Source organism: Glycine soja, chromosome 7, assembly GCF_004193775.1.
Source record: "Glycine soja cultivar W05 chromosome 7, ASM419377v2, whole genome shotgun sequence".
NCBI lineage: Eukaryota > Viridiplantae > Streptophyta > Magnoliopsida > Fabales > Fabaceae > Glycine > Glycine soja.
Window position 1 is genome coordinate 27917367 of NC_041008.1, and position 72089 is coordinate 27989455.

Consider the following 72089-nt stretch of genomic DNA (forward strand, 5'->3'; position numbering starts at 1 on the left):
AATGCCCTCCTTTCGCGATTTAGAGCAGAAATGGGCACCAAAGGTTGGAGCTTTGTTTGGAGCTTCAATGGAGAATGAAGGAGAAGAGAATGGCAACGTGAGAGAGAGAGAGAGCTTCTGAATTTTTCTCTTGGCCGAGTGAGGAGAGAGAATATAGCTTTTTGGTTTTAAATAAAAGGGTTTTCTCTTTTTCTATTATTTTATTTAAGCAATGCCACATGTCTCCATTTGAGTGGAGCCAAAAGGGCCCACTTTCTCTTTTGATTGTGACTCATACTCAGCCACAAAAAGTGAGAAAATTTGACCTTTGAAATGCTAAAATCCTGCCTCGGTTTGCGTGCCATTTCTCTAGTTCCAGTTCCTCGCGTTTCTCTGCGTCCGTCGGGGCCAGTTTTCGAAAGTAAGCAATATATATATCAAAACGCTCAGAATAAAACCCCGAGCATGGTTCAAAGGTTGGTTTTGTTAAATTTTAAGTCGCACGCAAAACGATGATTTTTAAACTAATTAATTAAGAATCAACCCATAACCTCCCAGTTATGGACTTCTCTTCCTTAATTAGCTAACCCGCGTATCTTGCCCCCACTATTCCTACTTCTACCAAGAACATATATGCATATACACTGAATAATACTTATATATATAATCATTCAAAATACATCGTTTTCAAAAATTCCGGGTAGAAATTTCCAGGATGTCACACCACACGCCTGTCTTCGGCCACCGGAACTCCAACGCGACACCTGGGTTTTGGTTGCCAGTCTCTCCCAGCTCTATTTCAGTCCTCATACCATCATCGTCTTGGTGTTGTTTGGACAATAGATCTTTACACCTCCATCCCTTGGCCTATATTTGTTTCCTAAGGTTTTGTGCTACGTGTCTGTTACTACTTACTAGATATTTGCCCTTGATTTCTCAAAATGACATCTACGAATTTCACTCTCACTTCTACTCCTCCTCTTTCTGGAACTCCCACTATTACTGCTCAAAAACTCAATTGGAAAAAATATCTATCTTGGTCTGGCTCGGATGAGTTATGGTCCCTTGGTCAAGGGCACTATGATCATTTGGAGAAAGAAGCCAACGAAATTCCAGCAAAAAGCAGAAATCAGTGAAACTCAACTGTGCGCTATTTTACGGCAATCAGTAGAACCTGATGATGTGATGGAAATACTCAGATCCTTCAAGACTTGTTCCTTCTGCAAAAATGCTCAAGATATTTTTGCTAATAACATCCAATGTTTATTTGATCTAGCAAACCGTGCATTTTCTCTTAAACAGACTAACCATGATATGACCTCACACATAGCCAAAGCCAAAGCTGCTGTTTAAGAATTAAAGAAGTTCCTAATACATGACTCTATGGATGAAATGAAAAGAAGACTCAATAAGCTGTTCATGGTGGTGATTTTGTGGACTCTAACTCAGATTCTGATCATGTGTGACCAAATTCTGGCAAACGAGCAAGTTCCTTCAATGGACAGCCTAGTAACTAGGCTTCTTCGTGTACCTACTTTGGTGAGAGGTGAAAACTCAGTTGTAGCCGCTGAAACTTTAGCAGCACCTGCTGAAAAATTAGCCATGTTAGCATCACGTGGAAGAGGAGATTGTGGAAATAAAGGAGGACGCGATGGTAGAGGTGGACATCCTCAATGTACAAATTGCAAAAACCTGATCATACTCAAGAAAAGTGCCATGCCTTGCACGGTTATCCTAACAACGTAGCACATGTTGCCAAATCTGAAAAATCGGAATCCAAATTTTCTGATGAGGAGTTTCAAGATTATCTTAGGCTGAAATCCATCAGTCAAGCCCAGTCTTCTTCGGGACCAAGTGTCTCAACAGCTTGTATTTCTCAATCTGTGAAAGGTCAAAATCCATGCATAATTGACTTAGGAGGCTCTGATCATATTTTTGGTAATAATTTGTTCTCATCTATCTTTCCACCTAAATTTCCTCATCTTGTAACTTTAGCAAATGGGTCCAAAGTTGCCTCTCAAGGAATTGGTCAAGTTTCCCTTTCATGCTCCTTAAAATTAAATTCTATTTTGTACATTCCAGATTGTTCTTATAACTTAATTTCTCTGAACCAATTGACTCACTCCTTAAATTGTTCAATAACGTTTGATGCTAATTCCTTTTTCATACAGGAACGCGATACAGGCTGTCTGATTAGCAATGGGCATGAATAACGAGGCCTTTATTATCTCAAAGCCAACTCATCTCTGTCCTATTTTGCAGCCTATTCTCTAAAACTTTTGCATTAGGTCACCCTAGTTTTGCAAAATTGAAGTTCATGGTTCCTAGTTTCAAGCAACTTCAGAAGTTAGAATCTGAGTCGTGCCAATTAGGCAAACATGTTAGATCCTCTTTCCATAGACAAACAGAAAAAAGATGTAACTCGATTTTCTCTACCATTCATTCAAATATTTGGGGACCAAGCCAAGTAACATCTTTTGGTTTCAGATATTTTGTAACCTTTATCGATGAATACTCTTGATGTACTTGGGTTTACCTAATGAAAGAGAGATCTGAACTTTTTGTCCATCTTCAACTCCTTTTTTAATGAGATTAAGAACTAATTTGGGAAAACAATTAAATTTTTTAGAAGTGACAATGCCAAAGAATATTTTTCTGCTGAACTTTCTACGTTTTTATCCTCACAGGGTATTCTGCATCAATCTACATGTTCACACAAACTGCACACTCCGTGATGCCTAATACCAATGTTCCAGTACATCATTGGGGGAGATGCAGTTTTGACTAATTTTTTTTTTGCACAGAAAATATCATGTAGTATTATATATAAATCAGTACTAGAGGTACTGAGGTAAACAACATATAATTACAAAGGCAGAGAATTGCCAAACCCCACTACAATAGAGCAAAACACCCAGCAGCTGAAAATAAAGAACAAAGAAAACCCCCTAGGACAATTCCTCCTGCAAGCTACCTATTTTTTAATAAACAAGATGCCTTCTTCTATTAGCAACAAAATTCTTTATTCCATTGTTTTACCACATGAACCGTTGTATCATGTCACCCCTAAAGTTTTTGGTTGTACATGTTTTGTTCATAATGTCTCACTAGGATAAGACAAACTTTTTCTACAAAGGCTATTAAGTGTGTCTTTTTAGTATATTATCGCCTGCAAAAAGGTTACAAATGTTACTCTCCACAAATAAAAAGTGTTGCATGTCTGCTGATGTTACTTTCTTTGAAGAAACTCCTTTTTTCTCATCCTCCATGAAGGATCCTGGTTCCATAGAGCAAGTTCAACCTTTTCCATCTTTTGGTCCTATGATACTTCCTACCCAAGACCATTCTGACCAAGAAGAACATCAGCCACAATCTCCCATTCCTAGTTCAGCTGATAATGCCTCTCCTCCACACAAGACACAAGAAGCTAGTTGTCCAGTGCCTGCAGGTTCTCTTGATTCATGTCCTTCGACATCAGCTTCCCATACGACAGATCCTTCCTCCACATTACATCATAGTGAACCAAGTTCTGATTGGCACATTGCTATTAGGAAAGGTACTAGATCTACTCAAAATTCTCACTCTATTTACAATTTTTTGAGTTATCATCGCATATCTCCTTCATATTTCTCCTATGTCTCTTGTCTTCTATTACTATTCCAAAAAATGTTCAAGAGGCACTTGATCATCCTGGTTGGCGACAAGCCATGATTGTTGAAATGCAGGCTCTTGAGAATAGTGGCACATGGGAATTAGTTTCTCTTCCCCCTGAAAAAAAGACAGTTGGCTGCAGAGGGATTTATGTTGTTAAATTCAGGCCCAATGACGAGGTTGATCAACTTAAGGCTCGGTTGGTTGCCAAATGCTACACTCAAATTTATGGCCTTGATTACTGTGACACCTCTCCCTTGGCCAAGATCACAATTGTTCGGCTCTTCCAAGCTATGGCAGTTATTCATCATTGGCCTCTTTATCAATTGGACATAAAAAAATGTCTTTCTTCATGGTGACTTAGATGAGGAAATCCATATATAGCTGTTGAAAAATAAGGACTACATTGTTGAAGGATTTGAGACACACCTTACATTAGAGAAGTGCTGAGTTCACTTTCTTAGCCACGGCTTGTATATATTTATATAAAACAGAAAGAGTACAATAAGAAAGAAGAAAAGACAGGTTCAGACTAGGGAACCTGCTCCTACTTAGGCTTTTTAGAATTCACACTAAAAACAGTCTTTTCTAAACCAGTCAAGACTACTATTACAAAGATACAACTAGTACAAAATACAGCTGTCTACACCTACACCAGCTGTCTACATACAACTGTCTACACAATATAATACTTTAACACTCCCCCTCAAGCTGGAGCATATAAATTAAATTAAATGCTCAACATGAGTGAAGCATCTCAAGCTGCACCACCTTCTACGCTTGCCCACATTTTGATTTTGCTCACACACCAGTGGTAGTCAGTTCTTTATTACTCTGGCTCCATGCCCCTCTCTCAATGGAAAATACACGATATTTGGAAGAGTGTGTAGGGGGATGGAAATTATGAAAAGACCTGGAAGCGTCCAAACAGATAACAACTCCAAGCTAGAGAACACAACAAGGCTGGAGAGCAAAAGCTGAAACAAGGGCTGAAACGTGCCCAGACGAACACGACAAGGCTTTTGGAACTGGTCCGGTGAGCTTCCGATAGCCGGAGGGCAGCGCGTGGACTTCACGCGCCGGAACTAGCACGAACTGGCGGCGGCGCGTGGCAGAGATTCTGGCCATGCGACTTGCAGGGGTGATTTGCGCTCTACAAGGCGCACCTAACCCTGGGTTCGCCGGAAGAAAAGATGGCGACGACGGCCGGAGATGGCGGCCGACGATGGCAGGCGGTAGCGGACGTTGGCCGGAGACGATGGTGACGCCGGAGACAATCACAACGGGATCGTACCCGCTCTGATACCATGTTGAAAAATAAGGACTACATTGTTGAAGAATTTGAGACACACCTTACATTAGAGAAGTGCTGAGTTCACTTTCTCAACCAAGGCTTGTATATATGTATATAAAACAAAAAGAGTACAATAAGAAAGAAGAAAAGACAGGTTCAAACTAGGAAACCTGCTCCTACATAAGCTTTTCGGAATCCACACTAAAAACAGCCTTTTCTAAACCAGTCAAGACTACTCTTACAAAGATACAACTAGTACACAATACAACTGTCTACACCTACACCAATTGTCTACACCATACAGCTGTCTACATACAACTGTCTACACAATATAATACTTTAACAATAGCAACCTCCTAGTTTTGTTGCTTAGGGAGAGTCAGGTTTGGTGTGTAAATTGCGTCGATCTCCCTTTGGGCACAAACAATCACCATGTGCTTGGTTTGGGAAATTTAGCCATATTGTTCAGAATTTTGGAATGAAGCAAAGTGAAGCAGATCACTCTGTTTTTTATTATCATACTTCTCTCGGGAAGTGTATTTATTTAATTGTCTATGTTGATGACATTGCTATTACAGGGAACAATGTTGCCAAAATTTCCCAACTAAAGGAACACTTATTTAGTCATTTTCAGACCAAAGACCTTGGCTGCCTAAAGTACTTCCTTGGTATTGAAGTGACTCAATCAAAGGAAGGTGTTGTCATTTCACAGAGAAAATATGCTCCGGACATTTTGGAAGAGAAAGGTATAACTAAATGTGAGCCTATTGATAGTCCTATGGATCTAAATCAGAAGTTAATGTGAACGTTTTCCAGATCCAAAGAGATATAGAAGGCTGGTTAGGAAACTCATTTATCTCATAATTACAATGCCTGATCTATAGTGATGAGTGAGAGAGAAAGGGAAGAGAGAGAGAGTGGGTGGGAGCGGGTTAGGACTAGGAGAGAGAGGAGAGAGAAAGGTAGGGAGGGTCCATGTCGGAATATCACTGGAACAAGGACAGGAGGACAACAAAGCTACATTCGATCAAATTGGAGAGATCACGAGAGCATCTCATCGTTCTATTTCACACGTTTCCCTGAAGATACGACGGAGGCTGAGCTGTGGCAACACTTCAAAAAAGTGGGGGATGTAAGAGAAATCTTCATCTCCAAGAAGAGGAATAGAAGCGGAAGAAGGTATGGTTTTGTAAGATTTAAGGGGGCAGATGATGTGCATCAGCTGGAAAGGAGGTTGGACAATATCGTCCTGGGTGGGCTAAAGTTGTATGTTAACTTACCAAAATATGGAAGAGCTAGAAGCGGAATGCAACAACCAGCAAGAGGAGGACGAGAATACATTAAGAAGCATAAGTAGAAGCACAGAGAACTGTACCAGGTATCGAAATATCCAGCGTATCCAGGACCGAACCAACGTTCGTTTGCGGACGTGGTAGCATGGAGAAACCCAAGAACACACCAGGCAAAACCACCAACAGCGGCAAACTACGCAAACAACTCCTCGACATCAGAAGTGCACCTTGAAATTCCTTTGCTAAGGCAAAAGTGGCTTCAGGACGTGTGGGTGGGGAGACTGAACAACCTCGCTATGTTTGACAGACTAAAGGAGGACATGTTGTGGGACTTTGGAGTGGACATAGTGCCGAAGTACATCGGGGATCACATGGTCCTGCTCCTTGGGCTCACAGAAGAAAAAGCTCGACAAATGATGGAGGAAGATAATGAACGAAAGAGCTCGGTGTTCTACTCTTTGGAAAGATGGAATCAGAAAGTGCGTGTAGGCTACCGACTCACATAGGTTCAGTGCTGGGGAATACCATTAATAGCCTGGGATTCGCAACAGATGAAGAAGATAGTGGCTGCTGTTGGTGAGGTTGTGGATGTAGATGATGATGTGGAGGAACTGAGAAAGATGGACAGGGCAAGGGTCCTTCTCAAAACACCTTGGACGCCGGCGATACATCACACAGTCAGTGTACATATTCAAGGTGAGACATTCCCGATACACATAATAGAAGAAACCGGAAGCTCCTCCAACACATGCCGATGCCGATGCAGCGAAAACTACAGCTCGTCGGAGGACATCTACTCGGAAGACAGCGAGACGGTATCGGCGTGGGAGCTAATGATGTCGAAGGCACAAGGCGGAGCCCAAAAGGAGGTGGTGTCGGAGGAGTCACGAGCACTGACGAAGGAGACGACACCGGCGGAGAAGACGACGTTAGAGGACATCTACTCGGAAGACATCGCCTCCTCTGCCGGCGTCGCCTCCTCTGCCGACGGAGGAGGCGATGTTGGCAGCTGATGACGATGAGCTTCGAGCGGCAGAAACGGAGCTTCTTCGGTTCTTACCTATTGGTCGTGACTCATACCGTGAACCACGGGATAGACACTCGGACCGCAGGACAAACGGCATCAAACCAAACCACGTTAGCCTTGAAAGTGATGGAGCAACCACAAGTAGCAAGGCATAAGTCGGCGTGGTCAGAGCAGAGATGGAAGCTGCAGAAAGGTCCGAGCTTGGGGATGAAAAGATCAGTGGGTTTCGAACCCCTGTCTGGGAGAGAGAAGAGAAGCACGAAAAGGGAAAGGAGTGTGCTACAGGGACCGACAAAGGAGTTCAAATTTCTGAGCCTCAGTCAATAGGAGCACGTCATAAAGGGCTTGCACAGATAAGTGGGCTGGATTTTACTCCTCACACCCCTCCAAAGCTAATAACTGTGCAGCAGAGTAGTATTTCGAAAGCCCAACCAGCCCTAACACGCTCTCTTAGTGTGTTTTCCAGGAGAAGGTGGCGCAAAAAGCAACCACAATTAGAAGGCCCACAGAGGATTATTGAAGGAACTTTGGACCAGCTAGGGACTGCAACACACCGGGGCAGGATTAAAGAAGGTCATAATCAGCTAATTGACCATCCACAAGGCTGCAACAACAGCCCAACAGCTCAACCACCGAAACACAGTCAAATGCAAGACAATAACTCTATCAACGAGGCAGAGAGCTTATGGCAGATGATCAAAGAGCTAGGAGTTTCCAGTGGGAATGCGCAAAGTAATAAGCTACAGCAACTAATAGAAATGGAAGAAAGGGACACTAAGGAGAAAGAGAGACTGGGAGAGACAAGGAGGTGCTAATGAACATCATCACATATAATACAAGAGGATTAGGGAGGGGGGTAAAATGGCCAGCAATTAGAAGGTTGGTTAATAAGCATCACATAGATTTGTTGTGCATTCAAGAATCAAAAAAGGAAGTGATTGAGAGATCCATGTGTCAAGCTCTATGGGGGGATTCAGAAGTATGTTGGGTAGTTCAGCCAGCAATTAACACGGCTGGTGGCATTTTATGCTTATGGAGTGAAAAGACATTCAAAATGGAAAGGAAGATCATTGGGACAGGCTTTGTAATGCTGTCAGGGAAGTGGATTCAAGAGGACCAGCTTGTGAATATTATCAGCATCTATTCCCCTTGTGACATACAAAGTAAGCGACTGTTATGGGAGACTATTAAGCAACTGAAAAATCAAAGCCCGGGAGGATTGTGGTGCATATGTGGGGATTTTAATAGCATCAGAAACCCTATAGAGAGAGTAGGGGTCTGCCATAGGGGTCTGGAGGTCAGTGGGTCTAGAGAATTCAACCAATGGATTGAAGATTTGGAGGTTGAGGACGCACCTTGGGTGGGCAACAAGTTCACATGGATAAGACCAAACGAGTCAGCTTGGAGTAAGCTGGATAGGTTCTTAATATATGCGGATTGACTTTCCAAATGGCCTGGATCAGCCCAATACACTCTGGAGAGGAATTTCTCTGACAATTGCCCGCTATTGCTCAGATCCAAAAGTGTTGATTGGGGCCCTAAACCTTTCAGAATTATGGGTTGTTGGTTGTCTAATGCTTCTTTCAAGAAAACAGTTGTGGAGTCTTGGAGGTCCAATCACCAAAACGGGTGGGGAGGGTATGTCTTAAAAAGGAAAATACAAGCATTGAAGGACAGACTAAGGAAGTGAAATAGAGACCAATTCGGGGATACATTCAAAAATTACAAGAAGCTTGAGGGAGAGTTGAACAAGCTAGAAGAAACCACAGCTAATAGACAATTGTCTCAACAGGAGATGATGATCAAGAAGCAGTTTCAGGAGGAATTATGGGTGGCGGCTCAATCCCACGAGTCGCTACTAAGACAGAAGGCAAGATCCACTTGGATAAAAGAAGGAGACTGCAACTCAAGATATTTCCATTTGATGATAAATGCTCGTAGAAGATATAATTTCTTGAAAGGGCTGATGATTGATGGATCTTGGGTAGATGAGCCGACAATAGTCAAAGAGACAGTCAAGGGGTTTTTTGCGCAACGTTTTCAAGAGACTGAGTTCCATAGACCTACACTGGATGGGATACTTTTCCATACCATTGACAGCCAATAGAATGATACATTGGTGGGGCGCTTTCAGGAGGAGGAGGTAAAACAGGCGGTGTGGGATTGTGGGAGTTATAAGAGTCTGGGGCCAGATGGATTGACTTTCAAATTCATCAAGCAATTTTGGTCTACCATTAAGCCCGATTTCCTAGGCTTCTTGGATGAATTCCATGTCAATGGGATTTTTCCAAAAGAACCTAATGCATCTTTTATTGCCTTAATCCCCAAGGTAATAGATCCACAAATGCTGAATGAGTATAGACCTATCTCATTGATAGGGTGCATATACAAGATAGTGGCGAAGATATTGGCGAACAGAATGAAGAAGGGTGCTCAAAAAGGTGGTGGACAAGCTAGTGAACCTTCAGAGAAGTTTCCTATGGGGTGGTGACCAAGGGCAGTACAAAATAGCCTGGGTCAAATAGGAGACTGTGTGCATGCCAAAGGAAGACGAGGGTCTGGGAGTTAAAGGCATTAGCTCATTTAACCTATCATTGTTGGGTAAATGGAAATGGAATTTATTTCAGCGTCCAGGGGAGTTGTGGGTCAAGGTATTGGAGTCGAAATATGGGGGATGGAGGGGCCTAAGTGAAGATACCAGTGAAAGGGGACAATCCATATGGTGGAGGGACTTAAAGCTCATGTTTAAACATCCGCAACATGGAGTGACAATGAGTAATACAATATTATGGAAGGTTGGCAGTAGGGGTAAGTTTAAATTTTGGGAGGATACATGGTTAGGAGGGGAGGACACATTACTACAAAGATATCCTAGGTTGTATATCATTTCTTCCCAGCAAAACCAAATTATACAGCAAATGGGGGCTTTCAGAGATACAGGGTGGGAATGGGACCTTAGGTGGAGGAGACCGTTATTTGATAGTGAGATGGGTATGGCGGTCTCATTCCTAATGGAACTAGAGCGCTTCAGAATTCAGCCTCATAGCGATGACCAGTGGGTGTGGAAGGCAGAGCCAAGTGGGCAGTATACAGCCAGATCTGCTTATGGTGTGCTTTGGGGGGAGGTCTCTGGTGAGCACCAAGATGAAGCTTTCAAGGAGTTGTGGAACCTTAAGCTTCTGCCTAAAATCGCCATATTTGCATGGAGGCTAATTAGAAACAGGCTACCAACCAAATCAAACTTGCGGAGGAGACATATAGAGATAGACGACTCAACGTGCCCATTTTGCAGATTCGTGGAGGAGACTGCAGCTCATCTTTTCTTTCATTGCAGTAAGATAACTCCATTGTGGTGGGAGTCTTTGTCTTGGGTGAACATCATGGGTGCTTTCCCAAATCACCCAAGGCAACACTTTCTCCAACATATACATGGAGTGACAGTCAACATCAGGTCTCACAGATTGAAATGGTGGTGGGCTGCATTGACATGGACCATTTGGATGCAAAGAAATAATATGATCTTCTCCAATTGTACTCTCAATGCCAACAGAATTCTTGATGATGCAGTCTTCTTATTATGGTCGTGGATCACTAATTTGGAGAAGGATTTCACTACCCACTATAATTAGTGGTCTTCCAATATCAGGATAGGGTTTCTATATAGAGCAACATAGCTCATCAGAGCAGAGCTTGTGTTATTTTGTCTATAAAATCAGTTCTGGTCCAGTGAAAATTTTATTTGTTTCTGGACCATTTCTGAGTTATATATTGTACTTCTAGTACCTCTGGTACTTCACTAATATAAATATTTTGGTTGATAAAAAAAAAAACAATGCCTGATCTATCATTTGTAATCAGAGTTGTCAGTCAATTTATGTAGGATCCTCACATTGACCACTGAAATACTGTGATTCGCATTCTTAGATACATAAAAAAGACTCCAAGACAAGGATTATTGTATAAAGATAATGGAAATACCCAAATTTGTGGGTACAGTGATGCCGATTGGGTGGGTTGTCCCATAGACAAGCAATCCACCACTGGATATGGTGCATCCTTTGGAGGAAATATTGTCTCTTGAAAAAGCAAGAAACAAAGTGTTGTTGCCCGATCAAGTGCAAAAGCATAATTTAGAGATATGGTTCTTGTTACTTGTGAATTGGTGTGGATTAAACAACTTCTTCAAGATTTAAAATTTTGTGATGTTCAACTGATGAAGTTGTATTGTGATAATCAAGCAGCTCTTCACGTCGCTTCTAATCCTGTATTTCATGAGAGAACTAAAGATATAGAGATCGATTGTCATTTTGTTCAGGAAAAGCTGCAGTCCAAAGAAATCAGTACTGAATTTATTAACTCCAACAACCAGCTTGCAAGCATCCTGACCAAGTCCTTGAGAGGTCCTCAGATCCACTTTATATGTTTCAAGCTTGGAGCACACAATTTATAAGCTTGAGGGGGAGTGTTAAAGTTGTTGTTTGTTAATGTTTTATTGATGTTTTATATTTCTAACTTATTGTAGAAGCTCTTAGAAGCTGTCCTGTAATCTGTCACCATAGGTTAGGCAGTAGCCGTCATCATGAACTATTTTTTGTACTATATGTTAATTCTCATATTTTTGTGTGCATATTTTCCTACTCAGAGATCATTTTTGTGTGCATACATCTCTCAGCAAACTAAGGCTCAAGATCATTTTTGTGTGAATATTTTCATACTCAAAGATTTCAAGTGCGTGAAAAATGAGTCTCGTGAGAAACTGGAAAAGAATCTGATATTAGACTTTTAAATTTTTTGGTTGCTCGTGATTTCACTTTACATGCAATTTTCACCTTATTTATAACCCTTTCTAGCTCGAAGATTAGTTAAATTCTATAGCTTTCATGTAGTTGAATCTAATGAGACAAGTTATATGTCTTGAATCAGTCAAAGGAGTTCAAAATCGCATCTGAAAATAAAAAAGATCACTGTTTCAAAAGGACCAATTTGACCCAAATTTAAAAGATCAAGGGCCAAAATGAACTTTTTGAAAGATGAAGGACCAAAATAAATCTTAAAAATAAGATAAAGGACCAAAAGTGTAATTTAGCCTTTAAAAAATGACCTCACAACCCTAGATGTCTACCTTTTTAGAAGTTTCCAAACACCCCATAGCCACCACTCCTCTATCCCTCAAATTATCTTATTTCACTAGCACAAACAAAGTGAGAGAGCATGCAACTACAAGAAGATAAAAGTAAATTGAAATTTGCAGTATTTAGAAATATCTTGTTGGAACACAATAATACCTTGTTTTCAACAAGTTCGACAACCTTCTCAACTAAAGTTGCTTTGTTGGTCTGGTAAGGAATCTACTCCGATCATAAAATAAAATCTGTAATCAATTTTCTAAGGAAAACAAAGAAAGTAATTCTAATTTTATAATGTTAAATCTGATAGAATCTAGAGTGTCACCTCTTTTATGATTATTGCGGTCCTTTTTGTCTTCGAATCAAGGAATTCAATATCAGTTTTTCCTCTGATAATAACACGTCCTCGACCAGTACGGTATGCCTCTAAGATCCTTAAAAAAAATGAATATATATATCAAACCATACATCACATAGTACAACAAACTCGGAAAAGCACAATGTAAAAGAAGAAAAAAATGCATCATAGAAAATTTGATAAAATTAACCAACGATAAAACAATTAGTTACAAATGTTTTAAGTTAAAAACAATGATTAAAAACAAGGTCACAGAGGGTTCAAGTTTAGTAAGCTTCTATAACCGAAGTAGCCAACCTTCTTCAAGGCTCATTTTGTTTTATTATCTAAAATTCTCATATTCTATTACGTAATCAACAATTCTTATTTTAAAAAGTGCAAGAGATAAAGGAGCAAATAACCGGTTAGTAATCATATAAACTGTTAAAGTTGTTGTTTGATATTGTTTTATATTTCTAGCTTGTTGTAGAAGCCTGTAGAAGCTCTTAGAAGCTGTCATGTAATTTGTCATCATAGGCTAGGCTGTAGCCTTCATCATGATCTATTTTTTATACTATCTGTCGATTCTCATATATATATATATATACACACACATCTCTCAAAAAACTAAGGATAAAGATCCTTTTTGTGTGCATATTTTCACACTCAAACATTTCAAGTTGGTATCAAAGCGACACGATCCCGCTCTGTCCTTCCATCTCTGTCTATCGCCGGCCACCAACACTAGCACCGCCGTCCGCCACCGCACCTATCCCCAACAATACCCAAATATGGGTCGTCTCTTTCAGCACGTCCCAACCAAGGAGGTTTCTAAGTCAGAAACCTCAACACACGCACCCACGCGCCACTTCTCTAGGCATCATCCTCCGGCACGTGTGTCCCACGCGCCCATCTCCAGTCATTGGAACTCCGACGCAACACCTAGGTTTTCATCGCCGCCCTATCCCCGCTTTGTTTCAGCCCTCATATTGTCGTTTTGGTGTTGTTTGGACTGTGGGTTTGTACACCTCTGTCCCTTGGCCTATATTTGTTTCCTCAAGTTTTGTGCTACACATCTGTTACTGGATACTTGCCCTGTATTTCTCAAAATAACATTTATGAATTCCACTCTCACTTCTACTCCTTCTCCTCTCTCTGGAACTCCCACTATTACTACACAGAAACTCAACTAGAAAAACTATCTATTTAGGTCTACCTCAGTTGAGTTATGGTTCCTTGGTCAAGGGCCCTATGATCATTTGGAGAAAGAAGCTAGCGAAATTCCAGCAGACAACAAAAAATCAGTGAAAGACACTTGACTTCCAACTGTGCGCTGTTTTATGGCAAACAGTAGAACCTGATAAGTTAGAGATACTAAGATCCTTCAAGACTTGTTGTTCCTTCTGCAAAAATGCTCAAGATATTTTTGCTAATGACATCCAGAGTTGATTTGATTCAGCAAACCATGCATTTTCTCTCAAACAAACAAACCATGATATGACCTCACACATAGCCAAAGCCAAACCTGTTGTTGAAGAATTAAAGTAGTTCCTAATACATGACTCTATGGATGAAATGAAAAGAAGACTCGATAAGTTGTTCATGGTGGTGATTTTGCGGACTCTACACTCAGATTTTGATCTTCTGCTTGACCAAATTATGACAGGTGAGCAAGTTCCTTCAATGGATAGCCCAATAACTAGGCTTCTTCATGTTCCTACTTTGGTGAGAGGAGAAAACTCAGTTGTAGCCGCTGAAACTTCAGCAACACCTGCTGAAAAATCAACCATCGTAGCATCTTATCAAAGAGGAGGACGCGACAGTAGAGGTGGACGTCTTCAATGTACATACTGCAAAAAGCTTGGTCATACACAAGAAAAGTGGTATGCCTTGCACAATTATCCTCACAACGTAGCATATGTTGCCAAATCTGAAAAATCGAAATCTAAACTTTCTGATGATGACTATCAAGATTATCTGAGGCTGAAATCCATCAATCAAGCCCAGTCTTCTTCGGGGCCAAGTGTCTCAACAGCTTGTATTTCTCAATCTGTGAAAGGTCAAAATCCATGGATAATTGCTCAGGGAGAGTCTGGTTTGGTGTGTAAATTGCATCAATCTCCCTTTGGGCACAAACAGTCACCACGTGCTTGGTTTGGGAAATTTAGCCATATTGTTCAAAATTTTGGAATGAAGCAAAGTGAAGCAGATCACTCTGTTTTTTATTATCATACTTCTCTCGGGAAGTGTGTTTATTTAATTGTCTATGTTGATGACATTGCTATTACAGGGAACAATGCTGCCAAAATTTCCCAACTAAAGCAGCACTTATTCAGTCATTTTCAGACCAAAGACCTTGGCTGCCTAAAGTACTTCCTTGGTATTGAAGTGGCTCCATCAAAGGAAGGTATTGTCATTTCACAGAGAAAATATGCTCTGGACATTTTGGAAGAGATAGGTATGACTAATTGTAAACTGTTTGATAGTCCTATGGATCCAAATCAGAAGTTAATGTCAAATCAAGGTGAACATTTTCCAAATCCAGAGAGGTATAGAAGGCTGGTTGGGGAACTCATTTATCTCACAATTACAATGCCTGATCTATCATTTGTAGTCGGAGTTGTTAGTCAATTTGTGTAGGATCCTCACATTGACCACTGAAATACTGTGATTCGCATTCTTAGATACATCAAAAAGACTCCAGGACAGGGATTATTGTATAAAGATAATGGAAATACCCGAATTTGTAGGTACAGCGATGCCGATTGGGTGGGTTGTCCCATAGACATGCAATCCACCACTGGACATTGTGCATCCTTTGCAGGAAATATTGTCTCTTGGAAAAGCAAGAAACAAAGTGTTGTTGCCCGATCAAGTGCAGAAGCATAATTTAGAGCTATGGCTCTTGTTACTAGTGATTTGGTGTGGATTAAACAACTTGTTCAAGAATTAAAATTTTGTGATGTTCAATTGATGAAGTTGTATTGTGATAATCAGGCAGCTCTTCACATCGCTTCTAATCCTGTATTTCATGAGAGAACTAACATATAGAGATTGATTGCCATTTTGTTCAGGAAAAGCTGCAGTCCAAAGAAATCAGTACTGAATTTATTAACTCCAACAACCAGCTTGCAGGCATCCTGACCAAGTCCTTGAGAGGTCCTCAGATCCACTTTATATGTTTCAAGCTTGGAGCACACAATTTAGAAGCCCCAGCTTGAGGGGGAGTGTTAAAGTTGTTGTTGGATAATGTTTTATTAATGTTTTATATTTCTTGCTTGTTGTCGAAGCTCTTAGACGCTGTCCGGTAATCTGTCACCATAGGCTAGGCTGTAGCCTTCATCATGAACTATTTTTGGTACCATCTGTCAATTCTCATATATATATATTAGTATATATAATTGGGTCAGAGAAGAGAGATGAGAGAGGGAGAGACAGAGCGAGACAGTGAGAGAGACAGCGGGTGGGAAAGAGTGAGGTCGAGAAGGGAGAGAAGAGAGAATGAGAGGACGAGAGGTATGAAGGGTCCGTGTCTGTCTATCGTCAGGGAAAGGAAAGGAGGTCAACAACGCCGCATGCGAGTCAACTGGAGAGATCATCGGAATATATCATCGTTTTACTTCACACGTTTTCCTGAAGACGCAACAGAGGATGAGCTATGGAAGATATTCAGAAGAGCGGGTGATGTCAGGGAGGTGTTTATCTCCAACAAGAGGAATAGGAACGGAAGAAGGTATGGATTTGTGAGATTCATTGGAGTGGATAACGTCCAACAGTTGGAAAGGAGATTGGATAACATAGTTCTGGGGGGATTAAAGTTATATGTTAACATCCCTAAATATGAAAGAGGTAGGGGTCGAGTGCAACCACAATCAACAGGGGGACGAGACCATACCAGACATGTCGAACAGGGGCGCAGAGAAACTTACCAGGCACAGAAGCACACAGCGATGCCGGGCCAGATACGCGGATCCTTTGCAGATGTGGTAGCTAGGAGAGAACCACGTATACAGCAAAGGAGGACATCAATAGTTCAGAATGCTAAAACCAACACTTCGAGATCAAAAGTACATCTTGACAGTCCTATGACAGCACCGAAGTGGCTACAGGATGCATGGGTGGGAATGCTAAAAAATCTTGCACTCCTTGACAGAGTAGAGGAGAATATGCTCTGGGACTGGGGATTAGACGTAGTGCCGAAATACATCGGCGACAACATGGTACTTCTCCCCAGCCTTACCGAAGACAAGGCAAAACAAATGGTGGAGGATGGGACTGCAGGAAGGGAGGTGATGTTTTATTTGGTGGAAAGGTGGAACAGGAAGATGCGTGCTGGTTCTAGACTTACATGGGTGCAATGTTGGGGAGTGCCGTTGGTAGCATGGGACTCAACACACATAAGGGAGATCGTGACGGCCATAGGCGAGGTAGTGGAAGTAGACGAGGAGATGGAGGATTTGAGGAAGATGGACAGGGCAAGGCTCCTTGTAAGAACACCGTGGAAACCACTGATTCAGCACACGGTGAGCGTCCATATTGAAACGGAGGTGTTCCAGGTACACATAATAGAGGAAAGTGGAAGCAGTCCCAATTGGTGCCATGCCGGCGGAGCGCGATGCTTAGTTCATTGGAGGACATTTGCTCGGAGGAAAGCGAGATGGGTTCGTTATCGGAACTGATGACGGCGAAACCTCAAAGTGGGAGTCAGAAGGTTGAAACGCTGGAGGAGCGAAGGGCAACGTCGGAGGCAGACACAGCGCCGGAGGATGAGAACGACATGCAAGGACCGACAGCAAGCACCTCCTTCCAGTTATTATCCAATGGTCGCATCACAACCAGCGAACCACTGGACAATAACCTGGACTGGGGGATAGAGGACGAGAGTCGTTGCAGGGTCAGCAGGGAAAGCTACGGGGCAACCAAAAGTCAAATGGGAATGTACGGTGAGGCCAGAGCAGCAGTGACCAGGTGCGATTCAGGGGCAGAACGGATTATCGGGGCCATAACTCCTGTCGGGAAGGGGAAAGCAAAGCATGAACAAGGAAATAAGAAGGCAGGAGGGTCCGGGACAGATGTAGAGCATATAAACATCCACTCAGCAGTGGCTTGTGACAAGGCCCACTACAATTGTGGGCTGGACTGTACTACTCACACCCCCCCCCCCCCCAAAATTTCTAACACATCAGGTAGAACATAATCTGAAGGCCCAATCTGCCCAACACACCCTCATTTAGTGTGTATTTTAGGTGGACCACAGATGACTTCGGGAGAGGTAGCGGAACAGGGGAAAAGAGTAACACAACAAGAAAGCAACAAAGAGGCCCACGAGCAGTCAAATAATTGGCAATCTGACCCAGATAACATCGAGGTGACTAGGGAATGTATGAGAGAGCAAAATGAAATGCAGGACACCAATATATTTAAGGAAGCAGAGACACTTTGGCAGATGACTAGAGAGCTTGGAGTGACGTGCCACAAAGAGAAAATGGATCAGGTTCAGCAGATGATAGCAATGGAAGAAAGGGACATTAAAGAGTCAGAGAGGTTAGGGGGGATGAGGAAGAGTCAATGAATATCATCACTTATAATGCAAGGGGTCTAGGGAGAGGGGTAAAATGGCCAGCAATAAGAAGGTTGGTAAATAAACAACATGTTGATATGTTATGCATTCAGGAGACAAAAAAGGAGTTGATAGACAGAGATATATGTCAAGCGCTGTGGGGGGATCCTGAAGTACAATGGGCAGATCAACCAGCAACTCATACGGCTGGCGGCATTCTATGCTTATGGAGCGAAAAAGCTTTTAGGATGGAGAGGAAGATCATTGGGCCAAGATATGTAATGATGTCAGGAAAGTGGATACAAGAGGACCAATCAGTGAATATTGCTAGTGTTTATTCTCCTTGTGATATACAAGGCAAAAGGGTGCTATGGGAGTCAATTAAACAACTGAAAAGTCAGCATCATGATGGTTTATGGTGCATATTAGGGGATTTTAATTGCATCAGAAATCACATAGAGAGATCTGGAACATGCCACAGGGGTTTGGAGAATAGTGGGTCTAGAGAATTTAATGGATGGATTGAAGACTTGGAGGTTGAGGAACCGCCTTGGGTGGGAAGTAAGTTCACCTGGGTACGACCCAATGGATCAGCCAGGAGCAAGCTAGATAGGTTCTTGGTATCTGCAGATTGGCTCACCAAATGGCCTGGAACAACCCAATTCACATTGGAGAGGAACTTTTCAGACCATTGTCCGCTACTACTCAGATCCAAAAATTCTGATTGGGGGCCTAAACCTTTCAGAATAATGGATTGTTGGTTATCGGATGCTTCTTTCAAGAAAGCTGTGACGGAGAGCTGGACGTCTAACCAGATAAGTGGTTGGGGTGGATACGTTTTAAAACAGAAAATAAAAGCACTCAAGAATAGTCTAAGGGCATGGAATAGAGACCATTTCGGGGACACTTTCAAAAGATTTAAGAAGATTGAGGAAGAACTAAATAAGCTGGAGGAGTCCACATCTGATAGGCACTTATCTCTTCAAGAGGTAGGCATGAGGAAGCAGCTTAAGGAGGACTTATGGGTGGCGGCTCAATCACACGAGTCCCTGTTAAGGCAGAAGGCAAGAGCTCGATGGATAAAGGAAGGAGACTGTAATTCGAGGAATTTTCATCTGATGATTAATGCACGCAGAAGACATAACAGTAGTTAAAGCTGCAGTAAGGTCGTTCTTTGAAAAGCGCTTCCAAGAATCAGAGTTCCAAAGATATACATTGGAGGGGATACTTTTCCAGTCTATTGATAGCCATCAAAATGACATCCTGGTGGGACGTTTCTAGGAAAACGAGGTAAAGAAGGAGTGTGGGAGTGACAAAAGTCCAGGGTCGGACGGGCTGACTTTCAAATTCATAAAGCAATTCTGGCCCATCATCAAGGCTGATTTTCTGCATTTTTTTGGACGAATTCCATGTAAATGGGGTGTTTCCAAAAGGGTCAAATGCATCTTTTATAGCTTTAATCCCCAAAGTTCTAGATCCACAGAGGCTAAATGAATATAGACCTATCTCATTGATAGGGTGCAACTACAAGATTGTTGCCAAGGTGTTGGCGAACAGGTTAAAGAAGGTTATGCCTCTCATCATACACGAAAGGCAATCAGCATTTATAGAAGGCCAGCACATGTTACATAGTGTGATGATTGCTAGTGAGGTGGTGGACGAAGCTAGAAGATGTCATAAACCTTGCGTAGTCTTCAAAGTGGACTATGAGAAGGCGTACGACTCAGTACGGTGGTATTTCTTATCCTATATGATGAATCGAATGGGCTTTTGCACTAAGTGGATTGCATGGATGGAGGGTTGCCTGAAGTCAGCATCAGTTTCAGTTCTGGTCAATGGTAGCCCTTCAGCCGAGTTTGTGCCTCAGAGGGGACTCAGGCAAGGAGATCCATTGTCACCTCTCCTTTTTAATATGGTTGCGGAGGCCCTAAGTGGCATTATGTCACAAGCACTCGAGAAGGGGATGTTCAAGGGATTTATTTGTGGTAAAAACAACGTGGAAATTAGTCTCCTCCAGTATGCGGACGACACAATTTTCTTTGGTGAAGCATCCATGGAAAATGTCCGAGCTATTAAAGCAATGTTGAGGGCTTTTGAACTAGTATCGGGCCTTAAGATAAATTTTGCTAAAAGCGGGTTTGGTGCTTTCGGAGTGACTGAAATGTGGAAAAGAGAGGCAGCTGAGTACCTCAATTGTAGCCTGTTGACACTACCATTCTCATACCTGGGTGTTCCTATTGGAGCAAATCCGAGAAGATATCAGACATGGGACCCTATCATATCTAAGTGTGAGAGAAAATTAGCGAAGTGGAAGCAAAGACATTTGTCTTTTGGGGGGAGAGTGAATCTCTTAAACTCATTGCTAACTTCTATTCCTATATATTTTCTTTCTTTTTTCAGGGTCCCGCAAAAGGTAGTGGATAAGCTAGTAAGATTGCAGAGAAATTTTTTATGGGGAGGCGATCAACAACAGCGCAAAATAGCATGGATAAAATGGGAAACAGTGTGTTTGCCAAAGGAAGAGGGGGGATTGGGAGTAAAGGACATCAATTCATTTAACATGTCATTGCTGGGTAAGTGGAATTGGAACTTATTCCAATGTCCGAGGGAGTTGTGGGTTAGGGTGTTGGAGTCAAAATATGGGGGATGGAGGGGCCTAAGTGAAGGATCGACACAAAGAAGCGAATCTATTTGGTGGAGGGATCTAAAGCTCATGGTTCAACATTCGCCACATGGTGAGTCACTGGAGAACACAATTACATGGAAGGTAGATGTGGGGACAAGTTCAAGTTTTGGGTGGACAGCTGGATGGGAGGGGAGGTTCCACTGATTACAAGGTATCCTAGGTTGTATGTGATATCTTCACAGCAAAATCAAAATATACAAAATATGGGGGCTATTGGAGATAATGGGTGGGAATGGGATTTTAGGTGGAGGAGGCCATTATTCATAATGAAATAGACATGGCGGCAGCATTTCTAAGAGAGATTAAAGATCACAGAATTCAGCCTCAGCATCACGATCAATGGGTGTGGAAGGCGGATCCAAGCGGGCAGTACACAGCTAAATCTTCATATGATGTACTACGGGGGGAGGCGATTCATGAGCAGCAGGACGGAGCTTTTGAGGAGTAGTGGAAGCTTAAGCTTCCTTCTAAAATTACCATATTCGCGTGGAGACTACTCAGAGATAGGCTACCAACAAGATCAAATTTGAGGAGGAAGCAAATAGAGGTCGAAGATCCAATGTGTCCATTCTGCAGTTCAGCCGAGGAGAGCACAGTCCACCTATTCTTTCATTGTAGCAGGATAATCCCACTATGGTGGGAATCATTATCGTGGGTGAAGCTAGTGGGGGCTTTCCCAAATCATCCAAGGCAACACTTCCTCCAACACATATATGGAGTGACAGAGGGAATGAGAGCAAGTAGATGGAAATGGTGGTGGCTAGCATTGACATGGACTATTTGGAAGCAAAGGAATAATATGATCTTCTCCAATGGGACTTTTAATGCCAACAGAATACTAGATGAAGCTATTTTCTTAACATGGACATGGCTCACACAGTTGGAGAAAGATTTTAGTATTCACTACAACCACTGGTCTTCTAATATTAGTGCAGCTTTTTCCAGCAGTCATGTATAGAATTTTTATTTAAGCATATAACTGTAGCTTGTTACTCTTTATCAGTTGCTGGCTCAGAGATCTATTTTAATCTCCAGCCTAACACTGATTATTATCTTGTATCTTTTAGTATCCCTGGTACTCAATTAATATAATTACTATTTTTGCGGAAAATATATATATATATATATATATATATATATATATATACACATAAAACTAAGGCTGAGGATACTTTTTGTGTGAATATTTTCACACTCAAACATTTCAAGTAAAACAATCCATATACCATTACCAAAACATACCCCATGTTTATTGATGTTGTCACATACCAGCAAAGGGGAGTGCAAGCAAACACAATATTTTTAACATATTGTTATTGGTTAAAATCTATTGAAAAGTGAGATTCATTAAACATGGAGTTGGACCACACATTTTTTAGATTTCCAACATATTTCAATCAATAGGAATGTGTGTGTTAGAAAGAGTGTGAGAAAGTGTGTTGCTTGCTCAACCGATGAATGATTCATGACTAAAATGCCACTATCACTATTTTCGAAGTGTATAATTACACAATGTAAAATAGCCAGGCCACATTGAAAAATGAAATAGGGTAAAAAAAAAGTTTATCAAATATTCGTTAAAAAAGGAATACTACCAAAAACTTCATATACTCACCCAAGATTTCCCATAATCAGCCCTCCTGTTGGAAAGTCAGGTCCAGGCATGTATTCAAGCAATTCTTGCAGCTACAACACACCAAAACTAATCAGAAATTTTCATTAAAGAAGGAAGAAGGGAGAAGAATATTAAGTTCACAAAACACAAAAATGGCTTTTCTTCCACTGCTTGATAATTATATTACTTACTGTCGCAACCTACCCTTCGGCGGGAGGACGACGCGGGACTCGCGGGATGCGTGTTCCACGAAAGGAATACGCGCGGAGTCGCCACCAACGTTTATTTGAGGAAAACGTCGGAAAAACCGGAAAAGACGCGATCTACGAACTTTTAAGTTGAAAGGTTCGGGAGTTGTATTTACGCACGGGGAAGGTATTAGCACCCCACACGTCCGTCCCAAGGGACGGCAGCCTTTAATCGAATGTGCAAACGTGACTTTGATTTTTACGTTCCCTTTTATGTCCTTATATCCATTTTATATTTTTTCCTTTTTTGCGGTCGACAAGGGTGTTTCCCTTTGCTCCTACGTATTCCTCAATTTGGGATGAGAAAATCAGACCTACGTAGTTCTTTCGGAACAAGTGATTCTTTTTTACTTAAGTGGTGATCATTTTAAGGCGTTGGACCTTAAAAATGATCCATTTTACTTAGTGAGAAATTGAAATGACAAACTTCAAAAGCCTATTTTTGTGGACGAGCTTGACTAGGCGAGTTTATTTTAGCCTTAGTTTCACTTTAGTTATTAATCAATTCGATTAAGAATGAGAAATCCCAAAGAGAAAACGTCTGATTGATTTTCCGCTTTATTTTACTAAAAAGATGTTTTTTGATTATTATATTATTTTTTACCTCTTTTTGATTTCCAACGTGGTTACGGCACGACCGAACGGTCGGAATTCATTTTAACCGAAGTTAACGGATAATACAATTCAAACGTTCGGTGGAAATTGATTTTATTTTTAAGTTAAGCGAGAAATGACTTAAGTAAAATGGCTTAAGTACGTCAACAGGGGGTATAAAAAGTAAACAAAACGAGAATAAAAATGCACGAAACACAATGTGGACCACCATGGGTGCATAGAATGAATCGAAAAGCTTGGTTCGAGGTACTTACCCGTTGAAGACCGAAGAACGATGAAGAACGAATGAAGAACGTCGAAGAACGGTTGAAACCTTTGCGAAATTCTTCACGGAAAACGTTACGGAAACATTTCGGAAGCGCCTCGGCTTAGATTTTCTTCACGGAAACGATTTTTCCAAGCAAATTCGAAAGAGAGAGAAGTGCCAAAGGGGCTGAACCCTTTTCTTCTTCACTTCCTCCCCTATTTATAGCAAAATAGGGGAGGTGGTTGCCGCCCAGCTCGCCCAGGCGAGCCAGGTTGCTTCCTCCAGAAGCAACAGCCTTCTGGAGGAATATTCTGGAGGGCCCAAGTGGGCCTGGGTGCTATTTGCACCCCCATTTTTACTAAGTACACCCCCCTCTGCTTTTTTTGGTGATTCTTTTTTCGTAAATTTACGGAAACTTACGAATTTTGTAACGATACTCGTTTTCTTTCCGTAATGTTACGGAACCTTGCGGATTACATAATCATCCCCTTTTTGACTTACGGAATGTTACGGAACCTCACTTAATTATGCAACGATGCTTCCATTTGATTTCCGGTGTGTCACGGAAACTTACGAATTGTGCATCAATATTTTTTTGGTTTTTCGGCATGTCCTGGAATTTCACAAATTGCCTAATGATGGGTACCAAGCACCTCACAAGGACCAAAGAAAGGTCGCATGTCATCAAGCAAAGGTCCCCGGACGAAATTAGGGTATGACAGTTGCCCCTCTTTACTTGTCTTTTATTGGAGATAAAAGGAAAGTAAAGATAAGACACTAATTTCGTTCCTCTCGATTTGACGAGAGTCGCGGGTGACCATAAAATCTCCACATGCAAATGACTTGTTGCTCCCGGAATTTCACAAATTGCCTAATGATGGGTGCCAAGCACCTCACAAGGACCAAAGAAAGGTCGCATGTCATCAAGCAAAGGTACCCGGACGAAAATTAGTGTATGACACTAATTTCGCTCCTCTCGGTTGACGAGAGTCGCGGGTGACCATGAAATTTCCGCATGTAAATGACTTGTTGTTCCCGGAGGAACAAAAGGTGCAGAAGACTATGTCAGCCTCTGCATGCTATCAAGCGTTCTGTCTTACAGATAGCAAAAGAATGTTTATACGGATAACCACTCGGGTATTTCCGCGTATCATCGGGCCCGCCGCCTCTGGATGATACAAGGGTGCAGAATGACCAAATTTGGTCTCTGCTTGTCATCGGGCCCGCCGCCTCTGGATGACAAAAAGGTGCGGATAACCGTAAGGTATCTCCGCGTATCATCGGGCCCGCCGCCTCTAGATGATACAAGGGTGCAGAATGACCAAACTTGGTCTCTGCTTGTCATCGGGCCCGCCGCCTCTGGATGACAAAAGGGTGCGGATAACCGTAAGGTATCTCCGCGTATCATCGGGCCCGCCGCCTCTGGATGATACAAGGGTGCAGAATGACCAAACTTGGTCTCTGCTTGTCATCGGGCCCGCCGCCTCTGGATGACAAAAGGGTGCGGATAACCGTAAGGTATCTCCGCGTATCATCGGGCCCGCCGCCTCTGGATGATACAAGGGTGCAGAATGACCAAACTTGGTCTCTGCTTGTCATCGGGCCCGCCGCCTCTGGATGACAAAAGGGTGCGGATAACCGTAAGGTATCTCCGCGTATCATCAGGCCCGCCGCCTCTGCATGATACAAGGGTGCAGAATGACCAAACTTGGTCTCTGCTTGTCATCGGGCCCGCCGCCTCTGGATGACAAAAGGGTGCGGATAACCGTAAGGTATCTCCGCGTATCATCGGGCCCGCCGCCTCTGGATGATACAAGGGTGCAGAATGACCAAACTTGGTCTCTGCTTGTCATCGGGCCCGCCGCCTCTGGATGACAAAAGGGTGCGGATAACCGTAAGGTATCTCCGCGTATCATCGGGCCCGCCGCCTCTGGATGATAAAAGGGTGCGGATAACCGTAAGGTATCTCCGCGTATCATCGGGCCCGCCGCCTCTGGATGATACAAGGGTGCAGAATGACCAAACTTGGTCTCTGCTTGTCATCGGGCCCGCCGCCTCTGGATGACAAAAGGGTGCGGATAACCGTAAGGTATCTCCACGTATCATCGGGCCCGCCGCCTCTGGATGATACAAGGGTGCAGAATGACCAAACTTGGTCTCTGCTTGTCATCGGGCCCGCCTCTGGATGACAAAAGGGTGCGGATAACCATAAGGTATCTCCGCGTATCATCGGGCCCGCCGCCTCTGGATGATACAAGGGTGCAGAATGACCAAACTTGGTCTCTTCTTGTCATCGGGCCCGCCGCCTCTGGATGACAAAAGGGTGCGGATAACCGTAAGGTATCTCCGCGTATCATCGGGCCCGCCGCCTCTGCATGATACAAGGGTGCAGAATGACCAAACTTGGTCTCTGCTTGTCATCGGGCCCGCCGCCTCTGGATGACAAAAGGGTGCGGATAACCGTAAGGTATCTCCGCGTATCATCGGGCCCGCCGCCTCTGGATGATACAAGGGTGCAGAATGACCAAACTTGGTCTCTGCTTGTCATCGGGCCCGCCGCCTCTGGATGACAAAAGGGTGCGGATAACCGTAAGGTATCTCCGTGTATCATCGGGCCCGCCGCCTCTGGATGATAAAAGGGTGCGGATAACCGTAAGGTATCTCCGCGTATCATCGGGCCCACCGCCTCTGGATGATACAAGGGTGCAGAATGACCAAACTTGGTCTCTGCTTGTCATCGGGCCCGCCGCCTCTGGATGACAAAAGGGTGCGGATAACCATAAGGTATCTCCGCGTATCATCGGGCCCGCCGCCTCTGGATGATACAAGGGTGCATGTCACATGACCTCAGGGTCAGTATGACAAAGATTATGGGGCGGCCGACAAAAGCAAGGCTCTTGCTCCTACGTATCCTCCAATGAGGAATTCAGACCTACGTAGTTCTTGATAACTTGTGAGACTTGAAAAGTCTCCATCGGAAAATGCTGACATCTCCGGAAAGGGCGCAGATGACCATATTGGTCTCTGCTCGTGAATCACACTTGAGGTCACTGAATGACGAGGTGCGGATAACCGTAAGGTGTCTCCGCGGGCTACCAGCTCTTGAGTCATGGCAACAAAAGGCGGTGTGGTCGACAAAAGCGAGGCTCTTGCTCCTACGTATCCTCCAATGAGGAACTCAGACCTACGTAGTTCTGGATAACTTGTGAGATTTGAAAAAGTCTCGGTGTTTTCTCCACTAAAATGCAAACATGCTTTAGCAAGGAGACAAATATTCCAACTGATTTAGAGCAGCATATGCTTTTTTGAGTGAAAAACAATGCGTCTACCGGGGAAGGAGAGTCTGCTAATGAAATCTCCCATAACCATAAATGAGATTTTGGATGTTAGCATTTCGTTTCTAAATGATCATTTAGAGGAAACACTGGGTTCGACAAAAATAGAAGAAATCCACTCAAAGTGTATCAATCTCGCACAGGTAAGTGTTTCATCCTAATTCCGAACCATAGATATGTCATGACTTGACTTTGCAAATTATTTCCTATCAAATCAAAAATTACACGCGTGATCATGGATCGATAGGGCTTCCCTTGGGAATGGGTTCTTTTGGTGGTTTCTTCTTTCGGCTTTTGTGTGTTTTTGGCTTTTGATTTTTCTGGCTTTTTTCTTCTTCTGTTTTTGTTTAGTGCGGGGCGAGAAAAAAAAAAAGTCGCTAGCGCACGGGATTTTGGTTGGTAATCAAAGGGAGAAGACTATTTTAGGTCGTGGTTCCCTTTCCTTCTTTTTTCGTTCATTTGGTGACAATTCTGTATTGTTCAGATATTGTCTGGTCAAAAGACCTTTCTGCACATTTCTTCTAGTTTCTTTGATCAAGAACTTTCTTTCCTTCCTTTTTTACTTTCTCCCATTCTTTGGTTGGGAATTTTCTTTCTTTTCTTTTTGCTTTCTCCCACTCTTTGATTGGGAATTTCCTTTCTTTCCTTTTTGCTTTCTCCCACTCTTTGATTGGGAATTTCCTTTCCTTCTTTTTTTGCTTTCTCTTTGATTGGGAATTTCCTTTCCTTCCTTTTTTGCTTTCTCTTTGATTGGAAATTTCCTTTCCTTTTTTTTTTTTTGCTTCCGAGGGTAAGGTTTATGGTGAGTCAGGATTTTGGCTCAAGGCTTGTAGAATGGCTAGACATGATACATGTCAGGGTTTGGTTTGGTTCAAGGATAAAAAGGGATGCCCCACATTATTTCCATGACACAAATGCAAAAATGACGATTTGGAAATTTTATGCAAAACTGGTTATGCATGCACCTATGCGGACACTCAAGTGTAAAATTTTTATGGTCATGTGATGCTAGGGCTCAGGATTCATTTCCTCTATTTTAGTCAACCCAATGTTTCCAAAATATGTTCTTTTATCCATTTGTGCATTCATCCGGGTCCATTTCGGGCGTCCGGGAAAATTTCACAGCATTCACCCTTCAGGTGTACACACATTTTTTTTTCCAAAAACTAGCTATGATCAGCGAATTTTTCTTCAAAGAAAAGTTGGAAGTCATCTCTTTTCAAAAGCATGTTGGTTTTTCAGCTAGACAACTTATTTTTCTTCTTTCTCTCTTTTTTTTTCTTCTCTTTTTTTTTATTTGTTTATTTCTTTTTCTTGTTTGTTTTTTTTTTCTTCTCTTTTTTTTTTTCATGAGGTATTTTGCTATATACATGCATATCCAAGGTATCTTGCTACCTAAACATACATATATATGTTTTGTAAGGTATTTTTGCTATATACATGCATATCCAAGGTATCTTTCTACCTAAACATACATATATATTTTGTGAAGTATTTTTTGTTTACATACATGCATATCTAAGGTATCTTTCTACCTAAACATACATATATATATTTTGTGAAGTGTTTTTTTGTTTACATACATGCATATCTAAGGTATTTTTCTACCTAAACATACATATATATATTTTGTGAAGTGTTTTTTTGTTTACATACATGCATATCTAAGGTATTTTTCTACCTAAACATACATATATATATTTTGTGAAGTGTTTTTTTGTTTACATACATGCATATCTAAGGTATTTTCACTACCTAAACATACATATATATGTTTTGTAAGGTATGACTACCTTCCGAGCTTGCGCTTGTTTTATTTAAATTCCCAGGATCATGAGCAACTAGGTGCATCCTACTATAAAAAGTGATCAAATAACAAGCATAGATTCAAAAGGTACTAGGTTGCCTCCTAGTAGCGCTTCTTTAACGTCTTTAGCTGGACGCCTTATGACTTGTAGGTCACGGACCTAGTACTTTGCTTACCTTTGGCTTTGGACTTGGTCGCCTATTGGTCGGCCATGTTGTGTAGGCAATACTCAAACCTTTTTGTGGATGAGCAGAGGTGAACTCTAGAGGTGATGGCGGTGCGTCTGTTGCCTGCTGCCGGCCATCCCAATGCTGCTGTGGTGTTTCGCCCTGCGCCTGCCTGGGGGCGCAGCACTTCTTGGTGAAAGCTCGATTGGTAGGGGGGCCTGATGCCCTTGCTGGAGGTTACAGGTACTCCGTAGAACTGACAGAGACCCGTAATTATAGCTTGACAACTCCAAGACCCTGTTGGACTTCTTCGGGTCCACTGGGTGTCTTGCAGGCGCGATCCCTGCAAACAATAGATGAAATCATACATCAGTTGAGCGATGTGCATACTTACCTATGATGACATAACCTTGCCGGGGGGTACGGGCACCCTGTAGGACTGATAGAGGCCCGTAACCAGAGCTGGAAACCCCAGGGCCCTGTTGGACTTTTCCGGGTCCACTGGGTGTCTTGTGGGTGCGATCCCTGCAAACAATAGATGGTATCAGAAATCAGTTGAACCATATGCATACTTACCCATGTCGGGACGACACAGACCAACTGATACTTTTGCAGGGGGTGATTGGCATTGCGGTCGCTGGGCAGAATGTTGCTAAGTAGCAACGTCATCTATATCTATGTAAGAGTGTTCATGTTGGTGCGCATGATCCGCACTCGTCTCTTTGCAGCGGCACAGGTGAAATCTTGCCCCGGTGTGCATAGTAGCTGTGTGATAGCCTTCCTCTCTGGTTGTGCTCGCACAGTTGGCCCTCCTCCAATATCAGGGGGTGGCCCAGGAACCGTTAAAAGGAAACTACTGGCCCCTTAACCGGAAGTGCAAGTCTCGGTTAAGCATTTAAGGACAGAGGACCTTAAAATATCTTAAGGTGTGGATATGGAGCCCACTGAAAGTGAGGACGCGTAGTCCTCTAAAGGCGAGGGCGTGTAGCCCTCTGAAGTTCAGGACGTGTCGCCTTTCGAAGGCGAGGGAGTGTAGTCCTATGATGGCAAGGACGTGCAATCCTCTGAAGGTGAGGGCATGCCCCCCTTTGAAAATGGGGAACATGTAGTCCTCTGATGGCGAGGACGTGTAGTCCTCTAAAGGTGAGGACGTGTAGTCCTCTGATGGCGAGGGCGTGTAGCCCTCTGAAGGTGAGGACACGCAGTCCTCTGATGGCGAGGGCGTGTAGCCCTCTGAAGGTAAGGACATGCAGTCCTCTGAAAGTGAGGACACACAGTCCTCTTAAGGTGAGGGCGTGCAGCCCTCTGTTGGCGAGGAGTGTAGTCCTCTGAAGACCAGGGTACTAGTACCCGAGGGTCCATCCTTATGAGAAAGCAAGAGATCGACTCATCGAGAGAGCCGGTCATCCCAAATTCAAAAGATTTGGACATCAAGATGTAGGGAATCTATGTAGTTAACATGATTTTGAGGGATGCAAATGCATGCAACCTTTGTTGTGAAATTTGGGTAAATGCGGACTTTATATGAAACAATGCAATGTAATGGAAAGTTGTACAATGTTCATGGCATTCTTTCCCTATTTTGTGATTTTGATTTTGATTTGATTTTTTTTTTTTTTTTGGAAAACACAGATTGACTGCCCTTTTGAAAAAGGTGATAATTCATGCAACCTCATCCTATCTTTTTGCAAATCTCTCCGGGAACTCCCTCAGAGTGTATGTTCTTTTTGATTTAGTCACTTGACTGTTTTGGAGTGACGGGAATGGAGTCGTTTGATAATTAATCAATCTATTGAAATTCCAGGGCTTGTCCCCCTTTTTTTTGTTAAAAACCTCGATGGGTGAGAACTTTTGATCGGCCCCTATGTTCACTTGAGGCTCATGAACGGTGCCCCTCATTGCCCCAGTGTAAGGCTTTGAGGTACCAATCGTTGTCTTTCGTCATGACCTTGTAGGAGGGAACCTATTGGGTGAGAACTTCTAATCTGCCCCTAGGTTCGCTTGAGGTTTTTGCATGGTGCCTTTCGTTGCCCCAGTGTAGGGCTTAGAGGTACCAAGTGTTGTCTTGTTTTCACGACCTCGTAGTGAGGAAGAATGAAAGAAGCAGTTGATTCTTGCAAAAAGAATTTTCCAAGGACGAGAAATAGTTGAAGGATCTTTCAGTTGATGGATTAAGTCAAATGACTCCTATGTAGAAGCAAGATGTTTTGATGTCTTGATGATGCTAAAGGATCAAGTGCTTCTAAGTTTTATTCAAGACAAGAATCCAAGAAAATCAAGATATATGATCAAGTTGATCTCTAGAATCTTAGGAAGAAGTTTCCAAATTGAAGAAGCAAAAGGTTTGACCAAGGAATTCTATCCTTTCAAATTGAGATTTGCTCTCTGGTAATCGATTACCAGCAGTTTGAAAATGTTTTAATTCAAATTTTTAAAACCTGTAATCGATTACATAAGTCTTGTAATTGATTACCAGAGGGGATTTTCAGAAAATAATTTCCAAGAGACATATCTATTCAAATGTTTTATGAATGGCCATTCAAATGTTTTAAAGAGAGTTTTCATTGCCCAAACAGTTTTATCCTCTCGAAAGATCAAGAGTTTTTCTGAACTGAAATGTCTTATCCTCTCAAAAAGATTCCTTGGTCAACCACTTGCATATTCAATAATGAATTTTGATTGGTCTTCATTGTACAATCTATCCCTTTTAAGAGAGATTTCTTCTTCTTATTTCTGAAAAGGGATGAAGAGACCGTGGGTCTCTTGTAGTAGAGGATTCTTGAACACAAGGGAAGGGTTGTCCCTATGTGCATTGTTAATCTGAAAAGAGAGAGTGAAAGTTTAATTGGGGAATAATATTCGTATCTTAATTCAATCCCCTCTTCTTCTCAAGGTAACTGAGGCCATTTGTCCAACATCCTATTCTTGATAACTGACTTCTCTCTAAAAAGACAAAATGAGGTCACATGAACGTCTATATTTTTACTTGAAAACACAGTCAATCAAATGCCTTTTTATTTTTTATTTTGAAACTTATTCTTTATTTTGAAACTTATTTGTTTTGAACTTTGCTCGTTGTTTTACGGCACCCCCACCAACGTGCAAGATGAGTAATCTCTGATTGAACGATCTTGGAAGTCAACACTCAGGAGCGCAGGTTGCTTGAGCAAATAGACCAATGGCTTACACCCACATTCCGGTGAAAGTTGAATAAGCAAACATGCGTTTGTGAGAGGATGAGGGACAAAGATATCAACTTTATCGATTTCATTTAACATTGTAGCTGTGGTTTACAATAATGGCATAAACTTGGAAACCCTGATGAGTCATTAGGGACACCTAACAACAACTTTCAAAATTGCCCCATGTGTGGCATCTCTTGTCAATGTCAGGATTTACACGCAATTCTCCTCAAATTTCAGCCAGCCCGCATCAATTAGACCTTGCACCTTACGCTTCAGAGCCCTACCATGCTCAATGGAACGCCCCGGGGCTTCTCCGTGACAAGCACACGTTGCGTTCGAGTCGTATTCTCGGAGAAATGGAGGTTGATGAACCTTGGATAGGGTTATGGCTACCATTGAATTATCAAGTAGATATGGGAGCAAGTCAGCATAGGACACTGGAATTGGGGTGAATTCTACAGGCTTTCTCGCTGCAAAATTCACTTCTTGGTTGGTGTTTTTGGTTTGTGCTAAAGGTGGTGTTCGTCATTGGAAGTGCGGTAGACAGACTTTGTGGTAGATTTAGGGATGGCCTTTGTGGATAACTGGGTGGTGGGTAAGGAGAAAGTTTGTTATTGGCTGAGTAAAGATATTGTTGGGTTGGTGGGAAACTTGGCCGTACAGGAATGGCAGTCACAGCATGGGTTTCTCCCTCATCCTCACCCTCTTTATTTGCCCCAGTTTTCTCAGTCGTCCTAGTAGGATGATCAAATTTGCCTCTTTTCGGACCCACATTGATCCTTTCACTGGCGAAGACCAAATCTGCAAAGCTTTGAGGGTGCGCAGCCCACCATCTTTTCATAGTAGAGTACCGATAATGTGTCTACCATCACGATTATCGTCTCCCTTTCCATTATTGGGGGTACCACCTGAGCCGCCAGATCCCTCCACCTTTTGGGCGTGTTCTTTGAATGATCCGTCCCCCTTTTTGCACATGTTCTGTAGTTGCATCCTATTCGGAACCATATCAAATTTTGTACTGATACTGCCTAACAAAGGCAACCATTAGGTCCTTCCAAGAATGGACTCGGGAAGGTTCCAAGTTAGTGTACCAGGTAACAGCTACCCCAGTAATACTTTCTTGGAAGGAATGTATCAGCAATTCCTCATCTTTTGCGTATTCCCCCATCTTCTGACAATACATCTTTAGATGGTTCTTGAGACAAGTAGTCCCCTTGTACTTGTCAAAGTCCAGCACCTTGAACTTGGGAATGACCATGTTTGGGTATTAGGAACAACTTTTCTAGGTTAGCAAAGGCATAATCTTCACCTCCTTCAATGGCCCTGAGCCTTTCCTTTAGATGATCCGCCTTTCCCTTTTCGGCCATAGCAGGAGGGGCTCTTCCCACCGCAAAATGCAATGGTTGTGGTTGTGGGCGAAACTGAGGGCCCTCCAAAGTGTTTTCAAAGGGTATACCACCAACTGCTTGCCCTTCAGTGGCATATCCGAGCCAAGGCTCGAAGTCAGCTAGATTGTGGTGGGGAATTTCATGTGTCTCCCCCATGGTTTGAGAGATATGTGCCTGATGAGGTTATTGGTTCTCAATGAGTATCGGAGTGGAGTTATTGAGATTTTCATTGAGAGTGTATGCCACATTGGGTGGTGTATAGTTGGGAGGCAAGCCATATGATGGGAAGGCGTACTCGTTTTGAATTTGCACATCATGGGGTCATTCGTACTTCCCAAATCTTTGCCTACCATATTTGAGGTTGGATGATTCATTTGCTTGAGGCCAGATGGGAGCATCGGGTTCACCTTAGCGACAGCGCTAATAGCGGCAACTATAACCGCATTGGCTTCCATTATCTTCTTCATGCTCATCATGGCCTTCATCATTGTGGCCATTTGCTCTTTTATGGCCTCCATTTTCGGCCTTCATCTTCTCTTGCACTTCCTCTGCTTCACCCATTACTCTAGCTCTAGCACGAGTTCGGTAAGGGCGCCGTAAAGCGTGTCCTTTTCTTTTTGATAAGTTCATTTTATTTTATTTTATTTTATTTTTCAAGGAAAGAATGCAATGAGCAATGCAACCAATGAAAAGCATGGATGCATGCGAATGATGTACAGTCGAAGTATTGCGAATTTTTACGCAGGATATGGGGTTGAATCAATTTAGATTTTCAACATGGTCCATGACATCTTTGTCAAGGTGAAACTGGAAGTAACAAGGACATCAACAATCCTAAATATGTTTGGCAGTAGACGAAGCAGTGATGTGACTCAATTCATCTTTTGCCCCAATTTTGCAGGACGGTTACTTCCATATTTCAACTTGACTTGATGAACCTTTTTGTAAAAGCATGAGTTTGGTTCAACCCTATAATCCAAGGAATGGCAATTCTGATCGCCAATACTTCAACAACATCTCATAGGGATGAATGACTCGGGCATACTTTAAGCTTATGCACGGAAAATGTAATTATGAAATTAAGATGCCCGAAGAAACACCATTTCCTAGTTAACCATGCATTAGGTACCATGTTCAATTATTTTGTTTTTAAGTGAAACGGGTTTATGATCCCAACATGGTTGGCTCGTGGTGCCTAACACATGAAACTAAGAATGTAGTGTGAAGTTTCACGCTTCCCCCTTTTTTGTTTTTGTTTTGTAGAGGAAAACGCAAGGATGAGCAAACATGAAAACAAATGGTATGCAATTTTGCAGATCAAAAAGTTTGTTGAACGCATATGCATGATGATGCCATGACTCATGCAAAATGTGAGGCTGGAATATGATAACGGACAAATGCAGGATATGTCCATTATGATGTTATGAAGAGATGCTTATGTGGTGCATGATATGAATGCATTTTACGGACACGAGAGCCCGGAAAATTATCTCTTCTTACTTGCGCATTTGGGGGCGCAGTGCCCCATGTGTACAATTAAGAAGGTGATATGGACCTTCCGGCTTCCCGTGACAAAGGACGAGACCAACATACAATGCATGCTAGAGATAAAATGTGGGAGTGACTTGATTCGCACTGATTTTTGGAGTAAAAACGTGGGATAAACTAATTTTTTTCAAAAAGTTATAACTAGTCAAGATCTGAGCGACAATACAAACTTCCTAGCGGTTTCTAATCATATGGTCCATTAAGTCTATCATATGTTGACAATAGCTGAGAAGTCCGTGGATCTTCTTGGGGGCGGAGTAGGTGTCCGCCATTGCTTTGGCCTTGGCTAGCAATCGGGGAAGTTCTTGACTCCTGTTCAAAGTAAGAGCAAATCGGTCCGTCCACATTGTTGCCTCTTGGTGCCATGAATCAATTACCCTCTCCCTTGCTTCGCTTTCTGCTGATATCTTGGCGTACTCATCCTCTAGCCTTTGCTCGTGAGTCGCCGCTAGATTTAGCTTCTCTTTGCACTCATCGATGACGGCCCACATATTCCCTTCAGTCTCGCTTAACTGTTGGGACAAATTTCTTTTCGACCTAAGGTAAGCCTTTAGCTCGTCCTTCAAGATCATGCCTTTGAACCGTGATGATTCCTTTCACCTCTTCGGAGCTTGAGCTTACTATTGCTGCCCTATAAAGCCCCTCAAAACTTTTCTTGCACGTGTTCTTCCTTTCGGGCCTTCTTGGTTTCTCGTTCCAAGGCTTCAGCGGTGGCCATATTGACGTCCCTTAGTTCATCATACTCTTTTCAAACTTTGATGGCTATGGACTTGAACTTCTCTTCGACTACTCGGGCTCTTTCAAGCTCTGCCTTTAGGGCTTGTACCTCATCACTTTCTTCCGAAGCTTTAACCTCATCGTCCCTCACAGTCTTTAGATTTGGGAGCCAATCCAATCCTTGTGTTCGGACTCTCAGCCACTTATGATAGCCGCCGATGATCCCATTACTGCTTCCCCTAAGCTCTCTGTCCTTTCTTCACGCCGCATCCCATGCCTTGCGAACTCCTTGGAGTACCCTCGCGTTGTGGTCACTAAAACCCCGTGCGATGAAAGGCGTGATGCTTTCGTCTAATGGCGCTCCTCTCATGGGGTAGCCAAGCTGTCTTATGGAGAGAACGGGATTATAATTAATACAACCCCTTGTTCCCATCAAGGGAACATTTGGACATCCTTCGCATGAAGATAGAATCTTGATTCTTCCTTCCTTCTAGCGAGGGAACCAATTAACAGACGCCCCCCCATGCTAGCCAAGAGTTGGTCCCAATTCGCCTTTCCTTTTTCGACGCACGAGCGGTAACCTTGTAGCGGATAGACGGGCCTACCTTCTTGGAGAAAAAGGTGTGAAACCAGCCCCACATAGAGAGCTAGAGTACAGCAAACAATCCTTGCATTGCTTTCTTCACATCTTCGGTCGAAGGTGTCATATAGGTCGGCTAGCATAGCGACAACCGGACTTTCCTTGTGGTTATGATAGGCGAGAAAAACGTCGATCGCTGCCAGGTCCACCAACCCATCCACATTTGGAAAGAGGACTCCCTCGAAAATCAACAGTGTGAGAATATCTATGAATGGGGTCCACTCGCCTTTATCTGCCAAGATTATTGCTTTTACCTCCAAATATTTTCTCGGTATTCCGACCACCCCATTTTCGACTTGCCTTTGGCGGTCTAATTCCTGCGCCGAGATTTGGACTTTTTTAGAAATTCTGGCCAATGAGGGGTAGAACCCTGAGAAGAGGTATGGTTTCCTTCCCCCTAGAGGACATCCTAGGATCTTTTCAAATTCTTCCACCATTGGTGATAGCTGGAAGTCCCAAAAGATGAAGCACCTCAACGGCTGATCATAATACTGGGCGAGGGAGGCAATTGGTTCCATGGAGACTTCTACCCTAGCTAGGTCCCAAAATGCTTACCATAGGCTTTGCGGAAGGCTTGCCGTTGAAGTTGACCCATTAATTGCCCCAACTTTCGTAAATTGGTGACCTCTAAGCTCTTGATTTTGACTTGATAAAACCTCTTTTTAAGCGAAGACTTTTGACTTGATCCCATGTTTTACTAAAGTGAAATAAAATCTAGTGCGAATCAAAACTCCGACATCTATCATGGGTGGGATGGATGAATGCATGATGGAATGCATATGACACAGATGCAATCTAGAAAAGCGGGGGTCCGGGGAATTTGTCCCCTTCTTAGATACGACGTCTAGGGGTAGCAGAATGCCCCAACGCACGTTTTTAAGAAGGCGACACGGACCCTCCGTTGGTTTGTTTACAGAAGGGATCAAGACAGAACCCATATGCGATGCCTATGCAAAAGACACAATGCGGGAATGTACACAGTATGACGATATTTACTGAACATAAGCAAAAGGGTATATGATACTTATGCATGGCAGTGTGAAAAATGGCACGCAGCGTGTCTGCTCGTGCCCCTATTTAAGGGACCTATAAGGGAGAGAACTAACTAGGCATTTAGTGATAACCCCCAAGGTAGTCATATCTCTTTTGATGGTTTCTAGAGGTATTATCCTCTTTGAAGAACATATTGTAGCAGTAGGGACTACTAGCAAAAATAAGTTTTCAAAGAGAAAAGCTCTAGATGAGGGTTCACTGTAATCAAGCAAGTCGGAGACCTAGCATGATCACAGATTCACCTCTACTCCTTATGTTCCCACGAACCCGGGTATAGGGCCCTTTTTCACTCACAGTGTGTGCAAATAGTGTTGGTGTTTGTGTGCATCAAATGAATAAATATTTACCTCATGCATACATTTTAAAACGCACTAGAAGCAACAAAGAGTTTATATACACAAGAACATAATGTAGGGAAACCAACAAAGGAGTAAGTCATGGTAAAGCATTTGCACAAGATTAAATGGCCTAACTCTCTAAAAAAATATCCCCAGTGGAGTCGCCAACTGTCGCAACCTACCCTTCGGCGGGAGGGCGACGCGTGACTCGCGGGATGCGTGTTCCACGAAAGGAATACGCGCGGAGTCGCCACCAACGTTTATTTGAGGAAAACGTCGGAAAAACCGGAAAAGACGCGATCTACGAACTTTTAAGTTGAAAGGTTCGGGAGTTGTATTTACGCACGGGGAAGGTATTAGCACCCCACACGTCCGTCCCAAGGGACGGCAGCCTTTAATCGAATGTGCAAACGTGACTTTGATTTTTACGTTCCCTTTTATGTCCTTATATCCATTTTATATTTTTTCCTTTTTTGCGGTCGACAAGGGTGTTTCCCTTTGCTCCTACGTATTCCTCAATTTGGGATGAGAAAATCAGACCTACGTAGTTCTTTCGGAACAAGTGATTCTTTTTTACTTAAGTGGTGATCATTTTAAGGCGTTGGACCTTAAAAATGATCCATTTTACTTAGTGAGAATTGAAATGACAAACTTCAAAAGCCTATTTTTGTGGACGAGCTTGACTAGGCGAGTTGATTTTAGCCTTAGTTTCACTTTAGTTATTAATCAATTCGATTAAGAATGAGAAATCCCAAAGAGAAAACGTCCGATTGATTTTCCGCTTTATTTTACTAAAAAGATGTTTTTTGATTATTATATTATTTTTTACCTCTTTTTGCTTTCCAACGTGGTTACGGCACGACCGAACGGTCGGAATTCATTTTAACCGAAGTTAACGGATAATACAATTCAAACGTTCGGTGGAAATTGATTTTATTTTTAAGTTAAGCGAGAAATGACTTAAGTAAAATGGCTTAAGCACGTCAACAGGGGGTATAAAAAGTAAACAAAACGAGAATAAAAATGCACGAAACACAATGTGGACCACCATGGGTGCATAGAATGAATCGAAAAGCTTGGTTCGAGGTACTTACCCGTTGAAGATCGAAGAACGATGAAGAACGAATGAAGAACGTCGAAGAACGGTTGAAACCTTTGCGAAATTCTTAACGGAAAACGTTACGGAAACGTTTCGGAAGCGCCTCGGCTTAGATTTTCTTCACGGAAACGATTTTTCCAAGCAAATTCGAAAGAGAGAGAAGTGCCAAAGGGGCTGAACCCTTTTCTTCTTCACTTCCTCCCCTATTTATAGCAAAATAGGGGAGGTGGTTGCCGCCCAGCTCGCCCAGGCGAGCCAGGTTGCTTCCTCCAGAAGCAACAGCCTTCTGGAGGAATATTCTGGAGGGCCCAAGTGGGCCTGGGTGCTATTTGCACCCCCATTTTTACTAAGTACACCCCCCTCTGCTTTTTTTGGTGATTCTTTTTTCGTAAATTTACGGAAACTTACGAATTTTGTAACGATACTCGTTTTCTTTCCGTAATGTTACGGAACCTTGCGGATTACATAATCATCCCCTTTTTGACTTACGGAATGTTACGGAACCTCACTTAATTATGCAACGATGCTTCCATTTGATTTCCGGTGTGTCACGGAAACTTACGAATTGTGCATCAATATTTTTTTGGTTTTTCGGCATGTCCTGGAATTTCACAAATTGCCTAATGATGGGTACCAAGCACCTCACAAGGACCAAAGAAAGGTCGCATGTCATCAAGCAAAGGTCCCCGGACGAAATTAGGGTATGACACTTACTAACTCGGAACTACCTGTATATACCCAACAAGATAATGGATAATAGCAAACATATACAAATTAATTAAAGTGCTTAATAATTTGAGGGAGAGACAAGGCCCCTCAAAAGTCCTTTCCTATGATCCTACCAGTGTTTTCTCATGTGTCAGTTTTACCTTGCACTGGTTTACTCGTAACTAATACTGATATCTCATAGGTTTCAGTTGCTAGGGTAACACAATACAAAAAATAAAAATGAGTTTCATTGTTTCTAAGATGCACGTTTCACACCAATTTCATGGGAGTTTTTTATAAACATTGTAAAACATTTACTTGACAATTTAAGTTTTAAGAAAACATAAGCAAATACTTTTGAAGATAATCTTTTGCAGTGAGTTTAGTTCAAAGGAAGGGAAGGATAGAGGATGGATTTTTCTAAAATTTACCTCATTTAGTTCAAAAATGTGGAGGGGAGGGTAGGAGAAATGTGGGGGCTAAAACCCGTTCCCTCCTATTTTTGCCTTCCCTCCAGCAGTGGGGGATTTTGAGGGAGGGAAAATGGTTTTTTTTTTTTTTTTTTTGCACAGCAAAAATCAATATTATATATATTGTGTAATACAGTACTAGATATACTGCAGTTAGGATAAAATGTACAAGGCAAAATTGCCTAACCCATCTGAAAGTTACAAGATAACATTAACTGAAACCAAAAAGGAATCACCCCCTAAGACAACTCCTCCCTCAAGCTAGTGGACCATTGATTAAAATGAATATGGAAGTCTTTATCCATACATTTTAGCCATGCCCACGTGTGGAATAAAGCTTCATCCATGACTTTTTCGGAGTTGAAAATCTGGTTATTAAAAACCATTGAATTTCTATGCTTCCAAATAGTCATGGATAAAGCTATCCAAAGCACTGCCCATCTATTGTCTATACATCTTTTGCTACTCCAACTTGAGAATTGTATGAAGTGATCTTTGGGATCAGTGGGGAAAGGGCCCACTCTATCAACCCATCTCAAAGCCTCCCACCAAAGGCTCCTAGTACTTGTGCAAGAGAACATGACATGACCAACAGTTTCCTCCTCTACATCACATTTTTTTTGGTCTGCAAAGATAAATATATATATTGAATAATAAGTACCAGAGGTACTATTACAAAGTTAAGGTCCATATAAATGGTTCCTGAAAGCAGACAAAAAAAGTCTGATATGGAACCAAATTATGGAAGGAATACATATGAATTAACATAGACTGTAACCCTACTACTGCAAAAGACCCTGTCGTAGGTTACTCGACCACTGATTAAAATGCAAAGAGAAGTCCTTCTCCAAATTATGAAGCCAAGTCCATAATAAAAAAGACGCATCTTCAACCAGTTTGTTGCCATCAAAAGTTGCATTGGAAAATACAATGCTGTTTCTAAGCTGCCAAATAGACCAAGTAACCGCCATCCACCACCACTGCCACCTCCTAGGTCTTATACCAGCCACTTGCAGGGAAGAAAACTGCATGAAATGATCTTTTATGCTCCATGGAAGAGGTCCCTGCATATTTATCCAATTCATTGTTTCTCACCATATAGGTTGAGTCTTAATGCAGTGGATAAAAATGTGGGAAGCATTCTCCTCCACCCTTCTGCAAAATGGGCAAGTCAGATCCGAGATCTGCACTTGTCTGGCCCTTAAATTAGCTTTTGTAGGTAATCTGTCCCACAGTATCCTCCATGCAAACATTACAAATTTACTCGGGATCTTGATCTTCCAAAGGTCCTCAAAACACTCATGAAGGTTGTCAACAGCTACCTCCTCCCAAAGGATGAGTAAGCACTACGAGTAGAGAAGATACCCGATGCTTCTGCTGTCCAGACCCAAGTGTCAGAACCTTGAGAATTAATGGATATACCTTCAACTTCAGAAAGGAAGGATATGGCTGATTCTATTTCACTGTCAAACAGCTATCGTCTCCAACTAAAGTTCCAATCCCACCCATGGTTGCTATGCTGCCCCAAGAAACCAACCAGCTGGTGTTGATGGTTGGAATTCACATAAAGCCGCGGGTACTTTTCAGCTAAAGATTGGTCGTAACTAATCCACCTATCCTCCCAAAATCTAACCTTATCTCCAGATTCTACCTTCCACTTAATTTGTTGATAAAGAGTCTTTCCATTGTAGGGCATCTGAATAGCTTTTTTTAAGTCCCTCCACCAAATTGACTGACAGCTTGAGTTTCCTTCTTCAACTAGACCTCTCCAGCCCCCATATTTAGCTTCCAAAACTGCAACCCATAGAGCCCCTTGTTGGTACATAAGGTTCCACATCCATTTGCCAAGGAGGGCCATGTTAAAGGTATGGATGTCTTTAATGCCTAAACCTCCTTTGTCTTTGGGTAAGCAAACTGTTTTCCATGATATCCAAGCAATCTTGTTGTTGTCATGACCTCCTCCCCAAAGAAAGCTTCTCTGAATTCTGATTAATTTGTTAGCCACCATACGGGGAACCCTGAAAAAAGAAAAATAATAAATAGGAAGAGAAGTAAGGACTGATTGGATAGGAACCACACTCCCCCCAAAAGAGATATATCTCTTCTTCCACCTAGCTTATCTCCTCTCATATTTTTGGATAATAGGTTCCCACACATGAGCTTGCCTCGGGTTGGCCCCAATGGGTATACCAAGATAAAAAAAAAGGGAGAGCTAACTGACTGCAATTAAGATAGGTAGCTGCCATTTGCCTCCACTGGTCATCCCTACCAAAAGCACCAAAAGAGCTTTTGGCAAAATTTATTTTTAAACCAGAAACCACTTCAAAAGTTCTAAGGATAGCTTTGAGAACTTTCACATTTTCCATAGAAGCTTCACCAAAAAAGATCGTGTCGTCCGCGTATTGTAATAAGCTAATACTGACTTCAGAACTAGCAATATTGAAGCCTTTGTACAGGTTTGCTGCCAGCGCTGTCCTCATCAGACCATTCAATGCCTCAACTACTATATTGAATAAAAATGGAGCTAGAGGGTCCCCTTGTCTAAGGCCCCTTTGAGGTTTGAACTCCGTTGTGGGGCTACCATTGACCAAGACTGAAATTGAGGCTGATTTCAGACACCCTTCCATCCAGCTGATCCATTTAGGGCTAAATCTTGTTCTTTTCAGCATATACAACAAAAAATTCCACGATACCGAGTCATAAGCCTTTTCATAATCAACTTTGAATATGAGGCAGGGTTTATGGCTCCTTTTAGCTTCAACAATGACTTCATTAGCTATGAGGACACTCAGAAGAAGGTGTCTTCCTTCAATAAAAGCTGATTGGGCTTCATTAATGATGGTTGGCAGCACTGTCTTCATTCTCTTAGCTAGGATCTTCGCTACAATCTTATACATACAACCTATGAGGGATATAGGTCTGTAGTCATTCAAAACCTGTGGATCAACCTTCTTTGGAATTAAAGCTAGGAAGGAAGCATTGCCTCCCCTAGGAAAAATTCCATTAGCATAAAATTCATCTATAAACCGGAGTATATCAGGCTTGAGCAACTGCCAAAAATTCTTGATGAAATTGAAATTGATCCCATCAGGCCCAGGGCTCTTGTCACTTCCACAATCCCAGATTGCTTCCCTCACTTCCTCCTCCAAAAAAGGCGCCACCAGCTAGATATTTTGTTGATGAGAGATGCTTTGAAAAGGGGTACCATCTAAAGTGGGTCTATGGAGGTCTGGTTCCAGAAACCTTTGCAAAAAGAAAGATCTAACCTCCTCCTTCACAGCATGAGGATCAGTTGTCCAAACTCCATCCACCATAACTCCTTTTAAAGAGCTGATACCGCGGTTGGCATTTATCATCATGTGGAAATAGCGAGAATTGCAATCACCCTCCTTGATCCACCTTGACCTAGATTTCTGTCTCAGCAAGGACTCATGGGCTTGGGCTGCAGCCCAAAGATCTTCCTGCAGTTGTTTTCGTTGCTGCTGTTCATGGGGGAACAAAATCCTTTGGCTTGTGTCTTCCTCCAGTTTGTTTAGATCAGCCTCAATCCTTTTAATCTTTGATAGAGTATCTCCAAAAAGGTGTCTATTCCAAGCCTTCAAGCTGTGCTTCAGGTTCTTAAGCTTTTGTTTGAGGATAATGCCACCCCAACCTGGCTGTTGAATAGAATTCCAGCTATGATGAACAGCCTCCTTGAAAGATTTATCCCTAAGCCAACAATCCAAGATACGAAAAGGTTTTGGGCCCTAATCAATTTCCTTAGAGCGAAGTACAATTGGGCAATGATCTGAGAAATTCCGAGCAAGAGTGAATTGAGAACTGCTGGGCCATCTAACCAACCAGTCATGGGAGACCAAAAATCTATCAAGTCTGCTTTTAGATGTACCATTAGGCCTATACCATGTAAACTTCCATCCCAGCCAAGGGACCTCTAAGACTTCTAAATCATCAATCCACTGATTAAATTCTCTGGTACAGCTATCTTCATGAGAACTTTGTACATCAGAAAATCTTTCATGAGGGCTCCTTATAGAATTAAAATCTCCCATTATACACCACAAACCCCCCTCCATAGACTATCTAAGCTGCTTTATAGAGTCCCATAGAATTCTTTTGTTATGAATGTCGCAAGGAGAGTAAATGGTAACTAGAGTTATCATTTGAGCTTCTTGAATTCATTCCCCAACCAATATAATAAACCCAATTCCAAAAATCTTCCTTTGCAATCTGAATGACTTATCACTCTATAAACAAAGAATACCACCAGCAGAATTAATAGCTAGGAGCATTTCCTAAATTACATCTACATTACCCCATAAAGCCTGACACATAGATGAATCAACCATTTCTTTCTTTGTCTCTTGAAGGCATATAAAATCCACAGCCTCCTGCTTGATCATTCTTCTGATTGCTCCCCACTTCACACCCCTCCCAAGGCCTCTAACATTGTAGGAAATTATCTTCATTGATTCCTACTATTATTAGCCCTTCTTGTTGCATCCGCTCTATCTCTCTCCTCCATGTGCTGGAACTTCTCCAGAATTTCCTCCTTGCTTCCTTCTCCAGTGAGGCCCAACTGTTTTGCCACATCCAATATGTGACTTGCCTCCTGATCGCGTTGGGTGTCTGATATTGGAATTGCCACTGCTGCTTCCATTGTGGACTGTTGCTGTAAAATATCCTGATGAGTTTCCTCTGGCTGTGTCGAGATATTATTCTGATGCTGTTGTTTGTCTCCAAAGATTGTTGAGCATCTAGGATTAGAGGGTAGGAGGCCCGTATTTGATTGCTTTTGGGACCTCTTCTTCCTTGAATAAACTTGCCACTGATTTCCGTCTGGCCCATCTTTTGTTTGAAGGCCCAGCAAAGAATTTTTTTCTTTGGGGGTATAAAAGGAAATATGCTCATCTTTTTGTGCTGACCAGAGTGTGTTGTCTGTTGAGTGCCCCTCCATTTCACTGTCCTTAGGCTTATCACATGTGTCAACCCTGTCTTCAAATAAGGTCACGTGTCTGCCTTCTGCATGAGCTTTCTTTTGGCCATAAAACCCCCCCTAGACCTCCTGTTACCACCATTACTCTTTTTGTGATGTTTCTTAGCCTCCACACTCCTGGCGTCAGAGCTGACCAAATGCCTCATCTCTGCTTTTGTCTCCATAACTTGAGAATAGGATTTGAATTTATGTCCAGGCAAAGGAGTTACCCATTTTTCTGCTACGCACCGAGGGTAGGTACCCAACGGGTCGCGCCCGTCTGAATATCCAGCGGGTAAAAGCAATGTCTGCTGGACCTCGGTGCCCCGCGATGAATTCGCGACCTTGCCTTCTTGCACGGAGAGCAATTCCGACACCGGTGGACGTACTCGATGTGGCCCCCCTCGATCTTCGGCGCCGACAGAGTTCTGAGAGGCTCCTCCGCGAGGATTGCTACAGGATTCCAACTCCGGTAGGTCTGAAGCGTTATCACCGTGGTCCCAGTTGATGTGGGATGAGCTATCGAACATGGAGTCATCGGAGTTAATCTCCTCCGATGACCCTCCTGCGTGCCCCCCCCTCCGCGAACATCCTAGGTGGCGCTGACAGGATTCCTCGGCGATGTAGACCATGAATTTGGCGCCGTCGATCATGACTTCCACCGTATGTTGAATTGATGGCCGCCACTGAGTCCGAATAAGAAGCCGCGCTATATCCACCCTTCTTTTCTCCTCGACTGAGTCGTCGATGTCCACCACCTCACCCATAGTAGCTATGATCTGGTTAAAGTGTTTTGGGTTCCATGCCTGAACAGGGATCCCCCAACACTGAATCCATGTTAACCGATAATCTACTCTCATATTTGGATGCCATCTTTCAATAGATGAGAATAAAAATGCTCTGCCTCCATTGATGAGCTAGTTTGCATCATATTCAGAGAGACCCAGCAGGAGGACTTGATCATCACCCATGAATGTAATGTGTACATCCCTTCCCGTCTCCCACAGTAGCTCTTCCTCCACACGATCAAACATTGCTGGGTTTTTTAAGTGAGCTACCCATGCTTCCTTCAACCAAAAAGTATCTTCTGGTTCAAGTTGTATTTGGGCCACCGATAAGGAAGTATTTTGGTTGTTGAGGGTGAAAAAAGTCTTCTGATCTCCCCTACTGCTTGTGTTTCGTCTCAATGCGTCTGCATATGGAGTTGGCGGTGCGTGTCGATTACGAAATTCCCCTCCTTGCTTTCTGTCCATGGATGGCTTTGTCTGGATATTTCCTATTGTCTCTCGACATTTCTCCCTACCATACTTTGGGAGATTAACGAACAGTTTCAATCCCCCTATAACAATGCTATCCAATTTCTTCACCAGGTAAGGGATATCTTGTACCCCTTTAAACCTGACGAAGCCATATCTTCTTCCCGCCAGGTTCCTTCTTTTCGGAATGAAAATCTCTCGAACATCCCCACATCTCTTGAAGTGATACCACAGATCTTTCTCTGTGATGTCTTCGGCAAAACGGGAGAAATATAAGGACGTGATGTCCTTATGGTCTCTCCAATTAGTCACTGAATGAGTCAACTTAGCTCTTCCTATGTTTCCGGCATAACTCCGTCGAGACGCCTCCCCGAGGCTCCCTCTCTCACGCCTAGCTCTGTTAACCCTCAGTGTATCTCTCCCCCTCCCAGAGTTTCTTTCTCTCCTCACTCTTTCTCTCTCTCTCAATCTCGCTCTCTCATCTCTCTTTTTTTGTCAAATAGCTTTTGTTAAATTACCTTAAGTGATTTTTTCATGTTCTTGTTCTCATTTTGAATTCCTCTACATCACATAAAGGACATGAATACGATGGAAGACACACCTACCTCCTTCTTAGGTTAGCCTTAGTAGGCAATCTATCTTTAAAAATTCTCCAAGAGAATGCAGCTGCTCTTGGGGGAATTTTCAGTTTCCACATAATCCTGGAGGCATTGTCTTCATATTCTGAACTGCCATCTTCCATGAGTAGATTGTATGCTGACTTTGTAGAATAGGATCCACTAGGATCAGCCCTCCAAGTGAGATGATCCAGTCTAGAAAGGTGAATCTGAACCCCATCGATCCCATCCATGAAAGCTGCCACCATATCAATTTCGTGGTCGAAGAAATTTCTCCTCCATTGTATCTTCCAGTCCCACCCATTGTCACCATGCTGACCCATTAAACTGATAGTAAGGTCCTGTTGCTGACTCACCTGATATAAAACAGGATATTTGTCTTTAAGGGTTAAGTCATCTCCCCTCCATTTGTCTTTCCAAAACTTGATTCTGGCCCCATTACCCACCTTCCACCTCAGGTTATTGACCAAACTACTCTGGTGTTGCTGTTGGAAAATAGATTTTAAATCCTTCCACCAGGGAGAGATGTCAGCACTGCCTCTACCATGTAATAAGGCATGCCATCCTCCATATTTAGACACTAAAGTTCTTGCCCAAAGCTGGTGAGGATTATTTGCCAGCTGCCAGCCCCATTTGCCTAGCAATGCTTCATTAAACTTGTTCAGATCTTTAATTCCCAATCCACCTCTGGCTTTAGGAAGACAGACCGTATCCCATTTGACCCAAGGGATCTTAGTTATGTCATTGTCACCACCCCAAAGGAAGTTTCTTTGAATAGCTACTATTTTCTGAGCAACCTTTTTGGGAATTCTGTAGAAGGACATCAAGTAAATAGGCATTGCTGTCATAACAAAATTGATAATGGTAATTCTGCCCCCCATGGAGAGGCATCTATGCTTCCAAGATGCCAACTTGGTCTCAAATTTGTTGATGATAGGCTGCCAAACACTCCAACTTTTTGGGCTAGACCCCACTGGAATTCCTAGATAATAGAAAGGAATATCCATCTGTCTACAATTGAGAAAATGGGCTGCATCTCTACACCATCCCTCGGATTTGCCCAAACATCCAAACTGACTTTTAGCATAATTGATCTTGAGTCCAAAAACCATCTCATAACATGATAGGATAGACTTTAGAACTCTGACATTGGCCGAATGAGCAATACCAAAAAACAGAGTGTCATCTGCATATTGCAGAATATTTATATCTTCCTTCAAACTTCCCACTTGATAGTTGTTGTACAAGTTCTTGGATATGGCTGTCCTCATCAGTCCTGTAAGCCCTTCTGCCACCAAATTAAAAAGGAGGGGAGCAAGAGGGTCTCCCTGCCTTAAACCTCTCCCGGGAACAAACTCCGAAGTGGGACTTCCATTGATTAAAATGGATACTGATGCAGTAGCAAGGCAGCCATGGATCCACTTTCTCCACCTTTTACAAAATCCCATCCTCAACATCATATAATTAAGAAAGCCCCAAGAGACCGAATCGTAAGCTTTTTCAAAATCAACCTTGAAAAACATACAAGGGTTATTTTTTGATTTAGCTTCAGCTATAACCTCATTAGCTATCATCACTCCATGCAGAATATGCCTTCCTTTCATAAAGGTTGTTTGCCTTTCATCAATGAGATGAGGTAATATAAGGGCTAATCTATTAGCCAAGAGCTTGGATACAACTTTATAGACACAACCTATAAGAGAGATTGGCCTATAATCATTAAGAGCTTGGGGATCCTTGAGCTTGGGGATAAGAGCTATGAAGGAGGCATTGCTTCCTTTTGGGAAAGAAGCATTATTATAAAACTCATCCAAGAACCGCATAAAGTCAGGCTTCAAAATCTTCCAAAACTGCTTGATGAAGTTGAAGTTAAGGCCATCCGGGCCAGGACTTTTATCACCACCACAGTCCCACACGGCTGAGGTTATTTCTGCATCAGAAAATCTGGCCACAAGGGCTTCTTTCTCACTTTGACCAAGGGAAGGTAGCTGCACACCATCCAGGGTTGGTCTATTAAGATTCTGCTAAGAAAATCTATCTTTAAAGTGATTGAGGGCCTCATTTTTAACCCTACTAGGGTCCTGAACCCACTCCCCATCAATAGGGAAAATGGTTTATAATTTTGGGAGTGTACTGGCAAAATTATCTTAGAGGTTTCCCTATCCCCTCTCCCCTTCACAGTTTATAACTACTATTTTTCCTCGCATCCCAGCCTAACCAACCAAACAGTGTCGACAAATAATAAGATAATCAAATATATCATCTAAACTTCATTAAAAGTAAGACATCACACTTAGGCTGTGTTTGTTTTGAAGGATGAAAATAATATACAAGAGAAATTTTGTATGGGACTTACACTCTACTTTAATTCAAAAAAATTTCTTCTATTTCCATCTTCTCTAATTGCATCCACTAAATCAAACACACCCTTATAGAAACTTTATTAGTTAATGAGTTTGAGCCATGTAAAGTTTGGAACCCACTCAAATTTTGGCTTTTGATTTCAAAACCAACAATATAATTTGCACATAAAATAATAAGCCTCCTGAGGATCATCAACATTATTCTACATTTCATGTAGACTGTATGAACTTAATCAAACTGGATCACAGATTCAAACGCTTATTACTCATTTACAAAAACAACATATAGACTGACCAAAAGTCACAGAATTTCCAACATCCACCCAAAAACTAGATTCTATTATTTTCCTATATAACAAAGAGATTAAAAACTTACATAATGCGTCAGTTCAACAATTTTGTAATCTTCAATGTGACTTATTATCTCAGAACTTTCACTTTTATACTAAAATAATAACATACTCAAGATTAACAGACTGTCCAAAAAAAAATCAATTATGTATCTATTGCAAATACTGGAACCAGGACTCTTAACCCTCCCATGGGTTAATTTTTGTATGTTGTTTTATTTACTTGAACTCTTTAGAATACATGAAAATAGAACTGCCCAAGAGAATTCCTTTACGTCCTACAAATGACCTACACGGATCCAAACAATACAACAGATGGAAATGTTGGTGGGTTGCCTTAACCTTCACAATTTGGCAGGACAGAAATGCTGGAGGACGCAGTGTTCCTGGTATGGTCATGGTTCCGAGAGCTAGAGAAAGGATTTACAGCGCATTATAACTACTGGTCCAGCAACCTACCAACAGCTTTCTATAACTAGAATAGATGGTTAGCTATTGACCAAATGTAACAGTATCTAGCCTGGATCCCAACAGTGGATCTAACATCCTACCTACCTATAATCTTGTACTCTTAACATCCTACCTACCTATAATCTTGTACTCTTAGTACCCCTGGTACTTTTTCTAATATATATATGATATTTTTGCTAATAAAAAAAAATGCCACTACAGAATGGTGACTGATGTGGAATATCTAAATGTAAGTCTGATCACCATTAAGTGATAACAAAACCCATTTTCAAAAAATTTAAAATTTATGAGGACCATATTCAACAAAAAAAAAATGAAGGACTAAAATTAAATTTAATCATATTTAGTATTTACATAGGCTAAAAACATTTGATACAATATATCTTAGAATGTGGGTTTGGATCTAACTCAACCCCAAAAGCTTGCTCTTAGGGTAAGGGTTGCCCCCACTTGTATACTCTATCCTTATCTTATCTCCAACCAACGTGGGACTTCAATTTTTCCCAATACACCCCCTCACGCCCTGCACTTTTTGGGCTTAGTGCATGGATAACATGATGAGTGGCCCTTTGAATGGATCTAGGATAATATGTGGGTGGCCTTTTTAATGGATATCGTAGAATTGTTGCATTAGCCTATGTTAGGAAATTATTTTTTTCTTTTGCAACTTTTTAAGAGACCTTTTGAAAGAAAAACAAAATACATTTTAAGAAAAAAAATACCATAATTAGTCAGTCATCAAGCACCTACTATGTTAACCGATACTACAGAAAAAAAAATCAATGGCCTAAAATATATTAGTGTGTTTCGATGGAATTATTTCAGGGGAAGAAACAGATTTTTAAAAATTATCAAAGCTTTTTTTTTCAAAACAACTGATATGTTTGGTAAAATTATCAAAGTGATAAAAGGGGTTTGCTATAGAAGAAAGCCTTTTTATCATAAGCAAAATTATGTAGCTAAAGAATAAAAGCTAGCAAATTATTTTCTATCTAACTTTTGTTTTCCCATTTTATCTTCAACATTGATTTTTTAAGTACAAAGCTAACTTTTACAAATAACTCTAGTCCATACCCTTTTTTGTAATTTTACTATAAAAAGCAATTCTTTCAAACAATCCAAACAAAATAGATTTAATAGATTATCTTAATATCACTTTTCTAATTTTTTAACAAACAAAAAAATTTCATTCAAATGATTGATTATAACAATAACAAATAATAACATGATTAATTATTGAAATCATCTTTTTCTTCACAACTAAGCCAAACACACAATATATTAAGATAAAGCTCAAATAACATGGAAATCGAAAAGCGAATGCTTACCTGGGCCATTCGCACCAAGGAATCATATACAGCAGTGTCTCCATGAGGGTGGAATTTTCCCAACACCTACAATAACAGCATCACATCAAACAAAAAATTGACAACAGACATTAACTTAAATAAGTAGTCCAGACATGCTTCTAGATGAACATATTGGATGCTTCAACACCATTAAGAATATAACATCAATGGCTAGATATTAACCTCCCCAACAACTCTCGCACACTTCTTGAACGGTTTTTTGGATGCGAGGCCAAGCTCGGGCATTGCAAATCTGCATTCAAAATAGAAACTTATTCTGCAATCATCTCAATAAGAATTGTAAAATTTCCACATACGGTGGTTTGTGATTGCATGATAGTGCAAAACTCAGGCCATAGCCTATTTTCTCTTATTATTACTACTCTTTCTGAATTAATAAAAAAAAATCTCAAATGAACTCTAATTTCAAATTTTCCAGTAACCCTCAACTAATAAACCATAAACGCTTCAATAAAATAAACACTCAAAACATAAAAAGTTCGTAAGAGAACACTGACAGAATCCTTCGGTGCACTGGCTTCAAGCCATCGCGAACATCGGGCAACGCGCGACCGAGCAGCACGGACATCGCATATGCCATGTAAGCCTCCGTCGCCTCTTTGTGAAGCTCCGCCGGCACCACCCTCCCCTCAGTCCCACTACCATTATCCGTCGCCGTCGGGACACTCCCGTTCTCGTCGTCGCGGTGCTGGGAGGCCCACACCGCCGAGGCTGAACGCCGCGGCGCGCGGGAGGAGAGGAACCGGAGCTCGGAGGGGGCGTGGCGGAGGCGCGAAGGTTGGAGGAAGGGGGAGAGGCAGAGGACGCGAAGCACGGAGGAGAGTGCCATGGGGCTGCGGAAGAGAGGGTTGGGATTTTGGAAATGGAGGGAAGAGAGTTTCATAGGGTTGCAGTTGTTGCAACCATTTGGAAGTGAAACTGAGAGTGAGTGTGAGTGTCTTGGGGTTTTAGGGATTTTTGATAGAGAAGAGGTAAGAGATTCTTAAAACCCTTTGTAGTGTATTGTGGACATTGCACGCCAAAGGTGTTTGCGAATGAACCGTTGTCCTTTTGATACCAGCACTTACCTGGTTCATTATGGAAACGTTGTCCTTTTGATACCAGCACTTACCTGGTTCATTGTGGAACCGTTGTCATGTCGTCACACGCATAATTTTTATTTTTATTTTTTTGTCTTTTTCTTTTTTATATTTTTCACAAATAATTAGTAGGTTTAATGATAAAATTTGTTTTCCTATTTTGCCTATTACAATACATGTGTTCACCTATTTTAAATTTTACTATTTGAGTCTCTTTATACTTCAAAATACACTATCTTAATTTATTTTAACCATTGACGGTTAAAGTTTAAATACTGACTAGTCTCGAAAGTTTCAATATTTTCTTAAAAAATATATTATCTTTTAAAATATAATATATAAGATTAAATTTTATTTTCACAAAAATTATAATATATATATATATATATATATATAAATTTTATTTTTTATTTTATATATTATATTTATCTTTTAAAATAATGTTTATGATTTAGTGACAATATTTTTTATCTATATTAAAATATTCATGTTATTTATTATCATATAGATAAAAAAAATAATGTCAATTATTAGACTTTTGGCAAGCGTATCAATTGTCATTGTAGGTTACACATTTATAAAAGAATTCCACAGGGACTTGAGTTACTTAATACTTAATTCATTCGGAAAAAGGGTTATCAATTTAATAGTTATATACAAATTTAATCGAATGTCATTGGCTTTGGTTCAACTAACCAAAGATAACTTGTAAAAGAATAGTGAAAATAACGAGATTATGGGGAATAACAGAAAACAGAAATAACGAAATTCAATGCGTTGAAAATACGTAAATTACAGAAACAATAATAACAATTTAAAAATTAATTCAAGAAAACATAGGATTGGATTTCATCGTTCATATCCTTAGTATCTGAATAAGATTAACATATATAAATCATTTTCTAACATTATTGATGCACACATGGTTATCCCAAGTCAATTCCTCACACTCGAAACCTAAGAATATTTACCGAATATCGATCTCTCGCATATGAAGTAAATACCCCAACATTATAATTATATTATCGTGCTTTTTGTAATCAAAACGTTATGCTCTATTCCTAGTAACGTAACGTAAAGAGTAAAATCATTCATTTCAAACTCTAAGACTACTTTTCAGTCCCACTTAAAATCAAATTTTATGACACTGGTGATCAAATAGAATCAAGGCATTACGAGTAAAATAAAATCACCAATAATGAGTAGAAAAGACTCATACATATATAATATCAAAAGGGATACATATGGGTAGAAAGATTACATTCAATCCTTAAGAAAAATTAATCGATCATTGCGCAGAGCACAAGACTAACAAGAGAAATGACGAAAAATGTGATCCACGGTCACAAATCTACAGCGCCTCGTGTAACGCCCTAAAACTTCGCTAACTATAAATCGATGTTTAAATGTATTTATCGTGTTATTTGATTATATGATTGACTTGAATGAATTGAGGAATGGTGTGAATTGGTCATGTGTGATTTGCTTGATGTGGATATTGAGTTGTGTGGAGTTTTATTGACCTAAGTTGAAATTATGAGGGTAGAAAGATTACATCCAATCCTTAAGAAAAATTAATCGATCATTGCACAGAGCACAAGACTAACAAGAGAAATGACGAAAGATGTGATCCACGGTCACAAATCTACAGTGCCTCGTTTAACACCCTAAAATTTTGCTAACTATAAATCGATGTTTACATGTATTTATCGTGTTATTTGATTATATGATTGACTTGAATGAATTATGGAATGGTGTGAATTGGTCGTGTGTGATTTGCTTGATGTGGATATTGAGTTGTGTGGAGTTTTATTGACCTAAGTTGAAATTATGAGATTTCAAATTTTACCTTAACCTATTCGGGTAAAACTATGATCCTAGATTCATTAACTGTTGGATCATCTTCAAATTTTGACTGAAGTTTCCAAACACATAAATTATATTATCCTATAGGTTCCCAAATAGGGGCATGGAGTAAGCACGTTTTGTACCATTTGTTCTCATGCATTCTTTTGCGGATAGCACATAAATTATAGTTTTGTTGTATATCTAGTGATATCGTGTCTCTTTAGAGTAACGCGTCATTTTTTAATGCATACGTTGGGGAGCCGCAATGCCTAGAACATAGTATTAAAAAGATGGATCTTTTTCGGTCTCGTATATGTAAATTACCACTTGTTTTTCTTTTCGTTTCATGCATGTGCATTGCATCATTCATATCAGAGCCTTGATTCACCCCTTTTTAGGTAAATGATGGGGACAAATCAAATCTGAAAAAGATTCTATCAAGTCAAGATTAAGGGCCTAGATGTCACCAGCCTTAAGGAGTTAGGGCAGTTGATGGGTCAGCTCCAGCAGCAAGCTTTTCACAAAACTTACGGTAAAATCATGGACCTAGCCATGATAGAAGTCTCCACAGAGGCCATTTCCTCTCTCGCCCAGTATTATGATCAGCCGTTGAGATGCTTTACCTTTGGGGACTTCCAGCTGTCACCCATGGTGGAAGAATTTGAAGAGATCCTAAGATGTCCTCTAGGGGGAAGGAGACCATACCTCTTCTCAGGGTTCTATCCCTCATTAGCTAGAATTTCAAAGATATTCCAAATCTCGGCGCAGGAATTAGACCATGGAAAGCAAGTTAGAAATGGGGTGGTTGGAATACCGAGAAAATGTTTGGAGGCAAAAGCAAGAACCTTGGCAGGTAGAGGCGAATGGGCCCCGTTCATAGATGTTCTCGCACTGTTGATCTTCGGAGGAGTCCTCTTTCCAAATATGGATGGGTTGGTGGATCTAGTAGCGATCGACGCTTTTCTCGCCCATCATGACCACAAGGAAAGCCCGGTTGTCGCTATGTTAGCCGACCTATATGACACCTTCGACCGAAGATGTGAGAAGAGCAGTACGAGGATTGTTTGCTGTATTCCAGCTCTTTATGTATGGTTGGTTTCGCACTTTTTTCGCCAAGAGGTGAGGCAAGCTTGCCCGCTAGAAAGCCATCGTTCATGCACAGAGAAAGGAGGGACAAATTGGGACCGACTCTTAGCAAACAAAGAAAGAGCGTCTGTCAACTGGTTCCCTCGATGGAAAGAAGGAAGAACCGGGGTTCTTATTTCATGCAAAGGATTTCCGAATGTTCCCTTGATGGGGACAAGGGGTTGCATCAGTTACAATCCTGTTCTTGCTATAAGGCAACTTGGCTACCCTATGAGAGGGGCACCGCTAGAGGAAGAGCTCGCGCCTATCATTTCACGAGGTTTCAATAAGACCAACGTGGAGACACTTCAGAAGGTCCGCAAGGCATGGGAGGTGGTGCAAAAGAAGGACAAAGAACTCAGTGGCAGTAACAATGGGCCCATCGGTGGCTACCGAAGGTGGTTGAAAGCCCACGTGCAAGGTTTGGATTGGCTCCCAAGTTTGAGAACCACTAAAAGGGAGGAAGTTGAGGCACCGGAAGAAGACGAAAAGGTGCAGACCCTTAGGGCAGAACTCGAGCAAGCCCAAACAGTCAAAGAAAGGTTCAAATCAGCAGCTCTTAAAATCCGAAAGGAGAATGACGAACTAAGAGATGTAAATATAGCTACCACCAAGGCCTTGGAACAAGAGACCAAGAGGGCTCGTAGGGAAGAGCACGGCCGGAACAAGTTCCGAGGGTCTCTGTGGGGCAGCAATAGCGAGCTTAAACTCCAGAGAGAGGAAAGAGACCAGTCACAAGTACATAGCATGGTCTTAAAGGAGGAGTTAGCTGCTTGCTCAAGATCCAAGAGGAGTTTGGTCCAGCACTTAGAAGCCACGGAGCAAAGCATGCTAGCTATAAGAGGGCAGTACAAAGAAGAGTTAAACCAGTCTTTGACCCATGAGCAAAAGCTGGTAGAGGACTTCGCACAAGTATACGCCGAGAAGGAAGCAAGAGGGAGGGTGATTGATGCATTGCATCAAGAAGCAACCATGTAGATGGATAAGTTCGCCTTGACCTTAAATGGAAGTCTAGACCTCCCGCAACTACTAGCCAAAGCAAGGGCCATGGCCGAAGTGTGTTCAGCCCCAAAGGAAATTCACGGGCTAATCAATTACTGTCAACACATGATAGATTTAATGGCCTATATAATTAGAAACCGTTAGGTTCTGTTGTAACACTTTTGTAAAATCTTGGCTAGATGAAAGCTTTTGTTCCTTTTTATAAAAAGAGAAGTTCTGAAACTCATCACGTTGTCTAAAAAGGCCTTGAGTTGGATCTAAGTGCTCTGATCATTCATTAGCATATTCATGATTTAGTGGCATGCTCACCACTGTTTGTTTCTTTAAGGAACTCACCATAACTAAAAAAGCGCAAAGGCACCCCTATAACACCCGATCCAAAAGTAAGATGGATAACGAAGAGGGAGTGCAAGAACAGATGAAGGCCAACATGTCGGCCTTAAAAGATCAGATGGCTTCTATCACGAAAGCCATGCTAAAAATTCAAAAATCAATAGAAGACAATGCTACGGCAGCCACTTCCAATATAGCTAGGGAAGCGGAACTGGTGCTACAACCCGCAATGAACTTGGGCCGGGACAGAAGTGTGACGGGTTTCAATCGGAGGTATAGTCCTCAAGCCTACCCTTATGGTTTACCTCCAAACTTCACTCCCTGTACCGCTCCAGACGATTTGAGCCAAGCCCCTACCTTCGAGGGGCAACTCCCTCCTCATGCCGACTTTCCTCTGCAGGAAGATGATGAAGAAGATGCCCATTTAGGCCCTCTACTTCCCCCAAGGGAATCGGCCCCCCATGAGTTGCCCCAACCAAACATAATCCGCCATGCCCCGTCTCAATCCACACCCGTTAAGGAACTCGTTCCTATTTCAAAAGACAAGGGAAAGATCGATCTGCTTGAAGAGAGATTGAGAGCGGTGGAAGGCCTCGACAACTATCCTTTCTCGGATTTAGCCGATCTGTGTCTGGTACCTGACATCATCATTCTTCCCAAGTTTAAAGTAACAGATTTCAATAAATATAAAGGGACGACGTGCCCAAAGAGTCATCTTTGGATGTATTGCCGAAGGATGGGGGCATATTCCACGAACGAAAAGCTGTTAATGCACTTCTTTAAAGACAGCTTAGCCGGAGCAGCAGCGGCGTGGTACACAAATCTGGAAGCCTCTCAGGTCCTGTCATGGAAAGACTTGGCAACTGCTTTCATTAGGCAGTACCAATACAACATAGATATGGCTCCCGATCGGAACCAACTTCAGAGCATGAGCAAACGGGAACATGAGTCCATCAAGGAATATGCTCAAAGGTGGAGAGACCTAGCAGCCCAAGTCATTCCACCTATGACTGAGAGAGAAATGATCACGATTATGGTAGATACGCTGCCTACGGTCTACTACGAGAAGCTGATAGGATATATGCCGGCCAACTTTGCAGACCTCGTCTTCGCCGGAGAAAGAATCGAGTCCGGACTGAGGAAAGGCAAGTTTGAATATGCCTCCAACGCTGACCCCAACAACAATAGAAGAGCCCTAGTGGCAGGAACACGGAAAAAGGAAGGGGATACCCACGCGGTCACCACCGCCCCAACGTGGATGAAAACGCCCTAAAATGCTCAAAGCTCATACCAACACAACCACCCGAACTTTTCGATCCGAGCCGGAAGTTCCCTCCCAACTCAAGTAGAAGGGCCTGCCACAACAGAAAAAATGCATGCACAACACGCGGCTCCAGCCACACCCCGACCAGCCAATAATGCGACTCCTGTCGCGAGCTATAACAATACATGACACCCCCCGAGAGACGAGTTCTCTCCTATTCCCATGGCGTATTCCGAGTTATGGCCCTCATTATTGGAAAACCATTTGGTGGTGGCCATACCCGGGAAGGTCTTCCAGTCACCATACCCCAAGTGGTACAACTCAAATGCCATGTGCGCATACCATAGTGGAGCCCCCGGACACAACATTGATTCTTGCCTGCCATTCAAGTATAAGGTGCAACACCTAATAAATGTCGGCTGGCTATCATTTCAAGAAGAGGGCCCCAACGTTAAGACCAATCCACTAGCCAATCATGGAGGAGCTAGTGTAAACGCCATAAAAAAGGATAGGCTGCCAGGGTCAAAGAGATTAGAAGATGTGGCTACATCTAGAAGATTCATCTACCAGTCGTTGCAGGCAGCATGCATGGTCTCTCGTGGCGGAGACAAAAGTGACGAATGTCTGTTTCATCTCAGGGAATTACACGACATGGAAACCTGCCCCGCAGTGGAAGAATTACTTCAACGGCTCATGGACTGGGGGCAACTCGAAGTGTTCGAGAAAGATAGGGAAGAACCGCAGGTTTGCACGCAGTCGGCAGAAAGGAAGGCTCCCCCAACTCCCAAAGCCCTAGTAATATGTTTCACTAGGAATAGGACCAGCCCCAGGTCTGAGTACCCCCCAACAGTGCCCAAGCCGACACCATTTTCCTATCAAAGAAATAAGGCTGTCCCATGGAAATATACCCCTCCCACTTTTGGAGAAGGGGCTTTAACCGAGGTTGACTCCTTGTCAGCCAAGGTGACCAACATTACCGGCCTTAGTGGCGTAACCCGCAGTGGTCGGGTGTTCGCTCCCCCTCACTTGGCGGAATTTCCCTCTAAGGGGAAAGCACCCATGACCCAAGAGTCCGCAGGCGCGGCCACCCCCTCAAAAGAAATGGATCCCCCGGTAGTAAAGGGAGATGAAAAGAAGGAAGGTCTCCAAGGAAAGGTGGTGACCTTGGAAGAGGCTCATGAGTTCCTTCATCTCATCCAACAAAGTGAGTTTAAAGTAGTTGAGCAATTGAATAAAACTCCAGCAAGGATCTCTTTGCTTGAACTACTCATAAACTCTGAGCCTCATCGTGCACTATTGGTAAAGGTCCTCAATGAAGCCCACGTAGCACACGACATCTCAGTCGAGGGTTTTGAAGGCATTGTTAATCACATAACTACAAATAACTATATCGTGTTCGCGGAAGAAGAGATTCCAGTTGAGGGGAGTGGGCACAACAAAGCTCTACATGTGTCTGTTAGATGCATGGACCATGTCGTCGCTAAGGTACTCATCGATAATGGTTCAAGTTTAAATGTGATGCCAAAGACCACCTTGGAGAAACTTCCTTTTAATGCGTCACGTCTAAAACCGAGTTCGATGGTAGTATGAGCTTTCGACGGTAGTCGGCGGGAGGTGATGGGGGAAATTGACATCCCCATTTAGATAGGCCCCCACACTTGCAATGTGGTTTTCCAAGTGATGGACATAAATCCCGCCTATAGCTGCCTTTTGGGGAGGCCATAGATTCACGCGCTGGGAGTGGTCCCTTCGACGTTTCACCAGAAATTGAAATTCGCGGTTGGTGGACTCTTGGTGATAGTGTCGGGCGAAGAGGATATGTTGGTAAGCTGCCCCTCCTCAGCACCATATGTAGAGGCAACAGAGGAATCATTGGAAACAACTTTCCAATCCTTCGAGGTGGTAAGTTGTGCCTCTGTGGAAACAAGTTCATTGCTACCTTGTCTCTCTAATGCGGCCCTGATGGTGGCGCGGGTAATGCTCAGGCACGGTTATGAGCCCGGAATGGGTTTGGGCAAGGACAGCCATGGGAATGCCGATGTGGTTGACATTAGGGGTAACCCGTACAAATATGGGTTGGGATATGAACCCGGGAAACCTGGAAGAAGGAATGCACCATCAAGACTCCGGGAAGATAGGGCATGGCCCGGTCATGTTAGCCAGTGTTTCACAAGTGTCGGGATAATGTTCGAGGAAGAAGTGGCGGCAATAAGAGAAGAGGCTCCACAAGATCCGCCGAGTTTCATGCGACCGTGCCATCCCAATTTCCAAGTGGGGAACTGGCATGTGATGAGCCAGTCAGAAGTCTATACCGCTGATTCAATGTAATTGGAGGCTATAGATTCCTTTCTCTTTTGTTTTGTGAAACCTACCTTATTAAATAACTAAGAGATCTTGTTTCATCTGTTCTTGCGATCCCACCTTTTCTCATATCATTTTGCATGTTTTTGTTTTTTGTCTTGAATGGTATAGATGTGAGGATCGATCCTTTGAGGATCCTAACAACGAGGGTTTGATAATCGATTTTGACCGAGAAGTAAGTCAAACAATAAACGAAGAAGAGGAAGAGGATGTCCTTTCACCAGAGTTGGAGAGATTGATCGCTCAGGAAGAACACAAAATGAAGCCTCACCAAGAGGAAACCGAACTGGTAAACTTAGAGACCAGAGAGGGAAAGAAAGAAGTGAAAGTAGGAACCGGTATGACCACACCTATCCGCCAAGGTTTGGTAACCCTTCTTGAAGAATATCAAGACATCTTCGCATGGTTGTACCAAGACATGCCAGGTCTGGACCTCGACATTGTGCAGCATAGGTTGCCATTGAATCCTGGGTCTTCCCCGGTTAAGCAAAAATTACGAAGGATGAGACCCGAAATGTTTTTAAAAATTAAAGAAGAAGTGAGAAAGCAGTTCGATGCGGGTTTCTTGGCTGTGGCTCAATACCCGGAGTGGGTAGCCAACATTGTCCCGGTCCCAAAAAAGGATGGCAAAGTGCGAATGTGCGTAGACTATCGGGATTTAAACTGAGCCAGTCCTAAAGACAATTTTCCCTTACCACACATTGATATACTAGTAGATAATACAGCTAAGTTCGCCCTTTTCTCATTTATGGACGGTTTCTCAGGGTATAACCAGATAAAAATGGCACCCGCAGATGTGGAGAAGGCCACTTTCGTCACCCTATGGGGAACATTCTGCTACAAAGTGATGGCCTTCGGGCTAAAAAATGTTGGGGCAACCTATCAACGTGCCATGGTAGCTTTATTCCACGACATGATGCATAAAGAGATAGAATTCTATGTAGATGACATGATTTCCAAATCTCAGACCGAGGACGAACACCTCGTCAATCTGCGTAAGCTGTTTGGAAGGCTGCGGAAATACCAACTAAAACTAAACCCCGCTAAGTGCACCTTCGGGGTAAAGTCGGGAAAGTTGTTGGGTTTTATCGTGAGCCAGAAAGGGATAGAGATAGATCCCAAGAAAGTGAAGGCCATTCTTGAAATGCCAGAGCCATGCACGGAGAAGCAGGTTCGAGGTTTCCTGGGCATGTTGAATTACATCGCGAGATTTATCTCGCAACTCACCCCTACCTGCGAGCCCATCTTCAAACTATTGCGTAAAACCAGGCGGTCCTGTGGAATAGCGATTTCCAAGAGGCCTTCAAAAAATCAAACAGAGCCTCGCGAATCCCCCGGTGCTCATGCCACCTGTAACAGGAAGACCTTTTTTCCTGTACATGACTGTGTTAGACGAGTCTATGGGGTGTGTGTTGGGTCAGCACGATGACTCTGAGAAGAAGGAACAAGCCATTTACTATTTAAGCAAGAAGTTTACCACTTGTGAGATGAATTACTCAATGTTGTAAAGGACGTGCTGCGCCTTGGTATGGGCGTCACATCGTCTTAGGCAGTACATGCTCAGTCATACCACTTGCCTTATTTCCAAAATGGATCTTGTGAAATACATCTTTGAGAAACCGGCCATCACGGGACGAATCGCTAGGTGGCAGGTACTACTATCTGAATTTGATATTGTGTACGTCACCTAAAAGGCGATAAAGGGAAGCGCCTTGGTAGATTATTTGGCCCAACAACCCCTCCAAGATTATCGGCCGATGCACCCTGAGTTCCCGGATGAAGACATCATGGCCCTATTCGAAGAGAAGCGGACACACGAGGATATAGACAAATTGATTGTTTGTTTCGATGAGGCATCTAATGCTTTGGGCCATGGAGTAGGGGCAGTCCTTGTATCCCCAGATGATCAATATATCCCTTTCACGGCTAGGCTGGGTTTCGATTGTACCAATAATATGGCCGAATATGAAGCGTGCACCCTTGGGATTCAAGCTGCCATTGATTTTGACGTAAAGATACTCAAAGTGTATGGAGACTCGGCTTTGGTAATACGTCAGTTGAGAGGAGAATGGGAAACTAGGGATCAAAAATTGATACTCTATCAAACTTATATCTTGATCCTCTGAATGTCATGTCCGCCCTTTGGCCTTTTTCCATGTGGGGGATAGATGTCATAGGGGCCATTGAACCCAAGGCTTCGAACGGTCATCGCTTCATTCTCATGGCGGTAGATTATTTCACCAAATGGGTCGAAGCGGCTTCCTATACCAATGTCACGAGGAGTGTGGTGGTCAGATTCATAAAGAGGGAACTGATTTGTCGATACGGACTCCCTAGGAAAATCATTACTGACAATGGCACCAATCTGAATAACAAAATGATGTAGGAAATATGCGAGGATTTCAAGATCCAGCATCATAACTCCACCCCCTATCGGCCGAAGATGAACGGGGCTGTGGTGGCTGCAAATAAAAATATTAAGAAGATTATTCAGAAGATGACGGTGTCATACAAAGATTGGCATGAGATGTTGCCTTTTGCCTTACATGGATATCGAACCTCGATACGAACTTCTACTGGGGCAACGCCGTACTCCTTGGTTTATGGGATGGAAGCGGTACTCCCATTTGAGGTAGAGGTCCCTTCCCAGAAGATACTAGCGGAATCGGGCCTAGAAGAATCAGAGTGGGCTCAAACGTGCTACGACCAACTCAACCTTATTGAAGGTAAGCGTTTGACGGCTATGAGCCATGGGCACCTGTATCAACAAAGGATAAAGAACGCGTTCGACAAGAAGGTGTGCCCGCGCAAGTTTAACGAGGAGGACCTTGTGCTGAAAAAGATATCTCACGCTGCTAAAGATAATCAAGGGAAGTGGGCCCCGAACTATGAAGGGCCTTTCGTTGTGAAAAGGGCTTTTTTTGGAGGGGCTTTGGTGCTCACCAACATGGATGGCGAGGAGCTACCCTCACCCGTGAACTCTGATGTTGTCAAGAGATACTACGCTTAAGATCTGGGGCAATTGAGGAAATCACTGCATGTTCTTTTATTTTTGTGTGTTCTTCTTGGTTTCCCCCAGGGAGTCCTGTCCGCTATAATTTTCTCGTCATAGTTCTTTAAAAGAAGAGAACATGGGTTTGAGGCTTCAATCCTCACTTTGGTTTTAAACCATGTGCAGTTTGTGATAACTTGAACCCTTTCGCTCAGTTCATGGGGTGCCCCAAGCGCTTAATTAAAACTAAACCTAACTAGCTTTCACTAAGAAGATTGTTGCATTTGAAAACACTCATGCATACGCATACGCATGCATATTTTGTGATAACAGGGGCAGAATCATCTTAGGCAGTGGTTAGATGTCGGGATGAAGCTAAAGGTAGAAACCAATCAAGGTAAAACGGTAACGCGGCCACAGTTTGCCATGCAATGTCGTTTCCTATTTTCAGGTACTTAGGGACGGATGCAAGTAGAGGCTAGGGTCACGACCGATAGATCATCATCCCTTGCCCAGCTCTGGACAAACGGAAAGCACCGCTACAAGGCAACCCGGTATCCTTTAAATTCCCAATAATTATTACTGTTGTGTCTTTAAAGTAAATATTGGATGCCTAATATACCCTGAGGGGGTTCGAGTAAGCGAACGCTGACCCATAGAAAGCCTTACTTATTTCCTCCCAAAAAAATGTAGGTTAGCTCGCCTGGGCGAGCAACCCCTGCACGAGGATGCTTAAAAAGGGGGAGGGGGAAGGTTTCTGCACCAAAAACTCTCCCCCCTCATTCAAAAAAGCAAAAGCTCACGAGATTCACAAATTTCGCAGCCCTTAGGTCACCATTTCTCGCGTTTTTGATTCCATTTTGCTCTATTATTCATCTCCAACAAGTAAGTACCTCATTCTTGGGCTCTCTAGCTTTCCATTGATGTATTTTGGTGCTCTAAGTTGCATGTATTTGCTAAAAAACGTGAGGGGTTTATCCTTGGATTATTGCTTGTTTTTGATGAATTAAGGGGTTGTAGGGGATGGTCGTAGGCCTATGGTGCATTCTGAGATAATGGGGCATGCCACATTGCCCCCATTCCCTTGATTTTCATGCTTAAACATGTGCCCACCAAGTGTTCGGTGAAATGCCTCAATGGCATTTGCGCATGATTTTGTGAAACTTAGCTTGTGAAACAAATTGTGCACATATGGCTGCCATTGTGAGCGTGTGGGCAGTTTTGTAGAAGCTAGACTAAAGTGCCAAAAGCATGACTTACGCCTAGGAATCTAAGTTTTTGGTTTTGAATGTAAAAAATGCATGAATATTAGAACATGTTTGAGAAGCTTTTGACTAGAATTTGAATTTGTTGCCTCATGAGGAATACCTTGCACCTAGGTCGCATGAAAAATACCTTTCAATAGTATCTATATATGTAAATATATAGCATGAAAATGCCTTGCAAAGTGTGTAAATACATAGCATGAAAATGCCTTGCAAAGTGTGTGAATATATAGCAAAAATGCCTTTCAAAATTTGTATATGTTGGATAGGTAGCATAAAAATGCCTTTCAAAATATGTATATTTGTGAGTAGGTAGCATAAGGAGCCTTTCAAAAAAATGTGCATATATGTGGGATGTAGCATGAAAATGCTTGTCGAAAACATACATGGATGTGTGTCATAAAATGCCTTTCACCAAAACATTTTATGTGTGCGTGTGTAAATGCATGTATATTGTCATAAAATAGCACATGCCCCAATGGGATTATTTTGTAAAGCGCATGTTGACACTCGCGCCATATAAGTGTTGCTTGGCTCTTGTTTGTAATGATTGGTATCTTCTTGTAAACTAAATTTCCAAATGTTTGTCCTTGCAGGAAATGGCTCCGAAAAAGTTTTTCGCGAAGAGATCTAGGAGGGACGCCGCGGTTGAAGGGACCAGTGCCGCCCCCGAGTTTGATAGCCACTGTTTCAGGAGCACCGAGCACCAGCAGCGCTTTGAGGCCATCAAAGGATGGTCGTTCCATAGAGAGAGGCGCGTCCAGCTCAGGGACGATGAGTACACGGATTTTCAGGAAGAGATAGCTCGCCGACGTTGGACGTCACTGGTCACTCCCATGGCTAAGTTTGACCCAGATCTAGTCCTGGAGTTTTATGCTAATGCTTGGCCCACAGAAAAGGGAGTGCGGGACATGCGGTCATGGGTGAGGGGTCAATGGATTCCCTTTGACGCAGATGCCCTCGGCCAGTTCCTGGGTGACCCGCTAGTGTTAGAGGAAAGCCAGGAGTGCGAGTTTAGTCAGAGGAGGAACAGGGCTGATGGGTTCGACGAAGAGGCCATTGCCCAGCTATTATGCATACCGGGTCAGGATTTCGCTCGGACCGCTACATGGTGGCGGGTGCGGATCATGCGCACCAACATGACCACCTTGACCCAGATGTGGATGACAATGTTGCTCAGCAATGTCTTGCCTAGTGATCATAACTCCGACCTTCCTCTGTCGCAGTGTCGGCTGGTGTATGCCATTCTGACATGGATGAGCGTCCATGTGGCTCAGTTGATTGTTGACACCATCTATTTATTTGCAGGTATGCCACCCACCAGGCACCCTCTAGACCCGGATAAGTCTAACAGGGCCCTAGGGTTTCTAGCATTGATCATGGGCCTCTGCCAGTCATTCGGGGTTCCCGTCACACCTAGTAAGGTGATCCGACCGCCGATCACCCGGGCCTTTATTGAGAAGTATTGCACGCCTAGGCAGGCGCAGGGTGATGCACCACAGGCCACAGACGCACCGCCACCACCTCATCAGGCTGATCCTGCTGGGTCATTAGGCATGGAGCGATATCTACAACACTTGGTTCGTCATCAAGCAGCCAACCACCGGGGGCAGGTGCAGATACATGAGTGTCTCTACCAGCTCAGCCTCAGTCAACAGGGCCAGGGTTTCATTCCTTTTGCGTGCCCTACTCCAGATCAGTTTAGGGCTGAAGTCGCATGGCCCGGAGATTGGCTCGAGGCCCAGGCAGGGGAGGCGCCTGCAGAGGCTCTCGACGATGTAGAGGAGGTCCGCATGGATGAGGAGATGACGGATTTCTCAGTTTCTTGGAAGGGAGCGGAGCCACATGACCATGGGATCCCAAGATTCATGTTCTTTTTTTTATGTTTCATCCTTTATCATTTACATGTTATTTTATTTCTATGACTTGAGGGACTAACGTTTGTTTTTGTTGTTTCGATTGTCATTTGTCTTGTGCATACATTTTGTTTGGACTGTTGCATTAGTGCTTACTTCGTTATTGTTGATAATGTTTGTTGAAATTCCAGAACCGTGTAGAGTTTTCATTTAGGAACGTCGTCCTAAAATAACACGAACAAACCTCATGATAACACCAAGAATTGAAAAAGAAAGAGGCATTGTGAACAAATGTCATATCTGTATATAAAGAAAAGAAAAGAGTTTTTGTATATAAAAAGTGTATGAAAAGATTTTGTGTGTATAAATAATGTGTGAAAAGAAATTCTTGTGTGTGAGTAATGAGTGTATATAAAGAAATTTTTGTATAAACAACGAGTGTATGTTGAAAAAGGAAAAATAAATCTTTGAAAAGGAATAGAGGTTTTATATAGACCATGTTGATATAAAGAGAAAGAGTTTTTTTTTAATACGTGTGTATACAGAAAAAGTTTTTTCGTGTATAGGAATGTAGGTCTACGAGAAAAAGATTTTCTCATAGATAGCGATGGATGTATAGTTTTTGCAAACATGCATAAGAAATGTGAAACAAAAAGAAAAGAGAAAGAAAGACCTCGAAGGTCAGCATGTTATGGTCATAGGAAGCACAAATCATTCGTAGAGAGCAAATATATCTTTTGGAAACAAGAAACTGACGCTAAGAGTTTGTTTTCCAAAATAACCGAGATAAGAATGGATGGATTCGTTGAACCAATGAAAGAACATAATTTGGAAACGTTGGGTCTACTTGCGTAAATCCCAAGCCTTAGTATCACAATTCCATAAACTGGATGCTTGAGTACCCATCTAGCTGTATGCATGACTAATTTTGCACGTTATTTCCAAATCATCATTGTTACGCGTGCCTCGTGGAAATGATATGGAAGTTTAACCCGAAACCGACACCCTACACATAAATCTGTTTCGCCCCAAATATCAAAATCGAGCACACACAATGAAAAGACCATGTTGAGACACAACCTTAAGCTACTTTGAACCTTGGCCTATGACCAAAATCCTCATCCTTTCCCCCGAAGAAGAGGACAGTAGAATCTCCTCAAGGGAGAGCGAATAACGAATGTTGAAACCCGAATTCCCAATCAAAAATCGGAAGAAAAAGAAAGAAAAGAAAGAAAAGGAAGAAATGAAAAGAAAGAAAAGAAAAGGAAAAAGAAGGATTCCCGATCGAAGATCGGAAGAAAGAAAAAAGGGAAAGATCGGAGGAAAACAAAATAATTTCCGATCAATAAAGGAAACCAGGAAAGAGAACAGAAGACCTTCGGACCGGATAAATTTTCGGTGAGGTGAATGACCGCCGGCAAAGGGAAAACCCATTTTTGAAGTGGCTCTTCCTTTGGGATTGCCATTCAAGGTCGCTCCCGACTGGTGATGTCCCGCCCCACATAAACGAAGAGGAAAAGACCGAAACACCCAGCTTCCTCTCCTAAAACACCACCCTTGAGGAAATCCTATTGGTCCGTGATCGTGCGTGCAATCTTTTGGTTCGATAGGAAATCACGTGCAAAATAAAGTCATGGTGCAACTATGGTTTGGAATTAGGGTAAAACACTTGCCTGTGTGAGTTTTTATACACCATGAGTGATTTTATTCCTAATTTCAGTTTGACCCGACGTTTTCCTTAAATGTTCATTTAAAATCTAAACGTTGGCATCCTACCCTTCATTTTCGGTTACAAGGAAGACTATTTTTGGCATAAGCATATTGTTTCTCTAAAATATGGTGCTCTCATGAATGATTTATTTTTCCTTGCTAAAGTATGTTCGCCTTTTAGGTGAAAGAACCCAGTGGACCATTCGGTCCTAAAATCAAATCTTATTCGGAGCCCCATGAATTGATTGCCATTCATGCATCCTCCACCATCGAGTCTGGAGCCCCACGAATTGATTGCCTAGCGCTGTTCGTGCATCCTCCACCATCAAATCTTGTTCGGAGCCCCATGAATTGATCGCCATTCATGCATCCTCCACCATCGAGTCCGGAGCCCCACGAATTGATTGCCTAGCGCTGTTCGTGCATCCTCCACCATCAAATCTTATTCGGAGCCCCATGAATTGATTGACATTCATGCATTCTCCACCATCGAGTCCGGAGCCCCATGAATTGATTGCCTAGCGCTATTCGTGCATCCTCCACCATCAAATCTTGTTCGAAGCCCCATGAATTGATTGCCATTCATGCATCCTCCACCATCTAGTTCGGAGCCCCTCGAATTGATTGCCTAGCACTGTTCGTGCATCCTCCACCATCAAATCTTGTTCGGAGACCCATGAATTGATTGCCATTCATTCATCCTCCACCATCGAGTCCAGAGTCCCACGAATTGATTGCCTAGCGCTGTTCGTGCATCCTCCACCATCAAATCTTGTTTGGAGCCCCATGAATTGATTGCCATTCATGCATCCTCCACCATCGAGTCTAGAGCCCCACGAATTGACTGCCTAGCGCTGTTCGTGCATCCTCCACCATCTTATTCGGAGCCCCATGAATTGATTGCCTAGCGCTGTTCATGCGTCCTCCGTTATCAAGTACGGAGCCTCTGGTGAGGGGAAAATACGATTTTTTTTGTTATTTTCCCAATCGGTTCCTTCATCAAACATGTGTATACGTATATATATTATGCTATTTTTGTTTGTTTTGTTTGTTTTGTTTTGTGTTGTGCAGAGAAAGAAGAAGGAGAGACGGGAGTCACTTATTTCAAATCGTTTTGGGTTGGAACTATTGTGATTGAGATCAATCAAATCCCTATGATGGACAAAGGATGGCCTTCGGGAGTCATCATAGATGAATTACGGAGAGGGCTAAGACGGACGAAATCAGTGTTTTATCTTTGCTTTCCTCCTATCTCTGATAAAAGGTAAGTAAAGAGGGGAAACTGTCATACCCTAATTTCGTCCGGGGACCATTGTTTGATGGCATGCAACCTTTGCTTGACCGCTTCGAGGTACTTGGCACCCATTGTTGCAAAATACGTAAAGTTCCATAACGTGGCAGAAGTCAAAAGAGAGCATTGTTGCACGATCCGTGAAGTTCCGTAACATGCCGGAAATCAAAAGGAAGCATTGTTATGCAATCCGTGAGGTTCCGTAACATTCCGAAAGCCTAAAAAGGGATGATTACGTAATCCGTAAGGTTCCGTAACATTACGGAAGGAAAACAAATATCATTATGGAATTCATAAATTTCCGTAACGTTACGGAAAAAGAATCAGCAAAAAAAGGTAGAGGGTGTATTTAGTAAACAGGGGGGTGCAAATAGAAACCAGGCCCACTTGGGCCTTCCAGGATGTTCCTCCAGAATGTCTGGAGGAAGCAACCTAGCTCGCCTGGGCGAGCTAGGTGGCAAGCTCCTCCCTCATTTTCCTATAAATAGGGGGAGGAGGGAAGAAGAAAAACGTTCAACCCTCCTGGTATCTGAGGATCACTTGAAATTAGTGAAAAAAATCGTTTCCATGAAGAAAATCCAAGCCCAGGCGCTTTCGTAACGCGTCCGAAGCGTTTCCGTGGGTGATTCCGTGAAGATTTTCCACCATCTTTCGTTCGTTCTTTGGTTGAAGAGAGAATTCTTCTTCCATTCCGTGGGTCTACTTGCAAATCCATTAAGAGTTCATCCTTGGAACTTCATTGTAATATTCTTCTCTTGAAGAGAGAATTTTTCTTCCATTCTTCTTACTCAATGAAATTGATTAAGGGACCGAGGGTCTCTTGAGTTGTAAGGATTCCTGAACACAAGGGATGGGTTGCCCCTGTATGGTTCAAAAGTTGTAAAGGATTTTTCAAAGATAGTGGAAATCTCAAGTAGGTTACTTGAGTACTGGACGTAGGCACGAAATTTGCCGAACCAGTATAAAACTGTGTTTGCATTCTCTCTTCCCTTATCTCATTTATGTTATTGCAATCAATTTTTCCTTGCATGTTTAAAGAACATTATTAAATTGATTGTTGCTGCTTCTTCTGCATTCTAAGCCTATCCCTCTTAAGATTATTGAGGCCACAAGGTCCAACACTATGTGTGTGTATATGCAGAATGTCATTTACTGATGATATTGTTATTGATGATATTAATTAATATAAGGTGACGTTAATTGATGCAATCCTACCCCCCAAAGGCATTGGATAGAAGACTCCAAGAAGATTAGGCCAGAGATGCAGGAGAAGGCCCTAAGGTTCTCATGAACCATAGGGTAGATTTTGGGCCCATGGTGTTAGTGCTTAGCTCTACTGAGTTTTAAAAGATTGGCTAAGATTTTGTTAAAACATAAGCACTTAGACAATAAAGGAAAGCTGGAGTTGCTGCACATGATGTCCAACGTTATGTCAAAGAATAAGATCGGGCTGCACAATGCACAAGGCAAGATAAAATGTCAAATGAAGAATTGAAGCTGCAGGATCCACGATGTCGGATACAATGTCCAGGACATCCTGCCCGAAAATACTGGAGTTGCTGCACAATGCACAAGGCAAGACAAAAAGCTGCAGGATCCACGATGTCGGATACAATGTCCAGGACATCTGGCCCGAAAATACTGGACACATAAATCTGTTATATCTTTAACAGATTATTGTGCAGTTAGCAACAGATTAGATGATCTATCTTTAGGAACGAATTAAAAGATAATTAAAGTTCGAATTACAAACTAGAAGAGTTCGTTCAGAGAATAAAGATTAAAGATAAAAACTAAAAGATCAAACTGTATCTTTTAGATCTTTAAGTGCAGATTTTCAGGAGAATGATAGATCTCATCCAGCACAAGTTGTTGCAGCCCAGATACACACACTGCTATAAAAACATGGAGGCTGCACGAGTTCTGTACCAAGTCCGGGATTGAAGAGTTATTTTGTGAGTTTTTGGGACTTGAGTGTTTTGTGAGCCACCTTGATGTTATCCTAACATCAAGTGTTGGACCTGAGTGTGTAGAGTTGATCTCTATAGTTTGTGCAGAGTTGATCTCTATTGTTCAGAGAGCAATCTCTGGTGTGTATTTGATTTAATTGTAAACACGGGAGAGTGATTGAGAGGGAGTGAGAGGGGTTCTCATATCTAAGAGTGGCTCTTAGGTAGAGATTGCACGGGTAGTGGTTAGGTGAGAAGGTTGTAAACAGTGACTGTTAGATCTTCGAACTAACACTATTTTAGTGGATTTCCTCCCTGGCTTGGTAGCCCCCAGATGTAGGTGACGTTGCACCGAACTGGGTTAACAATTCTCGTGTGTTATTTACTTGTTTAATCTGTTCATACTCTCAAATATAATCTGCATGTTCTGAAGCGTGATGTCGTGACATCTGGTACGACATCTGGCATTGGTATCAGAATTTC

General features: G+C 42.4%; 1 protein-coding gene across 1 annotated transcript; it reads left to right on the forward strand.

Annotated features, from left to right (window-relative positions):
• The first annotated feature begins 16125 nt into the window (after nt 1–16125).
• LOC114420549 lies at nt 16126–17385 on the forward strand. The gene has a single exon (XM_028386414.1). It carries the CDS (start codon nt 16126–16128, stop codon nt 17383–17385), a length of 1260 nt encoding a protein of 419 aa, XP_028242215.1.
• The last annotated feature ends 54704 nt before the right edge of the window (nt 17386–72089 follow it).

Excerpts from the sequence above, each read along its gene's own strand:
- LOC114420549 (XM_028386414.1), top strand. The coding sequence starts at position 16,126 with ATGAGAGAGGGAGAGACAGAGCGAGACAGTGAGAGAGACAGCGGGTGG.